Genomic DNA, 72,089 nt, shown 5'->3' with positions numbered 1-72,089 from the left:
TTCATTTTTGCATTTTATAATTCCTTAAACAGTACTGTACATAATAATTTGGATACGTATATGAAACGTACCGACACTATTGTCAATATGCAAATTAGTCGTACCATAGAAAATGTGTCTACGAAATTGATGGCATTTAAATATGACTAAAACGGCATTTCCAGCGTGTGCTTACTTTGATTTGATGGTCTACGTTGTGGTTTTTATTCGTTTTTACATTTTGTAGTACATGTTCCATCAGCTGTTTTCTTTACGCGTAGTTTTATTTTAAAAGGCAGTTTATTCTTGTGTCCCGAGTAGTTTTCATTTTATTCAGTACTTTATACTTATGTAGGTCAAGCAGAGACACGCTAGTATAAAAAGCAAAAATATCTATTAAAGTATTCGTTAAGCAGTCGCAAATAACTTATAAACTATAGAGGTATACAAAATTCGGAGGCCTGTAGGGTTTAAGACAAAATAGTGACCTTTTCTGTACTCAAAGCATAGGCACGTGCTCACTTTAACTGTGCTGTTAGTTTCAAGACACAGAATAAACATCAAATAGACAGATTTTTGTGACTGAATAATGGTAACACTACTTAATGACTCTTTCAGTAGAATATATTTATGTTAAAACATCAAAGTAACTAGAACGCCGTCGAGGAGGAAAACCTAGCGGAATTTACGCATTCACTCCTCTGATCAAGTTTATGTGCATTTTTCTTCCGTTAGTAACACAGTTCACAGATAAAAAAATTGTTGAGGCGCTAACACCGTATTCTTGCAAATTAAGGCTTGTTCGTAGTATAATTAGTTGCGAAACAAGCTTCACCGATCTGTCTGTAAGAATATAGTATTCTTTAAATTAGAGAGAGGAACCTCCCGTGGTCCTAGATATAGAGAAAAGTGTTGGGTTTGCTATGATGAAGTCGTTTAACCTCAGCCATACTCTTTGAGCAGCTCGTCTGCATCACAATGGCTAAGTCAAATGAATAATAATATTCACTGGCAATTTTAGTTAGACAATCTTATGTAACCAAGAATATTAATCTATCTGGAAGTCTGTTCAAGTCAATTCTAGTGCAAAATTAATGATTGCACCATATTTACCCATAACGGACCTTGCATTAGTCCAATCCTTGTTAATTTTGGCCACTTTTGCATCAAACGTTTGGCCATACTTTCATTTCAGCTTCGCTTCATTTTTGCATTTTATAATTCCTTAAACAGTACTGTACATAATAATTTGGATACGTATATGAAACGTACCGACACTATTGTCAATATGCAAATTAGTCGTACCATAGAAAATGTGTCTACGAAATTGATGGCATTTAAATATGACTAAAACGGCATTTCCAGCGTGTGCTTACTTTGATTTGATGGTCTACGTTGTGGTTTTTATTCGTTTTTACATTTTGTAGTACATGTTCCATCAGCTGTTTTCTTTACGCGTAGTTTTATTTTAAAAGGCAGTTTATTCTTGTGTCCCGAGTAGTTTTCATTTTATTCAGTACTTTATACTTATGTAGGTCAAGCAGAGACACGCTAGTATAAAAAGCAAAAATATCTATTAAAGTATTCGTTAAGCAGTCGCAAATAACTTATAAACTATAGAGGTATACAAAATTCGGAGGCCTGTAGGGTTTAAGACAAAATAGTGACCTTTTCTGTACTCAAAGCATAGGCACGTGCTCACTTTAACTGTGCTGTTAGTTTCAAGACACAGAATAAACATCAAATAGACAGATTTTTGTGACTGAATAATGGTAACACTACTTAATGACTCTTTCAGTAGAATATATTTATGTTAAAACATCAAAGTAACTAGAACGCCGTCGAGGAGGAAAACCTAGCGGAATTTACGCATTCACTCCTCTGATCAAGTTTATGTGCATTTTTCTTCCGTTAGTAACACAGTTCACAGATAAAAAAATTGTTGAGGCGCTAACACCGTATTCTTGCAAATTAAGGCTTGTTCGTAGTATAATTAGTTGCGAAACAAGCTTCACCGATCTGTCTGTAAGAATATAGTATTCTTTAAATTAGAGAGAGGAACCTCCCGTGGTCCTAGATATAGAGAAAAGTGTTGGGTTTGCTATGATGAAGTCGTTTAACCTCAGCCATACTCTTTGAGCAGCTCGTCTGCATCACAATGGCTAAGTCAAATGAATAATAATATTCACTGGCAATTTTAGTTAGACAATCTTATGTAACCAAGAATATTAATCTATCTGGAAGTCTGTTCAAGTCAATTCTAGTGCAAAATTAATGATTGCACCATATTTACCCATAACGGACCTTGCATTAGTCCAATCCTTGTTAATTTTGGCCACTTTTGCATCAAACGTTTGGCCATACTTTCATTTCAGCTTCGCTTCATTTTTGCATTTTATAATTCCTTAAACAGTACTGTACATAATAATTTGGATACGTATATGAAACGTACCGACACTATTGTCAATATGCAAATTAGTCGTACCATAGAAAATGTGTCTACGAAATTGATGGCATTTAAATATGACTAAAACGGCATTTCCAGCGTGTGCTTACTTTGATTTGATGGTCTACGTTGTGGTTTTTATTCGTTTTTACATTTTGTAGTACATGTTCCATCAGCTGTTTTCTTTACGCGTAGTTTTATTTTAAAAGGCAGTTTATTCTTGTGTCCCGAGTAGTTTTCATTTTATTCAGTACTTTATACTTATGTAGGTCAAGCAGAGACACGCTAGTATAAAAAGCAAAAATATCTATTAAAGTATTCGTTAAGCAGTCGCAAATAACTTATAAACTATAGAGGTATACAAAATTCGGAGGCCTGTAGGGTTTAAGACAAAATAGTGACCTTTTCTGTACTCAAAGCATAGGCACGTGCTCACTTTAACTGTGCTGTTAGTTTCAAGACACAGAATAAACATCAAATAGACAGATTTTTGTGACTGAATAATGGTAACACTACTTAATGACTCTTTCAGTAGAATATATTTATGTTAAAACATCAAAGTAACTAGAACGCCGTCGAGGAGGAAAACCTAGCGGAATTTACGCATTCACTCCTCTGATCAAGTTTATGTGCATTTTTCTTCCGTTAGTAACACAGTTCACAGATAAAAAAATTGTTGAGGCGCTAACACCGTATTCTTGCAAATTAAGGCTTGTTCGTAGTATAATTAGTTGCGAAACAAGCTTCACCGATCTGTCTGTAAGAATATAGTATTCTTTAAATTAGAGAGAGGAACCTCCCGTGGTCCTAGATATAGAGAAAAGTGTTGGGTTTGCTATGATGAAGTCGTTTAACCTCAGCCATACTCTTTGAGCAGCTCGTCTGCATCACAATGGCTAAGTCAAATGAATAATAATATTCACTGGCAATTTTAGTTAGACAATCTTATGTAACCAAGAATATTAATCTATCTGGAAGTCTGTTCAAGTCAATTCTAGTGCAAAATTAATGATTGCACCATATTTACCCATAACGGACCTTGCATTAGTCCAATCCTTGTTAATTTTGGCCACTTTTGCATCAAACGTTTGGCCATACTTTCATTTCAGCTTCGCTTCATTTTTGCATTTTATAATTCCTTAAACAGTACTGTACATAATAATTTGGATACGTATATGAAACGTACCGACACTATTGTCAATATGCAAATTAGTCGTACCATAGAAAATGTGTCTACGAAATTGATGGCATTTAAATATGACTAAAACGGCATTTCCAGCCTGTGCTTACTTTGATTTGATGGTCTACTTTGTGGTTTTTATTCGTTTTTACATTTTGTAGTACATGTTCCATCAGCTGTTTTCTTTACGCGTAGTTTTATTTTAAAAGGCAGTTTATTCTTGTGTCCCGAGTAGTTTTCATTTTATTCAGTACTTTATACTTATGTAGGTCAAGCAGAGACACGCTAGTATAAAAAGCAAACATATCTATTAAAGTATTCGTTAAGCAGTCGCAAATAACTTATAAACTATAGAGGTATACAAAATTCGGAGGCCTGTAGGGTTTAAGACAAAATAGTGACCTTTTCTGTACTCAAAGCATAGGCACGTGCTCACTTTAACTGTGCTGTTAGTTTCAAGACACAGAATAAACATCAAATAGACAGATTTTTGTGACTGAATAATGGTAACACTACTTAATGACTCTTTCAGTAGAATATATTTATGTTAAAACATCAAAGTAACTAGAACGCCGTCGAGGAGGAAAACCTAGCGGAATTTACGCATTCACTCCTCTGATCAAGTTTATGTGCATTTTTCTTCCGTTAGTAACACAGTTCACAGATAAAAAAATTGTTGAGGCGCTAACACCGTATTCTTGCAAATTAAGGCTTGTTCGTAGTATAATTAGTTGCGAAACAAGCTTCACCGATCTGTCTGTAAGAATATAGTATTCTTTAAATTAGAGAGAGGAACCCCCCGTGGTCCTAGATATAGAGAAAAGTGTTGGGTTTGCTATGATGAAGTCGTTTAACCTCAGCCATACTCTTTGAGCAGCTCGTCTGCATCACAATGGCTAAGTCAAATGAATAATAATATTCACTGGCAATTTTAGTTAGACAATCTTATGTAACCAAGAATATTAATCTATCTGGAAGTCTGTTCAAGTCAATTCTAGTGCAAAATTAATGATTGCACCATATTTACCCATAACGGACCTTGCATTAGTCCAATCCTTGTTAATTTTGGCCACTTTTGCATCAAACGTTTGGCCATACTTTCATTTCAGCTTCGCTTCATTTTTGCATTTTATAATTCCTTAAACAGTACTGTACATAATAATTTGGATACGTATATGAAACGTACCGACACTATTGTCAATATGCAAATTAGTCGTACCATAGAAAATGTGTCTACGAAATTGATGGCATTTAAATATGACTAAAACGGCATTTCCAGCCTGTGCTTACTTTGATTTGATGGTCTACGTTGTGGTTTTTATTCGTTTTTACATTTTGTAGTACATGTTCCATCAGCTGTTTTCTTTACGCGTAGTTTTATTTTAAAAGGCAGTTTATTCTTGTGTCCCGAGTAGTTTTCATTTTATTCAGTACTTTATACTTATGTAGGTCAAGCAGAGACACGCTAGTATAAAAAGCAAAAATATCTATTAAAGTATTCGTTAAGCAGTCGCAAATAACTTATAAACTATAGAGGTATACAAAATTCGGAGGCCTGTAGGGTTTAAGACAAAATAGTGACCTTTTCTGTACTCAAAGCATAGGCACGTGCTCACTTTAACTGTGCTGTTAGTTTCAAGACACAGAATAAACATCAAATAGACAGATTTTTGTGACTGAATAATGGTAACACTACTTAATGACTCTTTCAGTAGAATATATTTATGTTAAAACATCAAAGTAACTAGAACGCCGTCGAGGAGGAAAACCTAGCGGAATTTACGCATTCACTCCTCTGATCAAGTTTATGTGCATTTTTCTTCCGTTAGTAACACAGTTCACAGATAAAAAAATTGTTGAGGCGCTAACACCGTATTCTTGCAAATTAAGGCTTGTTCGTAGTATAATTAGTTGCGAAACAAGCTTCACCGATCTGTCTGTAAGAATATAGTATTCTTTAAATTAGAGAGAGGAACCCCCCGTGGTCCTAGATATAGAGAAAAGTGTTGGGTTTGCTATGATGAAGTCGTTTAACCTCAGCCATACTCTTTGAGCAGCTCGTCTGCATCACAATGGCTAAGTCAAATGAGTAATAATATTCACTGGCAATTTTAGTTAGACAATCTTATGTAACCAAGAATATTAATCTATCTGGAAGTCTGTTCAAGTCAATTCTAGTGCAAAATTAATGATTGCACCATATTTACCCGTAACGGACCTTGCATTAGTCCAATCCTTGTTAATTTTGGCCACTTTTGCATCAAACGTTTGGCCATACTTTCATTTCAGCTTCGCTTCATTTTTGCATTTTATAATTCCTTAAACAGTACTGTACATAATAATTTGGATACGTATATGAAACGTACCGACACTATTGTCAATATGCAAATTAGTCGTACCATAGAAAATGTGTCTACGAAATTGATGGCATTTAAATATGACTAAAACGGCATTTCCAGCGTGTGCTTACTTTGATTTGATGATCTACGTTGTGGTTTTTATTCGTTTTTACATTTTGTAGTACATGTTCCATCAGCTGTTTTCTTTACGCGTAGTTTTATTTTAAAAGGCAGTTTATTCTTGTGTCCCGAGTAGTTTTCATTTTATTCAGTACTTTATACTTATGTAGGTCAAGCAGAGACACGCTAGTATAAAAAGCAAAAATATCTATTAAAATATTCTTTAAGCAGTCGCAAATAACTTATAAACTATAGAGGTATACAAAATTCGGAGGCCTGTAGGGTTTAAGACAAAATAGTGACCTTTTCTGTACTCAAAGCATAGGCACGTGCTCACTTTAACTGTGCTGTTAGTTTCAAGACACAGAATAAACATCAAATAGACAGATTTTTGTGACTGAATAATGGTAACACTACTTAATGACTCTTTCAGTAGAATATATTTATGTTAAAACATCAAAGTAACTAGAACGCCGTCGAGGAGGAAAACCTAGCGGAATTTACGCATTCACTCCTCTGATCAAGTTTATGTGCATTTTTCTTCCGTTAGTAACACAGTTCACAGATAAAAAAATTGTTGAGGCGCTAACACCGTATTCTTGCAAATTAAGGCTTGTTCGTAGTATAATTAGTTGCGAAACAAGCTTCATCGATCTGTCTGTAAGAATATAGTATTCTTTAAATTAGAGAGAGGAACCCCCCGTGGTCCTAGATATAGAGAAAAGTGTTGGGTTTGCTATGATGAAGTCGTTTAACCTCAGCCATACTCTTTGAGCAGCTCGTCTGCATCACAATGGCTAAGTCAAATGAGTAATAATATTCACTGGCAATTTTAGTTAGACAATCTTATGTAACCAAGAATATTAATCTATCTGGAAGTCTGTTCAAGTCAATTCTAGTGCAAAATTAATGATTGCACCATATTTACCCGTAACGGACCTTGCATTAGTCCAATCCTTGTTAATTTTGGCCACTTTTGCATCAAACGTTTGGCCATACTTTCATTTCAGCTTCGCTTCATTTTTGCATTTTATAATTCCTTAAACAGTACTGTACATAATAATTTGGATACGTATATGAAACGTACCGACACTATTGTCAATATGCAAATTAGTCGTACCATAGAAAATGTGTCTACGAAATTGATGGCATTTAAATATGACTAAAACGGCATTTCCAGCGTGTGCTTACTTTGATTTGATGATCTACGTTGTGGTTTTTATTCGTTTTTACATTTTGTAGTACATGTTCCATCAGCTGTTTTCTTTACGCGTAGTTTTATTTTAAAAGGCAGTTTATTCTTGTGTCCCGAGTAGTTTTCATTTTATTCAGTACTTTATACTTATGTAGGTCAAGCAGAGACACGCTAGTATAAAAAGCAAAAATATCTATTAAAATATTCTTTAAGCAGTCGCAAATAACTTATAAACTATAGAGGTATACAAAATTCGGAGGCCTGTAGGGTTTAAGACAAAATAGTGACCTTTTCTGTACTCAAAGCATAGGCACGTGCTCACTTTAACTGTGCTGTTAGTTTCAAGACACAGAATAAACATCAAATAGACAGATTTTTGTGACTGAATAATGGTAACACTACTTAATGACTCTTTCAGTAGAATATATTTATGTTAAAACATCAAAGTAACTAGAACGCCGTCGAGGAGGAAAACCTAGCGGAATTTACGCATTCACTCCTCTGATCAAGTTTATGTGCATTTTTCTTCCGTTAGTAACACAGTTCACAGATAAAAAAATTGTTGAGGCGCTAACACCGTATTCTTGCAAATTAAGGCTTGTTCGTAGTATAATTAGTTGCGAAACAAGCTTCACCGATCTGTCTGTAAGAATATAGTATTCTTTAAATTAGAGAGAGGAACCCCCCGTGGTCCTAGATATAGAGAAAAGTGTTGGGTTTGCTATGATGAAGTCGTTTAACCTCAGCCATACTCTTTTTTTTTTTATATTTCAAACATTTTATTCCACAAATCATAATATCGATTGTACAACAAGTTCATAAAATCAATATATCACAGATAGGACATTGTACAATTAATAGAATCAACAAAAAATAATTTTCAATTCTTCATCATTGACATTACAGAAAAGATCAGTCTGTCTCCAATATTCATTAAATCGTAGTCTATCAAATCTATAAAAATCAGCAGTAATACGAACTTTAAGTTCATTTAAAAATTTCATATAAATAGTTTTACTTGTCCCACATTTCTTTTCAAACTTTTTTACTTTACGGCTCAACCAAACCGTTTTACAAAATAACGAAATTAAGAACAATATAACAGTACGTCTGAACTTGTTAACTAATTGAATATCAAATCAAATGAAACGTACCGAAACTGTTGTCAATATGCAAATTAGTCGTACCGTAGAAAAGACGGCTATAACAATTTTCCTTACATCTGCTTACAAAACTGATTTGATTGTCTCCTCCTTGGTTTTTATTCTGTTTACATTTTGCAATACATGTTACATTTGGTGATATCATGTGTTTTCCTGACACTTATTTTTATTTTAAAGGATAATTCATTCCTACATCCTGAGTGTTAGTACTCTGTGCTCATTTGGATCAAGCAAACACACAGAAGAGCTCTTCTATGTCGAATTTTCAAATGCAACTATATCGAGGGCAAATTTTTGGCACCTTTATTTTAGCACTCACTGCTGATGTAAAGTGCATGCATACTAATAAAACGTTTGTGACACAATGGTTCTAAAAAGAATTAGATCATGCGCAAGCACCTACCACTTGTAAGTTCAACCTTCTTCGTAGTACTGGCATTACCGGAGTCACATAACTCTGGGTCTGTCACAATGCAGGGTCCACCGTGATATTAAAAGTGTTTACATTTATATATTTATTTAAACAAATTATTTTCATACGCAAAAAATACATGATATAAATAAGAGTTCATATACAGATTTATAAATATTTGTTCTTATTGTTTTATGGAAAAAAATTACGTCTCTGTGACATTTACGTTTTAATACCACCACCACTAGAATATGTTTTTCATATATTCAATATTTACTTTCTTTTCTGTATAGTAATCATCATATCGAGTTGTTACTTTTATAGTATGTTTCATAACTTACCAGTTTGTTTTCAGAAATACAACAGACAGAAATAGTAATTCAGGGAACCAAGGTTATAGCGGTAATAAAATATGTAATCCAGGGACAAAGACCAGACATGGAAAACAGACATACACAGCAAAGAACATAAAGTAACTAAAATCATACATACAAAGTAACAAAAGCAAATGAGGAACTTGGACTCCACTAGAAACTGGGAGCATTGATCAGGTGCACCGTTAGGGTAAACGTCCTCTGCTTTTCCAGAAACACCCACCGAGTTGCTCATAAAAAGTCAAGTCCAGGGTGGACAAACGAGGAAAGGAAAACTATGACACGTTGAATAAATTAGTTTTCATGGTGCAGATGGATACACCATAACGATCCACGAGTTCATGGTGATGACCAAAAAACTTTTGTAGTGGTGACTTCAATCTTGTAGCAACATAACCCTGTTCCAGAAGCCTATTTGTTAGAGTTCTAGCGCGATACAAAAAGTCTGTGTAGTTTCGGCAAGCTCTGGCATAACGTATGAGTTGTGATATGAACACTCCATACGCAGGTGCTGAAGAGATGTTGCCACAGATGAAAGGAAAGTTGACAATTCTGAATGAAAAGTCATCACGTTTGTCGTAAAGTTTGGTCAATAGTTTTCCTTTACCATCGATTTCTAAGTGTAGGTCAAGATATGAGGCTGACTTCACAGTGTCTGTAGTATCCTTTATCTCAAGTTATTTGTGATAGATGCGATGTATCAAATCCCCGAAATTAGGATTGTTAAAGATAATACATCATCTACATTGCAGAAACTGAGATTAAAGGATCTAGCCAAACGATATTCTTTCTTTCGGATCAGATCAGGTATAAAGTCAGCCTTATAAGAGTGAAGGAATATTCAGCAAGTAAAGGAGCACAATTTGTTCTTGGAATTATTTCTTGCAAAGTATTCGGAATCTCTACCAAGAACTATATATCTGTATCTAGGTGTACCATCTTTTTTGGAAAAACAACGATGTATAATGTTTTAAGTCGAGGTTTGAGTATGGGGATAGAAAAACCATACGTTTTAATGCTATTATATTCAGATAATAGTCTTGAACTGATTGTCTCCAAAAGATCTTTCGAATTTTTCAGGATCCACATTGAATTAATACCACTACGGTAGTAACGAATGCGGTGTTAGGACTGCAGACCCACTTTGACAGTTGTGAGTATAGAAGTTAAAAGTTTTGAAAGAGGTTTGGTGGTACATTGTGCAGATCCAGCTGTGAAACGTTGTTTGTATGGATTTTGGTGGAGTTTATGAATCCAGTACATAGACGGTAAATCACAATCATCGTCCTTGGTAGAGAGACCAAAAGAGGATAGCAAAGATTTATGGTTTTCCACAATCTTTTCTTTGGAGAGTGTGGTAGCAGTATAGGTCATATCACTGCTATTATTTTCTACGTCTACCTATGATAATAAACATTGGATGTAAAACGTTTTGCATACAAAAACAATGTTGTTTTGGGCTTTGTCTGTTGGTAAGACAACATATTTGTCATGTATAGTAGACAATATTTTTTGCTACATCGGGGTCTTTGAAAACTGATGTAGCCTTGGCACTCAATTGACCTACTTAAAACTTTCATTCGTTTCAAAATTAATGACCTCACGGCCTTTAACCACTCTGACAGAGAAATCAGCTAATAAGTAGAAATAACTTGAATTTACTCTTGTCGCCAAATACTTGACCTTATTTTACGATGCTGTTAAACAGTTTTACTTTGTTTTTCCTGATGTACTGTTTTTATTACCTAATGTTTCTCAGCTCGTAAAATTCTGTTCTCGCATTTGTCAATCTGTTTTTATATATCTTTCTGTGTGGAATCATTTAGTAATTAAGGGTTTTCCTATGTAAATTAATTTGTCCCCTCGCTTAATTTCATTCCCGTCTACATTTAGTTTCCAACACGATGAAGCCTCATTACTTCTGTTTCCTTTGCATTGAATTGAAATCTAGCTTTTAAAAGTTTAGTTTGATATAGTCAATTGTAGTCTTTTAGAGGTTAATGGTTAACATTTAACCAAATATATAATTAACTAGCCTCTTGGTACAGCCGGACTGTCTTTATGGTTGATTTCCCTAATTATTTTTACATCATGATCATGACCCTTTTGATCACATAATGAACATTAGAGTCTACGGATCCACCCGGTAATTGTACTACAAAAGCGCGGTCCGCGACTTCGGGTTTTAGAGGCGTTAATATAAATAAATTTGTGAAAAATCAAGGATTTATAAATAGCATAACTCCTTGTAAAAATCAAGAGATCGTGTCCCCAAAAATCCAAATCTTGTTGGGGGACCTGTAAGCCCGACACGCCCGTCTTTATACAAATTATAAGGTATGGTCTAAAATGTGTAACCCGAAATTCCCGTACCCAAAATCAAAGTCCGTTATTTTTGTTATCTGTACAATTTGAATGCATATTTGACATGCATGGAACATCATGATATTATCAAAATTTTCATTGACGATAAATCAAAATCAAAATCGCATCTGACTCTGTATATGAGACTTAGTTTTTCATTCTGGATAAGATCGTATCCATTCTTTGCTGGTACGGGGATTGTCGTTAGGTACGCTACGGAATTCAAATTCAATCACTTAATTTTTAAAACAATATTAAATCTTTCAAAACTTTATCAAAAGTCTTAGAGTAAAGTTTTAACTCCTTAATGATTTTAGAAAACCGTAAAATTTGGATAGGAAAGTGAGAAATAGTCAATAATTAGTTTGGTATGGCAACTTCCGGTTACAAATTTTAGACCTTTTGGCTTCAGAAAACCGATCAAACAAGAAACATTAGAAAAATATACATCATTTTCGTGATTAGACGTGAATTGAAACGGACTTTCCACACCTCATGCAGTTCTTAATATCCATATCCGTAAGAAAGAATATTTTGGCTAACCATTATTTGGGTACGGGGAAAAGTTGGTACGGGTACGGGTACGGGTTACACATTTTAGACCCTATAAAATTATAATTTTTAAAAAATTTTGATCAATTTCTGTTGTTGAAAAATGTTTTTGGAAGCTCATATCAGGTTGAAATCTGATGTTTTTCCCCAACAATATCGCGTTGTTATTTTCCATACCAATTTTCCGTTCCCATTCGTACTCGTCCTTTCGTTTGGATGATCCCACACTAACTCTTTAGTGTGGAGATTCGATATGGCGGCAGTTGAAAATGGCTGCCAAATTGAAAACCGTTAAAATCACATACGAAGAATTGGAACACATTGTGGATTATAGGACAAAACTTAAGTCCGTTCACCACCAGAAGGAAAGCTCGAAGAGCAATGGTATAAACTGTATACATTGAACTACCGTGTATGGAGAAATAAGGCTTATTATGTTGAATTTACGAGATGGCTTTGTAAAGATAGCATGAAAATGAAAGTACAAACAATAACATTTATGTCTATTCATTAAAATTTGAGCCAAAATTGTCTCTTTCATGACAAAAAAAGCATGTGAAAGTCTTCCACTCTTTACTGATTATATCTTGTATATTTCATCTGAAATAATCAGTAGATTGTAATGATTTTTTTTACTACCCTGGGCCTGACCAGTGCTTGTTATGACTATACTCGAAGTCACATAGCACATTTTCGATTTGAAACTCTATTTTTTAAACTGTCGGGACTTACGGCTAGAGTTGTCTCTCTTTTATTTAATCTGAAGAAAGTTCGCACATATGCATGACGTGATAGTTCCAAAGGCAAAGAGTCGTTCATTGGCTGAAATCGTGCGTAACAAATCCTTACAGGAAAATCCTATACTAATATCCGCCATGTTGGTTTCTACGGGAAGATTTGTTTACAAAGGAAGTTCGTAAGTTCCCGTCGAACTCCGGTGACAATCGTCTGCTTGATCAACTTCTCGGTGTTGTATGATGTTTGCGTAGAATAAATCTGAGATATCCAAATTAGCGCCGAAATGCATTCTGGGTTCTTCGGTTTTTGGACAAACCATTTAAACGTAAACAACATCTCTTAGCAAGCCGATCACTGTAAACATGGCCAACTTTTGATAATGTAAATATTGGGACTGAGAATTAAAATCTCACCGGAATTTAACGATTCAATGTTTAGGGAGAAGCCGTTTGGCTAAATGTATGAGCAAGCCATTTAAGACAATTTAAACGACGGTAGGTGTCAATAAAGTCGTAGACAATATGTTTATTCAAATTTTAACAGTATCTTATTTATGTGACCCCGAGTATAGTGCTCCATAATAAATACTTTGTTTTGTATTGTTCTTAAATAAAAGTGTAATTGTCTTTGTATGTTAATGTTTTCTTTTTGTCATGTTCCAATGTATATCATAAAACTATGTAAACTTTCCTAATGTTACTACAAATACAATATACCTTCAAGGTTTATTTTATTATCAAGCACAAGTGATGCTCCAGTTTTGAAATTTGTAGTGGTTTTAAACAAGTTTGCCTGCTGATGTTGTAACACCCTAGGGTTCTCTGGGGACCCAAGCTTCCAGGTCCCTGACTCTCAAAATTCATTGGGGACCCTTGAAAATTGCAACAGGGGAGTCCAGGGGACTTGTGAAAATTCTCAATCCAATTGCCTAAATCAACAGTAGCAATATGATTACTCAACATGAAGTCGGTTTGATTTTTAATTTGTCCAACTTTAATGCAAGTCGATGGCCCCCCCCCCAAAAAGCGGCTCAGACAATTAGCGTGTGGTATTAACGATTGGCAAATAGAACTTGAGAAAAAGGAATCGTAAAATAATTATTTAGCGTTGATTAATACTTCCTAACTGTCCAGTATTGCGTTAAAATGAATTGAAATCCATTTTATGACCAGACACATATTGGAGATAACTATATATGTGCTAGGTTTGTCAAAGGGTTTGTTTTTATGTATACTGAAGTAAATATTGGTTGGCATCCATTAAAGATCAAAATTGTTTAACACGACTAATCATTAAAATGAGGGTATATATAACTTTAATTTTAAACATACTTAAAATCAGAAATGTTTCGAGTATACTCGAAGCTTTTTTCGGTGGTCGAAAATGACCGGCTGAAGATGATTTAACAAGATCGCCGCCTGGTCCTCGTTTGGACAACGCAGAGGAAGAATTTAGTTCTTGTACAGCCTGCACACAAAAGAAAATTAGAATATTCTGTGTATAATGTCTGAAAACGTTTCTGTGGTTGGGGAAAGTGGAAGAAGGTGAACAAACACATGTTATCTGTACATGTTGCAAAGATGCTAAAAAAATCTGTCCACTACCATTAGCAGTACAAACTTACAACATAAGACCATTCACTTTTCTTGTGATCCTCTGAATTCCTTACAGGACTTGTCATTTTTGTGACAAGGGAGTCCTTGGACTTGCGATTTTTTGGGAGGAGTGAGTACCCTGACCTTTTTTCATTAAGATTGATTGAACTATTGTCTATTTTAACTTAACTAACAGTTACATGTGGGCTGAGTTTGCAATGAAATTTAAAACATCATTATAGTTTTGCCAAAACATTATGAAAATTATTAAGCAATGATCAGGTGAGTCATAATTTTGTACAATGCCTGTGTATGTGGTTGTTCATAACAAAAAAGGAACACATACATGTACATGTATGTGTCCATTGATGCTTCATATCCCAGATCTATACAAATACAATGTAATCATTTGGAAATGCACTCTGTGTTATTCAGTATTTGTTTTCCATGTAATGAAATAAATAAGATGTTTGAGTGTAGATTTGAGCACTTAATGTTGCTGCCAAAGAGTTAAAACAACAAGATTGACAGGGCTCAAAGTCTAGCTTATCCCTTTCAACAATTATTTTATACTGGGGAAGGGGTTAAAGTACACAGATAATGAACATGTAAAACAATTTTCCTGTACAGTCTGATGTTACACATACAGAGATGTTTACTTTTTACAAGAGTAATCAAGAAAACCAAGGTTATAGCGGTAATCAAAAGAATGTAATCCAGGGACAAAGACCTGACATGGAAAACAGACATACACAACGAAGAACATAAAGTAACTAAAATCATACATACAAAGTCTCAAAAGCAAATGAGCAACTAGGACTCCACTAAAAACTGGGAGCATGGACCAGGTGCACTGGTAGGGTAAGCGTCCTCTGCTTTTCTGTTAAGTTGTGAAGTGGCTTAGTTCAGCATAAATAAGAATATTATAATAATGAAGCAAACAGTTGGCACAATTACATGTAAAAGGTAAATGGGAACTAATCTCAAATGAAATACACGTGAAACTTACAATGTACATGTAATAAAACACGAGGCCCAAAATTTTCACCTTATGGTCATTGTCAGGGGGGAAAAGTACATATTGTGGAGACAGACCACTGTCCACCTGGACTACACGGACAAGTTGACCTTTATTGATCATAATAGAACAACTAAATAATGCAAGTTGTAACATTTGTACCAGAGGAATGGGCAGTTACTAAAAAAAGTTGTTTAATGAACTGTTGCTTTTATTCACCTGAACAAGTTTCCAGCAGGACTGTTACTTTCATGTCCATGTAAACGATTTTGCTGCCTAAGCAAACCACAACATAAATGATGTTTTCTTATGGACATGTACTTGTGAAACTATCTTGAATTGTTAGCAGGTTTGATGACCTTGTATGCCTCAGAAATAAAAGGACTTGTCAAACGAGGTGGTCATTTTCATTGTCACATCAAACATATGTACCTTCTTACAAAATCAAACTCTGCTTCACGGCAAAAAATTATCTTGTTTTATAATACAGATAAACAAAGAAAGTTCAAAAGACCAGAGATAGGGATATATAGGCCTCCTAATTTACAGAAACAAAGACATTCATCAACAGATGAGACAGCTGATGATGTTAGAGGGCAGCAAGGGGAGAACTGGGAGGAAGAAATAGAGGAAAATAGCACAGAAAACAGCAAGGAAAATAGTGTTGAAAGAGAGGTACATGTTATTTTATAATGCATTTGACAAGACATGTCATCATTATGTTACTACAACAAGAAATGGAATGGTACAGTACCTGAATTAATCCATGCAACTAAAATAGCAATCCAACACCTATAATTTATCAATTGTCTGATCAGTCATCGATCCGTCAAACTGATTTGTAAAAGTGTCTTACGGAAATTGACTGCTGATCAGTACATATTTTTTATGAAATATTTTTATTTTGCATTTCTGTTTTTCACATGTATTGCTTTTTGTAATGAGATACAAAGCCACAATTTTATATTTAAAACTCAAAAGTAAATTTACAAAAGCATTATATTTGTATTTTCAAGTTCTGAAATTCACATGAACCTATCATCCATTATTTTACATAACAAAACCACAATCACAGAATCAGATGTCTGGGTCACTGGTCATTGGTTTTTCATTTCATTAATAATCGGTCATAAGTTCGTCAAAAAGATGACTTTTTAGAGTGCTCTCACATTCTAGAAAAATAGTGCTCTTCATATACATTGTACATGACAGTGATTGTAAGATTAATTTTAGATGATGCTTTGATTGAAAATACAAATGTACAACATACAGCTTATTGTTAATATGGACTTGTAACAAATGGAGTTTGGTTCAGTTTCATTTTGATATATGAAATCTCCCTTATTAATTTTTTTCCACAGGATTAAGTACTTTGCACATGTCTAAGTTTCTAAAAAAAATTACATGACTTGAAAACTGAAAAGTAAAGTTAATTTTTTTTTTTTTTTCACTTCAAAAATTTGGTTACAAGCATCCTTAGATAACTTCTTCAGAAACTGTTTTGATTTTGTTGATAACATACTACTAGCAATAACACAACAGTCTTCATTAAAGAATTATTGCCTTAGAAATACAGCATAAAGATATCTGCTGTTTCAAGTTCTTTATTGTGGAAATATATGATTATGAAGCATTGTTATAAATGTAGCTTCATTATAGGTTGATGATGCTTCATTCAGTCTGAAGGAATTACACGTTAATGAAAAACATGATGCTTCAAAATCAAGAAGGAAAAGACCAGAAATGCAAAGATATGTTCCGAAGGGCAAGATACTGGAAATGCAACAAAAAGAGAATGAAGAAACAGAGTCGTCTGGTGAAGTAGAAAAAAACTCTCTTTACATTGACGAGGAATCACTCATGTCTGTAAAAAGAGTTGATATAAAACCAGATGACATTATGAACATTAAAGTAACTGTTTCTAAAGATGGTGACTCAAAACAAGTATCAAGATCAAAATCAGGAGAAGTGGCTGGACATGATCATAACCAACAAGCCTCAAGGTCAAAATCTGATACGAATGTAAAAAACAAGATAAAACATCAGGGATCACATGAGAGTAAAGGTGATTATAGAGATGTTCGTAGTAATAAAAACAATCAAATGACAAGTAGTTTGAATGAGCGGTTCTCGTTAAGTCCAAAACCTCAGCGAACAAACAGAAGACTTGGAAATCTAAGAGGCTCCAAACCAGATATACATAATATAACAGATGAAGAGGCATCTGATAATGATAATGTTATACAGACCATGGTCTTTGAGAGACGCAATAATCAAGGCTCAAAGTTGACAGCAGAAAATTTGACCCAGAAACCTCCAAAGGGTGGTGGAGGTAAAGCAGGATCTAAAAGGTATTCTTCTAACATGAGACGTCAGAGAACTGGCAGCTTTAGTAGTGATGTCAGTACCAGCAGTGACCTCAGTATTGATGATGAAACTACTGAAAGAATACTGGTTTGGGACAAAGAGGTAGAAATGGAAATGGCTAAACAGGTTCATAATGAAACACAGAAACTAAAAGAATATTTAGAAAAGCAGGAGGAGGGAATAGATTGGGAAAAAGAGCCCAAAAGTTCTGACTGGGGAGATTGGGCTTCCCAAGTGGTATCTCCAGATGATCCACAGGACATGCCCCCAAGCTGGGATAATATTAAACCGGCTGGTTCTCATGATATGTTGGATAAGATTTCAAATAGAAAAGAAAATAATGAACAGAAAAATTATCAAAGTGCAGGTACTTTTCCAAGAAGAAACAAAAGAAATTCAGGAGACAGATATCAAGGAAGAGCTCTTGATGGACAGAATACAAATTACAATGCTGGATCATGGGACAGAAGATGGAACAAAGACAATCGACAGGACATGGATGATTATTACCGTGGTTGTGGAAGGAGGGAAAGAAGGATGAGTGATGGATCTAAAGGTCATCATAGGAGAAGGCAGTCAAGGGAGTCAGGGGGAAGAAGGAGTAGGGATTCTAGTGTTTCAAGTGTACATAGTGTTAGAAGTAATCTTGGTGATGATGATATGTATGGGTCTTACAGGAGACCCAGGAGGCAGAATAGTAATTCAAGTATGAAAGGAGGAACTAGCAGAGAAAGGCTTAATGATCCAGATAGTTTGAACATCAAAGTTACAGTTGGTGGTGACAAACGACAGGTTGAAATGCCCCACAATGATAACTTGCCTCATGGTAAAAGCATTGGACGTGGAAGAGGAAGGGGAAGACGTCAACATGCTGGGAATGACACCAGAGATGGACAGACAGTTGGTAGTCGTGGTAACAGTGAGGAACCTGAAGGCATAACCAAAAAAGATGACAAAAATAAAGGGTCTTCTGAAAGAGACTCAGGAAGAAATATTGGCAGAGGTAGGGGTGGGAGAAATAGAAGTAGAGAGGATTGGGGAAGAGATGATTATCGCAAAGGTCAAGATTCAGTAGGTCATTACCATGGTTCCAGGCAGTCTGATGGGGGCAGAGGTCAAAGAATAAGAAGAGAATCTGATGAACATAGAAAAGACTGGAAGCAGGACAGACGTCAAGAAATTCATCACCATGGTTATAAACATGGAGATCAAGGCAGAGATCCCAAGCGAGGTAAAGATTCAGATGAATGGAAAAGAGATAGACCTTATGATAAGGAAGTTCATGGATCTAGTGATAAGTATGGGAATCGTAGCAGAAATAATAGTGAGAAGGAAAGAGATGAAAAAAATGTGAAGAATGATAAGACACATGGAGGAGGTTTAATAAAGCTGCCTCCAAATGTCCATACCTCTGAGGATCACATAGAGGAAAAAATTCAAAAAGAAAAGGCACATTCACCAAAACCTAAAGAAGCTGTGGGAAACACACGACCATTAACTGGACAGAAGCAGTTATTTGATCCAAAGAATCCTAACAAACCTATTGTAGTCCAAGGTTCTTCTAACTTAAAATTCTTTGATCAAGGAATTGATTCACCGTCACCGCCTGCTCATCCACATACTCCACCTTTCCAGGGGTATGGACAGTTTTACGGCCCCCCACAGTTTCCAGACCAGGGGATGTACCAGGGACCTCCACCACCTCAACCTCAGATGATACCCCCTCATGGGTTTTTTTATGGAGGGTATCCACCACCACCTGGCTATCTTGAGATGGTTAGAGGGTATGTAATATAGATAATAATCTGTTATTATCTAAGTATTACCATATACATTTATATTTTGTTTCTGGTAAAAAAATACATGGATGGAAAAAAATAAGCTGTGAAAAATCTTAAGTGGTGGTACATTTTAATTTAAGGAGAAATATTTGTAACTCTATTTTCTTTTATTATACGTCCACAAAATTTTTTTTTTAGATATGACTTCGGCTCAGTTACTTGTGTAAAAGTGAATGTACTTCCATGAAATTGTTCATGTACATTGTACAACAAGGTTCCATACCTCAATAGTGCAACTAGGATTAGTTATGAGGGTTATGACCCTATTTGAATGGATTTAAGGGGTCAAAAGTTGACTAGAACTTCTTTTCTTTTGACTTGAGTAAAAGTCTGCAAGTCTCCATGTTGTACATGTGTACTTTAATGTTGAATATCACAAAAGGAAATAAGATTTGATACATATAATGAGAATGGATATGGTGAATATGTCAAAAAGACAACAACCTCAAGGCCACCAATGTGTCTTCAATGAACAATAATATAACCCTCACATCCCAAGGCAGGCTGCAGCTGGTCCCAAAACAACATTATACATAGGTACAGCAAAATAGTTGGCCCTACCGATATATACTCCAACAGCATAAAAGTAAACTGTAAGTGAAAACAAAGCAATACATATAGAGGCCAGAAATTCCTTCTTTGGGACAGGCGCAAAAAATGTTAAAGTACTTTGGCATGATTATAACCATCCCTCTTTTAAATGTGACCACTGTGGAAAAAATATTACACAATTAAATGCATCTAAAAATTAGTTCAAAAAGGTCTGAGTCCCTTAAAAAAATAAAGAGGTATCGATGAATAAATTTAAATTTAGACACTATTGAAATTTAAAAACGATGAAAAAAATCAAATAGTGCTTACAAGGGACAAAGATGAGATTGGAATGACAAGGTGATTCCTATATACTCCATGGATTAAAATTTTAGACATTGGGTCACAAAATCACAAAATTAGATTTTCAAATATATTTTCCTACATGTAATTGATGTAAATGTAAGATAACAGTTCAGGAGACTAAGAAGTTATAATTGTGCATATGGGAAGAAACATATTTCAACATGATATAGAGGTTATATTTATTTGATTAAATTCTAACAGTCATATACATTTGTATCACATTTTGAAAGAAGACAATGTTTAGCTTGTATGAACTTAAGATTCCCAGGATACATGTATGCTTGATATATACAATGAAGTATGTTTATTGTTGTATCTTCAGAAAACAAAGAGAAGACATGTTTGGTAAGATGTTGAATGAATGTCTTGCTTTAGATAATGAACTTGGAAAGCTGGTAGCCAGACGACTTAATGGAGAAAGTATGTCTTTATTAGACTCAAAAAGGTATTACATGTATTTTAAAGGACTTATATGACTTTTGTTTTTGAATAAAAAAAACTAGCACTTTATGAAGAAAGCACATTTTCCCCACATTTCATTTTTATATTGTTACTCTTTTGCATGCTACTAAACCTGGTTTAACCCACCAGTTCCATTAGAAATGCCTGTATCTAGTCAGAACATTTGTGGTGATTTCAAACTTCCTTTACCTTGACATTGCGATTAGTTATACAGACTTTCCTTTTTGGCGATTCCTTTTGGCTATTGCCTAGAATTGTTGATCAATAATTTGTGTTATTACTTCAGGGAATAGAGTTGGTCTCCCCTTGATTTAATATCCTTTACCTGATGAAATGTTGTTGGTAGTAAACTGAACTATGAACAAGGAGATTTAAACTTTCTATCACTTCTTAGGTATTTCAATTTAAGTTTGATGGAAAGTTTAAATCTGTTAATTGCGCAGTTATCTCCTTAAGGAAGTTTATCAGGTGATTGTCATTTAATCAAGGGAAGACTAATTTCATTCTTTGAAGTAAATTATATTACTCACTGTATTTTTTTTCATTACAGGTATTGTATTATTATAATTAAATTTTTTGTACTATTTAGTTATGTTTGTTATTGCATTATTTGTCTTAGACAAGAATTGCTGAAGAAATATGAATACCTCATCCTATGGGATATTGATCTGTCCACAAGGCATAATGTTGATCAACTTCTGTGGAAGGCTGTGTTCTATCAAGTAATAGAAGTCTTCAGGAAACACATGAATGAAGAAGAAGATGCCAAACCCAGGCTGACTCAAATATTAGATGAGGTATTTTAATATTTAAAAATATTTTTTATGATTTCTATTTTTGTGCTTTCCACTGGTTTGATTGGTTTGACTGAAACTTTTATTCTTTTTACACACTATTTGATATTTAGATTGCAGTTTCAACTTGAGGTCTCTTGCTGCACATTGTATGGAACAATATTCTATGATAAAGCAGAAGTGGTAAGACACAAACCAATGCTTTACATTGCAGTTATTTACATTTCTAAACATTCTTTGTAGGGTACAGCCTTTTATGAGAAATTGATCCAGAAACTTCAACAAAAATATTGCTACAAATTAGATGACTTTCTTGACACCAGTAGTCTACCTCCAGAAAATATCCATCGCTTTGTGAAGCTTGCAATACTAAGTACTCAGAGAAATATGATCTGTCTGGGAGATATAGCTAGATACAGGGAACAGATGAATGACTCGGGAAAAATTAACTATGGCAGAGCAAGAAAGTATGTATTGTTACCAACTTCTACTTTAATGTTATTTTCTAGTCAAGATAAATATAGAGTCTACACTTACCTGAACTGTTTCAGGTAGGACATATGTACCTACATGTAGTTTTGCTCATCGAAGCCTTTTATTGCATGATGACAAAGTTGTAAAGTTTAAATTGTCTTACATGACTTGCTCATTCGTTTAGCCAAACAGCTTCTCCCTAAACAAGTCGCTTATTAGCTTAAATCATGCGTAACAAATCCTTACGGGAAAATCCCATACTAATATCCGCCATGTTGGTTTTTACGGGACGACTTGTTTACAAACGAAGTTCGTAAGTTCCCGTCGAACTCCGGTGACAATCGTCTGCTTGATCAACTTCTCGGTATTGTACGTTGTTCGCATAAAATAAATCCAAGATATCCGAAATAACGCCGAAATGCATTTTGGGTTCTTCGGTTTTTGGACAAACCATTTAAACGTAAACCAACATCTCCTAGCAACCCGATCACTGTAAATATGGCCGACTTTTTACAATGTAAATATTGGCACCGAGAATTAAAATCTGACCGGAATTTAACGATTCAATCTTTAGGGAGAAGCCGTTTGGCTAAACGAATGAGCAAGTCATTTAAGACAATTTAAACGACGGTAGGTGTCAATAAAGTCGCAGAAAATATTTTTATTCAAATTTTAACAGTATGTTATTTATGTGACGCCGAGTATAGTATGAATGATATTTTTAATTTTGTTGTTTCTAAGAGACTGTCCATTTAGAAACAAGACAATTCCTGTAATATACTATATATATGGCACATGGTAAATTTTATTTCACAGAATTTTTTGTTCCAATGTAATGTTTATATCATATGTATGTCCAATAGTACATTTTTTTTAATCAACAATGGAAGGCTCAGAAAATTATTTTAAAGTTCCCTAAGGAAGCAACCAAACTTTGCACAAAATGATATAGCTACATGTATCTCCCTTTTTCAATAAATTTAAATGCTTTCAATGTAATTTACATGTATTTTCTTTAAACGTTGCAGTTAATCAAAAACTAACATTCGACTTTGAGAAAGGATGTATTTTTGATATGATATAGATGAGTTATTGCCTGATATTTGCATGGACACCTTCTTAATAAGTTTGCTGTATTTTAGTTGGTACACTAAAGCCCAGACATTGGCACCAAAGAATGGTAGACCATATAACCAGTTAGCTATATTGGCGTTATATACCGTAAGTGAAAAAGAATTATCTGTTTTGTTTGATAGGTAATATTGTCTACTTCAAAATCACTACTGTTTTGTTTTGTTCTGTGATTTCTTTCTCTTCTGTTATATACTGATAGTATGTAAATTATGTATCTGCTTTGTGGTTGATGTTTTATATTTCTTTTTGTAAGTTTGTAAACAGCAATCAGTGATATTGTTTTGCCTTTAATTTTTGCTGAAATAAGGATGTTTCCTAGTTTGTAAAACAAAATTCCTGAAAGATGTAAAATTTTCCTGCTTAGTAAAGAATTAGTTCCTAAAGCCAAAAGTTATCCAATAAGCAAGTCAAGGTATTATCAATACACATCTCAAAGTTTTCCAATTTTAAGTAAAAGACACATATTTCACAAAACACAAAAGTAAGGGTCAGTTTAAGGAAAAAAAAATAACAAAATCACTTGCAATATCCAACCATAAAATAAAGACTTGGAGCTTAATCACAGATTTTAAAATATTGGGGACAATTGTGAATTAATTTTTTTTTGTAATTCCTCTGAAACATAAAAAAAAAACAAGACATGTGTGCGTTAAACCAAGTCTTGTATTTGTTATTGATTGTAAAACAGATCGATAGGAAGGAATCTCCAGTAGAACCAAAACAATACCAAAAACAACACTTCAGTGTATTAAACAATTTCGCCATGGAACTCTGAATTTGTTTTGTTGTTTTTCAAAAGTTTGAATATCTATATGTATTGACATTAGATGAGGTCGATTTGCTTAATATTGACCTATTAGAATGATATTGACCCATGATGGCCAATACATATTTCACTGTCTCTATAATTTAGGCTAGCTGTGACAATGAATTAAATTGATGATTTACATGTATAAATGGAAAGTAAATATTTGACAAAAATAATTTTGTCATTTATAGCATATTACAGAAAACGGAACAGATATGGTGAAACACATCAAATACACCACTGTATAACCTTTATGAAAATAGTAATTACTTACAGAGATAACGGTAAACACAGGGCCAAAAAATTCATTAAAAGATTTCAAAAGAAGTAAAATGCATATCAATACTCATTTCTTCAGAAGGGTGTACATGTATGTCCCCAAGGTGTCACTGATGTTCCCACTCAAAATGGATCTATACAGATGTCAAACTTAAGTTAAACAATTCATGTAGACTGATAATAGCAAGAAAACTTCACCAGTACAAAAAGAAATCGAACTTCAATACAAGTGATACTTCATTACAGTTGAACTACAGAAGTGTAATACATGTACATTTATTTAAGTAATTGAAAGTTATCAATCAATATAAAAAGTGTAAACAGGAAGACTGTGTGGTATGATGTAAACAAATAGACTGTACAAACTATTGCATCCTTTCAGATTAGATAGCAAGATGAAGTAAATGAATTTGTGAATTTAAATTGTTGAATGTGTTTTACTAGTGTATGAAGGTCTAGATTTTAAAATTGTCATTTTTCATTGTCTTTGTAACAAAACAGTTTTTGATTGGAACATTCCTTTTCATTGTAGAGAAGAAAATTAGATGCTGTTTATTATTACATGAGAAGTTTGGCAGCTAGTAACCCTTTTCTGACTGCCAGGGAAAGTCTTATGTCTCTGTTTGACGAAGCCAGGAAAAAAGTAAGAAATGATGCAGTTACACATTTCTGATTTCAAATATGCTTTTATCAGAACTTAAAAAAATTGCAGTCAGGTAACAGTATAGCAATGTCACTGTTGTCCTCAGGTGTTTGGACAATAACTTGAGCATAAGTGTATTCATCTCTGAAATTGTTGAAGTAGGTTCCACACAGTAACAACCTTAATGACGTAAGGTCCAAAAAGGGACAAAAAATGATCATATCACAAACAGAAGGTTGGGAATAATTTTGGGAGTTATAACCCTATTGGTTTAGGAACTACAATAATTTGAGTGTAAGTGTATGGATCTCTATGCAATTTTACTATAAAGTTTTGTGTAGAATAACAAAGGTTGGGATGGCTTTCGTTGGTTTTAGCCCAAACTGTTCATGACTTCGGTAGGTTATTTATTGACTAATTTAAACTGGGTTCGATTTAAAGTCTTGACATCTGGAGATTATTTGTTATTTGGGTAATCATACCATGCATTTGGGAGGTCTAAAGAGTTCGGAACTAAACCATATTTTTATTTCAACAAAATCTGAAATCCCAAATTTCTTTGATATGCTTAATATAATTCTGTATTGAGATATTACAGCACACCCAGGGACATTTGTTTCTCTAACACTCAAGTCATAGTTTTAAATACATATCTGTCAGTGAAATACTGTGTCAGTTGGATTTTTTCTTGGTGAAATATAAGTGTTACACCCACGTAGCTGTGACATTTTATATTCGAGTTGTTAATTGTATACGGAGAATCACTGACCTTGGTGTTAAATTCACCCAGTATGATGAAGTTAATCTCATAGATCTCTGCTGATAATATGGACAATATGTTCTCAAAAGCTTGAGTTCATGGGTCCCTGACCTCCAAAATTCATTAGTCCATTGTTGAATTATGGCCATTGTCACAATAAAACAGTGGTTGGGATGATTAATATGTAGGTAATGATTGACAAAGGTAATATGAAAATCATTAAATAGATATTTATCATAGCAATCCTGTATTGAGTTACAATTGATTGCAGTCCATTTGATGACCAGATACACATCGGAGACATTGTATATAATGTGTATATTTAAATTTCTTGAAACAGACAACTATGTGTGAGGTTCATCAAGGGATTATTTTTATACTGGAGTAAACATCGGTCGTCATCAACTAAAGTTCAGAATCGTTTAACAAAACTAATAATTAAAATAAAGATACATGTTGGTTGTATTTGAAACATACTTTGAATAATATATGTTGCAGAGTAAATTGGAAGTATTTTTAGCAGTCGAAAATGACTGAACAAGGTCGTCATTTGAACATATTTTAACTTATTACCAACATTGATTGCAGTTCTGATTAAGGGTTTCTTTGAAATTCTTATGTACACATTATCTAGAAGGCTGTGGACCTTTAAGTAGTTTCTTTTATATCTAGAAAAGCTGTTTAATTATTAAAACAATCAGAAACAAACAAGCATCACCGTGTACCAGACTGTTTTTACTACTCTGTCACCGTGTACCAGACTGTTTTTACTACTCTGTCAACGTGTACCAGACTGTTTTTAACACTGTCAACGTGTACCAGGCTGTTTTTACTACTCTGTCACCATGTACCAGACTGTTTTTAACACTCTGTCACTTGAATCAAAATCAATCAATACATTCAAAGTATTTACAATTATTACAGTAATTATTAATTTAAAAGTGCAAAATTTAAAAATCAGAATATTACTTTATTACTTGATAAATAATGAGAAATAATATTTCTACATGATATCTTGCACTCATTGGACATAGCTGTAAATAAAAAAATAACACATCAACGAATGATAAACATGTTCAAAATAAAAAAAAAATATATAATGTACCGAATTTTTAATGATATGACTGAATTTTTATACTTACTGGAGTGCTCCAAATTAACAAAGGATATACACCTGAGAGACAGAATACACATCGTATCTTCCCTGTTATACCTCACTGAATTTTATGAGTTTTGCAAAATACAAACAGTCTGTGTTGGCTAGGTGGAATCTGGGTGTTTACTACTCACAATGTCGGTGTAAAACAGAGTTTCACTCAGGATGGACTTCAGTGTTATAGATTCATTCCACTCTGAGTGTAGTGTACATAATTTACTTTAATTATTAATTTTCAATTGCAATTTTTTAAGTTCTTTGACCATTTTCATTCAGTATTAAAAACCTATGCTCTGTTATTTATTTAATAACAATTCAAATTTAGAGGTGTGTTAAGCTTACATCTCCAAAGTCCAAACTTGTGGGAATGTTTTTCCTTCTGCAGTCTTATTAAGCTGCACCTTGCATAGCATTCATTAATTTTGCTGGTTTATAAAATTTTAAAATAGTAAATTTCTATTAAAAGAGTATATCACTTTTCTATTGAGAATTCAACTTTTCTATGGTTTATTCTTGATGGTGTGACCAACCAAAAACAAATGGTACTCTAAGATTAATAATTACAAAGTAAATTATATATTCTGTATACATGTGCATCCCAAGTTCTTTAAAAAATATCGAAATTTTATGCCAGGCTGAAGCTGCAGAAAAGAAGAGATCTGAAGAAAAAGAGAAACAGAAAAGTACAAAACAGCAGCAACACAAGCATGGAGAGAGGATAGAGATTTGGATTGGCTCTGATGGAACAAGTTCTGAAGATCATGGTAGCAGAGAAGATGATGATGACTTAGAAAAACTTGATGCTGTAGAAGTAGGTTTTTAGAGAGGTCATTGGTCTACTAGTATTTTAGAGAGGTCAGTGGTCTACTAGTATTTTAGAGAGGTCATTGGTCTACTAGTATTTTAGAGAGGTCATTGGTCTACTAGTATTTTAGAGAGGTCATTAGTGTACTAGTATTGTAGAGAGGTCAGTGGTCTACAAGTATTTTAGAGAGGTCATTGGTCTACTAGTATTTAAAAAAATTAAATGGTTGTTTAATTTTAAGTTCTAATTCATGGTCAAGTTGTCTATACTGAAATAAACATTCTTTAGTTTATGTTTTAATTAAGGATACACAGGTGAAGGAAAAATATTGGATGTATTGTTTCTCATTGAAGGTGTCGAGTGAAAATATTCCCCTGAAATAAAAGAAACAGTTGACATAGTTTTACCCTTTTTAGCTATTGCCATCACTTGGCGTCTGTCGTTGTCGTCAGACTGTAGTTTTACGCATACATATTCCCAATACTGTTAAGTTTTGCAAATTCTGACGTTGGTGAAAGTGTTCAGCATGATGACATCTATCCGTGGTTAAATTTTCATTTTAATCTGTGAAGCCATGTTGGAGTTTTATGCTATTTTCAATTTTATTTCTTTCAAAAATCTTCTCCTCTGACACTACTTGACCAATTGAAACCTAACTTGGTACGAATGTTCTTAGGGGTATTTGCATAGAACTGATGTGGGGATTTTTGATCAGTCAAAAATATAGCTGACATGACTAAAAATAGAACAGACAGTAGTTTTTGCATACATCTCCAAAACCGTTAGGTTTAGCCAAATTCTTTCAATTGCTAAAATGATCCTTATTATTAGGACTACAAAAGTCTTCAGGGATAAAAGTTGTCAGATGACTCCTTGTAAGAGTTATTACCTTTGAAAGAGGAAAAATGAAATTTTTTTTTTTACAGTTTTCAGCCAATATCTTGAAAACTATGATAGATAGAAAGAAGCTTTCAATTTCAGATATGATACTTATGATAAGTCCTATCAAAGTCTTCATGAGTCAAAATTGTTGTAGAACTTCTTGTTAAATTTATTGCCTCTGAAAGGCAAAATTCAACTAGGTGATGTAGGTTCCTGGGAGCCTCTCTTTTACTCTATTATTATTCTATATATTATATAAGTACTCTAAGGTCATACTGTAAATACAGAAATAATTGGTTATTAAAGTACTGTAAACAATGCAACCGTTGAAATATAGCAATTACATTTCAGATGAAAATGGTCACAGTATTGATTTTACATAACACACTTTCAGAATATTTAGTTAAGTTTCAGTTAAAAATGGTTTCTAAGATTAAGTAAAATTTAAACAAAATGTTTTTAGTTTAAGTGGGTTATAATCTGTGCAAATAAATTTACAAGGAAGTAATTTCTAATCCAATCAAATCATTTGATATTATCTAAAATTATTTAATTTTTTAATTTTTTAACCAAAAAATTTAGATTTCATATCTAAGTCCTTAGATATTCTCTGAATATAATTATTTCAAAATAGTGTGACATAACTGACCAGTAAGTTATTTGTAGAGGAAACTTCTTGTAAGTATGTTATCAAAATATATTGATTTTATTTTGTTTTTATCGGAGAAATACTGTATATTTTTGGGTGGTCTGTTTTTTTTTATTTATACTAACCATCTGTGATTTAGAAATTTTATATTTCAGTTATTAAATTGTATTTAAGACACAATGCTATTTCATGTATATTTATATCAAGTTAACAATAGTACATGTATCCTAAACATTTAAGATTTTCTAAAGAAAAAATGAACACATCACAATAAATGAAAATGACATTTGTCTTCCCTACATGTCAAAGATATGTATAAGTTACTACTTCAGAGAGTAAAAATCTCCACTCTTCAACCAATCATTGCCTTTATAAGTGCCTAAATTTGAATTACCAATGAGATCCAATTATTTATGACCAATAGATAAATTTGTTTAGAACAGCTAAATGCTGCTATTAAGTTCAATAATGTCAAAGATTGGATGCTTTTCCCATAAAAAGAAATCAGTAAAACTCATATCTGTGCATTTACATTAACCATTTACATTAACCATTTAAATTATATTAAATTTATACATGTATTACCATAATTGTTTTCATGTAATTATTCTTAACTGATTGAATGGTTTTCTTTCAGCTGAATAAAAGATTTGTTCTCAGCTTTCTAAACATCCATGGTAAACTGTTTACAAAGATAGGGTATGTAGTAGTTTACTGCTTTAGTTTATAGACCTAATAAAGTGGTAATTAATATGCTTATGGCGTGTTACATAAAGATTGATAAACTCATTCTATGATGCTTCGTTTTTATTTTGGTGTGTAATTCTTCTTCCTAGCAACATTATCTTTACCAGGAAAACAATGAACTGACGACATGCAGTAGACATGCAGTAAATTCCATTTGTTTTACTATTGCAATTAGAGCCTTATATATGAATCATTGGTAAATAAAATGTTTATAGGCAATAAACTGTTAGGAGTTTGCATGAAAATAAGGATGATAATATTGTTTCTTTTGTAAAAAAACAATTGTGCAGTATGTCCTTTTATGATATGGTTAAAATTTTAATTATATTAAATTCAATAGAAATTAAATGTGCAATATGCACCAATAGTTTACTCTTTTTCTCACTTTTTTTTATATTCCGGGGAAAAAGGAAAAGTTATGAATGTTGATCTTCAAATTGCACACTTGTTGTCTGGTAAATTAAAATTGCTGAACAGGATATTGCTTATCTTTACCCAGAGGAGAGATAGTCAAACCAATAGATAAATAACAATCCAAAGTCAATTAAGTAGTTGACAAAATTTCATAAAACCATAGAAAAATAAACAACTATAAACTGTACAGAAAAGGAATTTTAAATGTGGTGAATAAGTGTCTGGTGTTTGTCTAACTTAAATAACTTATTCAGGATCCTTGTTGAATATTTAACTTAAATTTTAATGTTTTATCAATGTCCCAGCTGTGTAGTGATTATATCAGACTGAGTGAAATTCAATTCTCATCATGTTTTAGTTAAAAGAATGAAATAGAATGATTAAACAGTTTTTATACAGATTAATTAAAAATAAATACTGCCAAAGGAAAACTACAGTCATATTGCACTAGTGATAATATCACTTTATTGAACCATGTGAATATAAGAACAGTGTGTTAAAATCACACCTCAGCTAAAAATAAGACTTTTGGAACACTAAAATAACTATTAGTATATAATAAAAAGGTTATTGTCCGAGCATATATTATATTGCTCAAGCATGGGATTGATACCCTGCTTGGGCCAATATTCCAAATTGAACTAAATTGTTTTGAAATTGACTCAGATATTTTTGAATTGTTGTTAACTGTAAATACAAAATGGTAGGTGCTTTGTAGAAACTTTGAGATGGATATTATGTAGTTGAGATTAATGTTGTATAATAGTAGTTTTATTCATCATCCCTCTTTGTTGACAAATATTTCAGGAGAGAGAGTTTTCCAGAATGTTGTGCTCAGATGTTGAAGGAGTTTCGGGCCTTACTAAAGTATAATGCTATAGGTCCTACACGATTGTTACAGTTAATGGCTATAAACATGTTTGCTATCGATAATACTGCACTTAAAGGTAAGCTTGTTTGTATTTGTTTTTCTTTGCATATTCAACAGGTGGGTGGTATATTGGAATCACCTTGTCCATCCCATCCTTCCATCCATCCATCCAAAATTTGTTACAATTACCTCCCTTCTCAACGGATGGATTAATCTCAAAATTGATGTGTGGCTTTATATAAATAAAGTTGGGCCATACATTGTAAGCGATTTTGATTCCGGTATGATATTAACTTCCTGTTTTGTTGGACTTAGCAATTTTTCACTGTATGAAATGATCACAAATATCTTGGCTTCCAATGGATGGACTGATTTCAAATTTGGTGTATGGCTTTACATATGTACAAATGAGGATATCTCTAGCACAACAATGCATGCAACTTCTTATTACTGTCTACTGCAGTTGATGATTAAAACTATTTAAAAGAGTGGGATGTACTTTTTTAACTTTGATAGTCTTGTGCGAACACTGTATATTGAAAAATATGGAGATTGTGTAACTAAATTTGTGCATCATATTATTTCAGCACCTTATTTTTGGCCCCCTATTTCAGATACCTCACTTCAGTCTGGCTTCAGGTCTGAACTACAAGAACAAGCTGTAGAATTAGGGTTATACATGTTTGGTATCCTGGTGGAGAGATGTTCTGAGCAGCTGAAGGACCACCTTCAAACTCCAGACTATCCTACTAAGTTACTGAATGCTGAGATAGAGGAACTGATCCCTGGGGTGAAAATCTGGACTGACTGGATGATTTGTAATTCACAATACTGGAACCCACCTCCTTGTACTCTTGACCCCAGTCTAGGGTAAGTTACTATACTTCACAATATCTAAACACATGATTGTACTGTACTCTTGATCCCAGTCTAGGATTACATACTGCACTTCACAATATCTAAACACATGATTGTACTGTACTCTTTACCCCAGTCTAGGGTAAGTTACTGTACTTCACAATATCTAAACACATGATTGTACTGTACTCTTGACCCCAGTCTAGGATTACATACTGCACTTCACAATATCTAAACACATGATTGTACTGTACTCTTGATCCCAGTCTAGGGTAAGTTACTGTACTTCACAATATCTAAACACATGATTGTTCTGTACTCTTGATCCCAGTCTAGGATTACATACTGCACTTCACAATATCTAAACACACGATTGTACTGTACTCTTGATCCCAGTCTAGGATTACATACTTCACTTCACAATATCTAAACACATGATTGTATTGTACTCTTGATCCCAGTCTAGGATTATATACTGTACTTCACAATATCTAAACACATGATTGTACTGTACACTTGATCTCAGTCTAGGGTTAGATATTGTACTTCACAACATCTTAACACATGACTTAACACATACACTTGACCCTGGTGTAATGGTTAGATACTGTACTTCACAATATCTAAACCTATGACTGTACTATAGTCTTATTCCATGGTTAATTAAACTGGTTTACTACTCATTATTTTATTTTCTCTGTTGTGTCAACATTTAATGATTACAAAAATGGTGGAAAACCTACAAGTTTACTACCATATACTGTACATTGCAGGGTTTTAGCTAGGATTTTGAGGGCTTTAGTCACGTATGTGTAGAGCACAAACGACATATTATGGGCAGCAGAATTTTGTAAATAGTCAATAGTATCATAAACTAAAGACATAAACACTCTTAATATATTCATTTTAAGTTTACAGATACAGGCATAACAATAAATACAATAAATGTTACAACAAAATAACTATTATTTTCTATAAGAAAACGTGTGTTACTTAATAAAATAAAAAAATTACTATTAGAAAAATAGTAAAATAGAAATTTTTTTACATCATGACAAAGTTTTGATGCATTCAGTCTAAAAATAGCTACTATATGACAAAAGCTACTATTATGGTATGACCTGACACTCAACTAATAAGAGAAAATCCTCCTGTCCTTTGCCAAATACCACACTTCAAAAGCCCTCTTCAACCTAAAACTCCTCAAATCAGAAGGATGGAGACAGATCTTTAGAAGAGAATTGATTAATGAAACCTTGAGCCTGTTCCTAATCAGAGGTCTTGATCAGATAGTACCTACTAAATCTCCTCTCAGTCATAAGAAGATAACGCAGAAACTAGACAGTTAGAAAGGAGGTTGGCCACATTGGTATAGCCAATTTTAGAATGCTGCACTCTGTAAGCGGTTGCTGCGTGATATCTTACTGCTGGGTAGTAATTTTTTAGTGACCTTTGACCCCAGATCATGAGTAGAATTGAAGACGTTCATAATCATTTGATTTCGTTTCAAGAAGAAAAGAGAATTGTAAAATAAATATTCATCGTTGATTAATACTTCCTAACTGTCCGCTATTGCGTTAAAATTAATTGAAATCCATGAGATGACCAGTCACACATCGGAAACATTGTTTTTGTGTGCATGTAAATTTCTAAAAATAGATAGCTATATATATATTGCGAGGTTCGTAAAGGGTTTGTTTTTAAAATAAGGGTATATATAAGTTATATTTTAAACGTACTTAAAAGCAGAAATGTCTCGAGTCAACTCTAACCTTTTTTGGCAGTCGAAAACAACCGGCTGAAGTTGAGTGAGAACCCTGGGATATCTTTTGTGGACCTAATGATCAAATGATTGATTAATTGTTGTTATTTTAAAGGATTATTAACGATGCACATATCAGGGATGCCAGGTTAACAACAATAAAATGTATTTCACACCTGGTTGACCAAGTAATTACCAAGCTTGGGGTCATAAACTGGTCAGAGTGTAAGGCCAGGTGAAATTATGTAACTTTCGATTGACAGTTTTTAACATTTTTATTAAAGGTGACGAAAATACTTTTTTAATGGATTTTTTTTTTTACACTTTTCAAATTTTAAGTGACATAAATGATCTAAAACATTTTCGTCCTTTATGAAATCCTTTCGTAAATGGTTAAAATGACAAACGCTAGCTAAATCACTGCATTGTATGTTGCACATATCTTACTATATATTACAAAGTACAAATATATTGTAAAATTCAATATTATTTATGTCGTCACCAGTAAATTTACAAGTAATTTAAACAAAGCATTCTTGTCATTGATTACATTCTGTGGGTTATAATAACCAATGACAGGAATGCATTGTTAAAATATATTTATTTGATATTTCAGTGTTAGAGTAGATGTATGGAGCAATACAGCTGGACTATGTAACATATTGAAGGATATTGATATCAGTCATGTTAAATTGTACAGTGAGAAAAAGGAAGGTTGGTAGAATTTCTTTATATCAGACATGTTAACCCTTGTCTGCTGCTTTGTTCTGAAAAAATGTCTAGATTTCTATACTTTGCAAACTTATGCAAATTAATTATTTGCTAATTAGTTGCACAATGGTACTGATTATGATTGTTATATATAATTTAAAGATAGGTGATCACAGTGTAAAAGGGGGGGGGGGGGCTTGGGTGAGGAGATGATGGTTTGGCTGCCTCAGAAAATCAGAAAATGGGTCTGTCACATTAATCCCACAACCGGTACCCTGTGTAGGCCACTGAAGCCAAATAAGGTTCATTACAGTCAGGAGTTCCCTGAGGGTTCGCTTGTATGATTTTTTCCAATTTTTGGGTTGAGTTTGGCGTAAAACCTGAATTACTTAATGCAAATGAACGACATAGTAATGGTGATGAGAAATATCATTCTTATTTAGATTCTTGGCATAATGAAGCACTATAGGTCAATTCTGCTCAAGAAATGAGCCCAACTCTTAAAAAAATCTCACTTTTTTTTGCAACAAAAACTCATGACCTCTTTTTTCAACTCTCAAGTCATTATGTTTTTTACAAACACTATATGAGATAGTCTCATTTTAAAGCACAGTCACACTGCTTGCAGATGGAAACAAATTGTGCTTTCCTAAACTAAGATTAACATTGCCAGAACCTATAAAGCGGAAACAGGGCCAAGCTGGTATATATCTTGGCTCAGCCGACAAGGGTTAAAATTTACAGTGAGAAAAAGGAAGGTTGGTAGTTTTATATCAGTTCTTTTAAACTGTACAGTCAGAAAAAAGAAGATTAGTATACATATAGACAGTGACAGACCACTGACTTGACATAAAACTGATATACTGATGAGGCTTAGAACTGTGGGAAAATGCAAGGATGTGCTGTGCATTTTCACTGTTATGAACTAAATGAGCTACATTGTGGCAATTTCAAAACAATGTAATGTTCGTGACAGCAACAGAAAAGTAAAATTCAGTCAGTGAGCCTATATCATTTGTTAATATAAAGTCAATGCATTTTGACTACTTAAATAGAACAATTGCAGTATAAAGTTCTTTTACAACTTGAACTACTGCCTAACTAGAAATTGCACAAAAGCCAATGATGGAAGAACAATTTTTGACAATTTACTTTTTATAATGTTAGTTTACTAGAAAATGCAAGTTATATAAACTTGTGACGGATTCACCAGTCTTTATTATATAGATAACAATGTTTTATCGAATGTTCCCAGTGAAATAAATTTCAATAATGCACACTGTGAAATAAATTCAGTAATTTCACTCTCGAACTTTCTCCCGCCAAAACGTCACAACTTTGAAATCAATCCACTGTTCACAAAATTTGAAATTTATGTTGAAAGTAGCAATGAATAACCAAAATATGATCACTCATGCCAAGAACACAGTAAGATTTAACTCGTGCACGCAAAAGGTTCCACGCACGTGTTAAATCTGTGTGTTCTTCGGCACTCATGATCATATTTTGGTTATTCAGTCCTTCCAATTAATTATCCTATTATTATTTTTGTACAACTTTAAATGTATAGGGCTGTTGTAGTTTGTGTTGTTGTCTGTAGACCCTTGGTTTTTGTTCAATAACTTGAGTATTAGTTTGTTGGTCTTTCTTAAATTTTTTAACAAGGTTCCAAACTAGAAAAGGAAGGTTTGTATTGATTTTGATGGGTTATGGCCCCAACTGCTCTAGAATCATGGGCCTAAAAGGGGCTTAAAACAGGCATTTTATTGAATTGAATTATATACCTCCAATAAAGGCATAAGAATGTCTATGATATTGTTCCACAATATTCTGTACCACAATTGTCTCACTTGGATTGATTTTTTAGATAAAGACTTCAACTTTTCAGGAATTGGTGGCCAAAGAAGGGGGTCAGAAACATGCGTATTCCAGATGTCCAGAAAATAACTTGACTTTTGAACTTTCTGAAATAAAGGGCCAAAAAGGGGGCCAGAATAGTGCATTTTCCTGATATCCAGACAATAACTTGACTATTAGTGAATGAATCATTTTGCAGTTGTATTACCAGATGCCATATCACAAAAGGAAGACTGGGATTGATTTTTGAGGTTGTGACCTGATCCAAGTAAAAATAAAGGGCTGATTTCTTGACGATAGCTTGTTTATTTTTGGACGGATTTTGAACATTTATTTTATTTGATTCCTCATGGAAATCCCTGCCTGCATTTTGTAATCAGATTTCAGATATATCACTTACAGCTCTGAAGTTATAATGCCCAAATGGTACCACACCCACAAAAATGGACTTTTTAAATTTTTGGTGCAATTTTGAAAAAAACTTTACTTATTGGATTTCATATGAAATCCCAGTCTAAATACAAGAGTTTTAAGAATAATGCTTACCAAATTAACCATAAGCCATTTACTATTTTTGAGAGAATGAGATACAAAGTGATCCGTGAGTGCACTCTGAAGCAGACCTTTATACTTAAATTGAATTTCAAAAATACTGTGCAATATTGTGTCCAAATGAGTTGTTGTGTCCACAATGAACTGTAAGCCTCTATGTTAAGTAAGTCGAAAGCTAATATTGTGTCCACATTTGCCTCAAGTGAACAGTTTCAACTGGCTGCAGTTGTATTATGCTGTGCTTGATGAAGCTTTTTATTAAGTTGTGTGACAACCTACATGTTTTGATCTTATACATGTTGTGTTAAAAGAATTATCTTGTTACAAAACTTCAGTACCGATATATCTTGTAATGCTAAAGGATTTATTATGCTATAGAGAAGGCTACATGGATATACATGATGTAAAACAGTTCCTTTTGTATTTAGGTTGTGAGCCAGTGTTACTGATGGAGGATTCTATGTTATCAGGATTTGTCCCCCTCCTGAGTGCCCCAATAGAGATATCATATGTACATAATCTTGTAGATAAGGTATGTCTTATAAAATATCTATTGTTGTTTCTTGTACAAGTAGTCAAACTACTTTTGTTTTTCTTATTCTCATTATCATCATGAATTTAGTTTTACCAATTTTAAGACCAGTAATTACTCACAAAATTAAGTACCCGTTACTATGCATAAAAAGTATTTAGAATATGGTTACTTTCAACAATCGTGAAAATAGGTACAATTACAGTATTCAATGTCAGTAATAATGCTGTCTCTATGACACGAATATAAACATGTACTTGTAAAGCTTACTATGAATATTGAAATAGAAGATGGCTTGAAGGACCTTGTATAAATTCAACAGATTTGTGTTTACCCTTTATAAATGTTCTAAATAAAGTTCTCTTGTATATCATTATTTCTCCCATTCACAGCTAGTTGTTAAAAATACATGTGACTCTTTATATTGGTTGATCTTTATAAAATTTTATAACAAGGTTGTAAACGACAAATGGAAGATTGTTATTAATTTTGGGGGTTATCACCCAAACTGTTTTTGAATTACGGGCCAAAAAGGGGCCTGAAAAAGCATTTCATTGAATTTTACTATTTAACGTCAATAAAAGTATTGGAATCTTTATGATATTGTTCCACAATATTCTTTACCAAAATTGTCAAGTTCTGTTATTTTCTAATTTCTTGACAATGGCTTGTTAATTTCTGGTCTGGTTTTGAATTTTGCTTATGGGAATCGTTTCCTGTGTTTTTTCAATCAGATTTCAGATAGCTTTTCCCATTTTTTTAACTATTGGGGGTGAAAGGGGACCTTGCCCCAAAATGGATTTTTTTGATCTTTGGTGCAATTTTGAAGTATTTTTTTCATATGAAAATATGAAAATGTCAGCCTAGATACAAAAGTTTTAAGAGGTATGCTTACCAAATTAACCCTACCATTTACTGTTTATGAGAGAATGAGGTACAAAGTGATCCATGAATGCATCCGAAAGCAGACCTTTGTACTTAAATTGAATTTCAAAATATTGTGTAAAATTGTGTCCAAATGGGTCGGTGTGTCCATAATGAACTCTAAGTCCCTATTTTTAGGTTGTCGAAACAAATATTGTGTCCACACTTGGCGACAGCCCTTTAATTATTGATGCCATAGGGTTCCATACATTTTTGCACTGACATTTATTGGCTGCAGCTTGGACCATATCATACATTTGGATATAAGGGACCACTAAAATGGACCGGTACACACCTAGGACACTCCACTTAAAATATTGAGGGATGAAGTGTAATTCATTTCTCTGCTAATCTTCAAACCCTGGGGTAATACCTAAATGTCCTCTAGAACACCAAAATAATCCTTGAAACTGGCACTTGGTTTGCATCAAAAATAATTCTTTTGAGTATATATTTTTTATCCATATTTTTGTCAAGCATTCCAAAGATTTTAAAGTCTCTTATACACTTCACACTTCGAGTAATTAATGTAACTGATATTTTTGCACAACATCCAAGTATCGGTTAGAATTTAGTATCTACCTTTTAGTCTGACTCTGGTCAAAGTTCATGAGAGGTATTGGACCACTTGCCTCAAGTGAATGGAGTTCAACTGACTGTGGTGGTATTATGCTGTGCTGGCCAAAGCTTTTTATTAATTAAGGTGCAGTGACTAATTACTGTGAGAGATGGGATTTCCTGGCAGTTTTACATTTTTCCAAGTTTTCCATAGATTTCATGGGAAAACTCAGTTATCCTTCAGCCTCTTCTTGTTTTAAACTACTTCTTCACTCTCTGTGGTAATAAATCTCAAATGGACAAATAATTTACAGAGATTTTCTAATGGCAAACTGTCCGAATGCATGAATTTCATTTTGTACAAGTATCACTTATATGGAATTTATGGTCAATGCCACATATTCATATTAATTGTCACCAGGGCTGTAAACATTGATCTCAAGCCATATTGTCGTTTATATCTACATGTTATATGGAAAATGTACCATGACTTGTACATATTACAACTTTGCTTTGAATACAACATTAATTTGCCCAATTTACCCTAAGTTTCATAGCTTCACCTGTCTTCAAGTCACATGAGAACTTGTATATTCATTTAGAGAATCAAACATTTTTTAAGTAATTTGTTTATAAGTAAGGGAAATTCCTTTTGGTTTTCTATTTTTTTCTGAATTTAAAAAGGTTTCATATGTGCTTGTACTGTTGTCTACTTCTTAAAAATAAGACTATATATTACCTTTTTTTAAACCTAATTCTCTAACTAAAGCTTGTTTGGTGAATCACACAACAAAGTATTCTCTCATTAATAGTATCTCCATTCATTTTGTCATATTGTGGTATTACAGGAAATAGCTCTGGACTGTCTGAGAATCCAGAAGCTACAATTATTTGGTGAATACCTGTGTGGTATAGAGCCTCCAATGTTATCATTTAGTGTAGAAAATAAAGAGTATTTCTCCATTGCATTATCAATAGAAGAGACAGAAGAGCAACAGAAGCCATCACTGTCTGCTGAAGAGTGGTCTGATGTAAGTAAATAGTTAGTGAACTGTAGATTATCAATCATTGTTATGATACTTTACTGTCATTGGTAAATTATTTATTTCTTTAGGTAACCAGGTTTCTAATTGTCAATTGTCTCATAGACCAAATTTTATAACATGAGTGTGATGTCATCAACGTTTCGATAATTAAAATTTTGCTACTAAAATTAAATTATAAGAAATAGAAAATATATTTTTTCTGTCTGTTTGAAATAATCCCAATGCCTGTGATGCACAGTCGAAAATAGTCTACTTGACATGTTATTTAGTGTGCACCATGTGATTGAGATTATCATAGAATGTAAAAAGATATAACAGTCATTCCTTTTTAAGGCCTGATGTCTCATCTAAAAAGATATGTGATAACCTGTTTTCAATAAAAAAGAAAATGCAGCTTTATACAATGATGGCCTTTTCTTAAAGTATGCAATTAGAATTTCAATGGATCATTCTTAGGCCAAACATATGAATATTTTGCTGCTCTTACCCAATGGATTGAAGCTTGGGTCAGTAGGTAGGTGAATAATTTTGTTTTATTGAAATTTTTGGAGAGGACAAAATGCAGAATAAAATGTATAATGGAAGCTACACATGTGAGCTAATTAGTTACTCATCATTTGATGACTTGTCATTAAAATATCCTAATGTCTTTGTAGTTTATGATTTGTTAATTTGTAATGGTAATGTTCCATATCTTGAATCAAAATATATGTACTATACTTTGGTGTGTATAATGCACATATTTTTTTACAAAGAAATCATTTCCAGAGCATGGGGGTGCATATTATGCCTCAATATATAAGATAAAAGATTTTTGTAAGAGAAAAGAGATTCTGTAATGTTACCAAGTAAACCAGAAGTGAAATGTTACTGAAAGATAGTTTATTTAATTATCAAATCTTTATATACTGAATTTAAAATAATATTTTCTTCATATCATGTTTAAATGTCTTAATAACCTGTTTCAGACATAGGTTGTACAACATTTCATTTATGTAATTGGCATCCGTTGCCATCATCGTCAAACAATTTTTCAAAACTCTTCTCCTCTGACACTACTTGACCATTTGGAACCAAACTTGGTATGAATGTACCTTGGGGTATCCTGCATAGAACTGATGTGGGGATTTTTTATCCATTGAAAATATTGCCACCGTTACTAAAAATAAAAGAGGGGTCAGACAGTAGTTTTTTGCTTATTTCTCCAAAATTGTTATGTTTAGTCAAATTCTCTCAATTGCTGAAATGAAGTTTATTATAGGGCCAAAAAAGGTGTTTGAGAGATCAAAGTTGTCAGATGACTCCTTGAAAGAGTTATTGCCCTTAAAAGGTGGAAAATTACTCTTTTCTTTTTTTCTTTTTTTCTTTTTTTTTTTTTTCTTTAAGTTTTCAACCAATATCTTGAAAACTATGATAGATAGGAAGAAACCTTCAATTGCTGAAATAATCCTTATGATAAGTCCTACCAATGTCTTCCTGAGTCAAAATTGTTGGACAACTCCTTGTTTAATTTATTGCCCTTGTAACGTAAAATTGTACCAGGTGAGCAATTTAGGCTTCTGGGAGCCTCTTGTTGTCAAACTCTCCTTATTGAATGCTTTTGCTGCTGAAAATGATTATTTTGAAACTCATGTTGATTGTTTTTAACAATTTTGTTCCTTACATTTGTAAAAATGTAGGTTTTGAAAGAAAAAAATCACAAAATTGAAGTTACAACCAAAACCAGAATTGTCCAATTTTCCTGACTTTTTAGTGTGAATATAAGTTTCTTCCCTTCACATTTTTGTAGGAAATACTGGATCACGCAAAATATGGATCTTTTGTCTTACTGCAATCTATGTTTAAAAAACTTTTTTCACACGTTTTGACCTTCAAAATTGCACTGGGTGCCATACATAAATGCATATTATACACACCAAAAAATGGTACATCTTCCATATCTTTTGTCAATGTTTGACACATAGACACAATAATTTGAAATTGATATCAAATGACCTAATATAGATAGAATATTATTGAACAGACTGTTTATTTAATATTAAACAAAATTATCGATATCAGACTAGAAACATTTACTAGTAAATGTTGACATTATTATTACTCGGCCCATCAAAACATCAGAAGCACTAGGTCTAGATTATTTGTGTTTGCCGGAGCATCCTTCGAAACTTCACAAAATTCCATATTTAAGTTTTTGATCAAAACCATGAACCAGTGACATCGCCCCTTCAAAGTCTGGCTTAAATTTACTGAAAAATTTTACTCCTTTAGCTAACTTGTCTGACAGACACTGCTATGACACCTAATTTATCAATGGTCAAATCATCAGGGTCGATGATGTATTCAAACACATATTTCATCACATTGGTTATGTCGAGATGGAGCTTTAAACAAAGGACAATTCACAGATTTTCCAGGTGTATTTGCACCCCAAACTCAGCTGACAAAAAAACATAAAAAAATTTCATTGTACATTTGGCTATAGAATAATTTCGGTAGGGCCCTTCAAATTGAATCAGTCAGTGAACAAACTTATTTTTAAGTTAGGCCTTAAACATTTTTTGTAAAACATTTTCATTTTTATTATACAGAATGAATGTGATAAATAGTGGTGACTCCCTCTAATCACAATTACTGACTTTATGAAAAATTTAAATTGTTAAAAAGGATTTAACTTTGTTTTTGATATCTGGACAACCTTGTTGTGTGTCAGTGATTTCTGTTTGTAATTGACAAAATTCATGTTAAAATGAGACTTGTGTTTTAATCATTTGTTAGCATTTATAAAAAAAAAAATATGGCATTCTTTTTTCTATTAGGATGAGGATGTGATAATAGAAAGTGAAGAAGAAATAATCCATGAAGGAGATGATGAACATGTGAAAGAACTCAAATTAAAAAAACATAAACTAAAACAGATTAAACAACAACAGGAAAAAGAAAAAGAAAATGTACAGGTATGATGAAACAAAGAATGGATAACAATTTTATTGCAGTTTTGACAGCCGTTAAACTGTATAGATAATTTATATAATTTGTTTTCTAATTATTAATACAAAAAATGTAGATAGAAACTGGATATACCTTTAAAAGTAGATTTCTTCCATTATCTAAGTGATTACTCATTGCTTTAGAATTTGAGTAATTATTTTAAAAAAGTTTGTTGGTTGCATAATGTTTTTTTGATATGACTGTTGCTCCAACATGTATAACCTTGCACAATTTATCTGTAAATCCATGGTAACAGATTCCTTTTGACTTACAAGATCATGGAAAGTTGTGTAAAAGGGTTAAACAATCAGTGGTTATATTTTTCCCTGCAGAATGTATGATCTTACAAATATTATAATAGCAAGTTTATAATTTCAACAACAGTTGAGAGAAAGATCATTCTGATACACTTATTAGTGAAGATAAATATTTTTCACATTATTTTTTAGGGAACTTCTAATCCTATATACCAATGTAGTCTGTTATTTCCCTAATTATTTAGAAAATTTCTCCACTAAACATTTCAGAAAATAATAGACAAGAATCGTCACCATTGTATAGAGTTAGAGATTCATCCGATCTTCTTGGTACCTGATACTAACTGTTTTATAGACCATCTGTCAGGTCTCAAGAAACTCATCCTGTCACAGAAATTTACTGTCACTGTACCTTTGATTGGTAAGAATTCAGTTTGGGTAAAAATTTACAAGTTGTTATAATGAAGTACAAATTTTGTTCATTGGTTTTGTAGTTAGTTTATGTCCCTTTGGTTTACTGGTATATCTTCATTGTACCATTATCAATAGCAAACCTTTTGATTGTTTTTGATAAATGTTTTTCCCTGTAATCAGTTTTTATATGACTGCACAAATTTCGCAGTTGTATAATGGTATGATGTTGTTGTCATGTTCCTTGTCATCATCAGTAAACACTTGGTTTTCACGTGAAAAATTTAATATTACTTGGTTGATCTCTATGAGATTTTATAACAAGGTTCTAAACCATAAAAAGAAGATCGATATTAGAAGTGATGACCCTTACTATTCCAGAATTAGTTGCTGAAAAGGGGCCAAAAACAAGCATTTCATAGAAAGTTCCTTTATAACTCCGTTAAAACAATAGTAACATCTAAGATATTGTTCCAAAATAATCTATACCACAATAGATGGTATACGACTATGATTGTAGTGTTTAGTTATACCCTGGCTTGTACAGATAAATGTGTTCACAGATTTAATCTTAAAGAAAAGTGTTGTTCTGCCAAAACAATGTTGATGCTTTATTCTGTTTTCAGTGATTAATGAACTAGATGGACTGGCTAAGGGGAGTCGTGATGGACAGTACAGTACACCACAACATGCGAATAAAGTCAGGAAAACAGCTGAAGAAAGTGTTCAGTTCCTGGAAGCTGAGTTCGAGAAGAAAAATAGCCACTTAAAAACTCAAACTTCAAAAGGCAATGTTCTTGAAACAATTGCTTTCCGAAGTGAGGAAAGTGAAAATGGCACAGTAAGTAAGGTTTAGGAAAAATTCTATGTACTTTATGAACAATCATATAAATGATTATGGCTGTCAATGATACATACATACATGTGAGTCTCCTTGTGTACATAGTCTAGATTTTAAATGACATTAATGTTAGATTTTGTCAGGTCAGGTCAGTTGAGCTATTGCCATCACTTGGCGTCCTTTGTCGTGAACAATTGTTCAGAACTCTTCTCCTCTGAAACTAATGGACTGATAAGAATAAAAAATGGTATAAATGTTCCTCAGGTTATTCTCCATAAATAGAACTGATGTGGAGGTTTTTAATATGTTGAAAAACATGGCCACTGTTACTAAAAGTAGAACATAGGGGTCATGCAGACGTTGGTTGCATATATCTAAAAAAATATTAGGTTTAGCCAAATTTCTGACAATTAGAAGTGTTCAGCATGATGAGGTCTGTCTGTGGTTAAATTTTAGTGGTAATCTGTGAAGCCATTTTAGAGTTATTACAGGTACCCTTTTTCAACATTTTTTAACTATTTTTAATTTTATTTCTTCCAAAAATCTTCTCACTACCAGACCAATTAGAAGCAAACTCTAAGGTTGTTCTGCTTAGAACTGATTTAGGGATTTTTGATCTATTGAAAAACATGGCCATAATTACTAAAAATAGAACATAGGAGTCAGACAGAAAAATTTCCCATGTATATTAAAAGTAGTTAGGTTTAGCCAAATTCTTATGAGGTTAAAGTGCTAAGTTTGTGGAGATCTATCTGTGGTAAATCTGTTGTGCCTTAGGTATGAGCGTTAGGAATTTTTATCCAAGAAAACACATGGCCACTTTTACAAAAAAAAGAAAATGTTGCTTATCGAAACAGCTGAGCAAATCAGGCTCTTTAGAGCCTCTAGTTTCCATATTTCTATCTTAACTTCTTTCCTGCTGCACTTCCATTACACTGGGTAGTAGCCTTCTGTTATCTGGTACTGAATGGAATTTAATGAAACTTTTTTGGTAAACAGTTTGCATGTATAATGTTTCTGAATTTTAAATTCATTTTTATACAATGAATGTTGACATATGCCCCATAAGCGCTCTACCCTCCTCAGCAAGAGTTCCAGTGAAAGGTGTGTTTACACTAATTGATGACCTTTTGGTGATCTCTGTTAGTATTTAATATTTTGATAAAGGGTCTAAGATGGTGCATTTGTTGCATTTCACCAGATCTGTTCCTTTTTCTATTCTCTACAGTATGTATTTACTCTGTAAGCCCTCTACAGTATGTATTTACTCTGTAAGCCCTCTACAGTATGAATTCACACTGTAAGTCCTCTACAGTATGTATGTATTTACTCTGTAAGCCCTCTACAGTATGTATGTATTTACTCTGTAAGGTGTCTACAGTATGCATGTATTTACACTGTAAGCCCTCTACAGTATGTATTTACTCTGTAAGCCCTCTACAGTATGTATTTACTCTGTAAGCCCTCTACAGTATGTATTTACACTGTAAGCCCTCCACAGTATGTATGTATTTACACTGTAAGCCCTCTACAGTATGTATTTACTCTGTAAGCCCTCTACAGTATGTATTTACACTGTAAGCCCTCTACAGTATGTATTTACTCTGTAAGCCCTCTACAGTATGTATTTACACTGTAAGCCCTCCACAGTATGTATGTATTTACTCTGTAAGTCCTCTGCAGTATGTATTTACACTGTAAGCCCTCCACAGTATGTATGTATTTACTCTGTAAGCCCTCTACAGTATGTATTTACTCTGTAAGTCCTCTACAGTATGTATTTACTCTGTAAGCCCTCCACAGTATGTATGTATTTACTCTGTAAGCCCTCTGCAGTATGTATTTACACTGTAAGCCCTCCACAGTATGTATGTATTTACTCTGTAAGTCCTCTGCAGTATGTATTTACACTGTAAGCCCTCCACAGTATGTATGTATTTACTCTGTAAGTCCTCTGCAGTATGTATTTACTCTGTTAGTCCTCTGCAGTATGTATTTACTCTGCAAATCCTCTGCAGTATGTATTTACACTGTAAGCCCTCCACAGTATGTATGTATTTACTCTGTAAGTCCTCTGCAGTATGTATTTACTCACAATTTAAGAATGTATAATATTATTTAAGAAAAGATTATGTCATGGCTGTTTAACTTGAGTTATCTCTCTTTTGTCTAAGTGCATATGTCTCAGTGATGCATACTTCATCTAGTCAATCTTGTCAATCAAGGTGTTAATAAGTGACATTTTAATAACCCCTCCTTTTTTTACATTCAAATTGGGGAAATAACACCTATTTGCTAGTTGACAAATGCCTTGTAAAGGACATGAAAATACATAGTCAATTATTATGATTACAATATTTATATACTGCATTATATAACAATTACTGTAAGCGCTACACATAAAAATCTACAATACAGCAATAGTCAACAGGCACTAATATACAAACTAAAATGAAAATTAAATCTTTAGAAAGAGGACTTTCAATTCAAACTGAAAATTGTCTTCATGTTTTTAAATAAAAACTGATTAAGAAATTGATAAAAGTTAATAATAAAATCAAAATTCAAAGCTTTATCAAAATAAACATAAAACATAAACAAACATGTGTCTGTTTATATAGAAATAAAACACTGTGACAATGGTAGACTTCTATAGTGTTAGTGCAGCATTATCAATACATCTCTCACTGAAGTTTTAAAAGAACACTATTTTTCTGACTTCGGTTTATACAGGGTTATCAGTTCCTGGAGCTAGATAGAGGCCTTCCTATGTGTTCAAAGTTTACACTGGCAACGATAATGAACACATAGCCAGTGTAGCTACATAACCTGTAAATTATGAATATAAAGAAAAATAATAACTTTGTCAATTTAACATCTAATGGACTTCTAATTATTATTGTTTAGGGAAATAATGACGATATAATATTATCCAGCTGTTTACACTATTGTAAAGATAAGGCCAGAGAGTTCATGCCAAAAGAAAAAGGTTAGTGTTTTTGAAATTGTTTATGAAGTTTGTATGTTAGTAGTGTATCTGATCCATATGTATTCATTTAGTAGATTGTAGTAGAATGTAAATTTGGGGAGAATGATTCAAAGGCTTTATATTGAAATATAAATAATTTTGAAAGTTTAGATTGAACATTCAAAGTTAACCCTTGAGTTAAGGGTTATGACCCTAATTGTTTATGAAGTTGAGGAAAAAGCCACTTAAAGATATGTACTATAGTTCAGCTGTGCTGCATTCTATAAGTGTGAAATAATAATTGTATTTCAGATGGCCCAGTAAGACTTTACAGAGATGTTGTTCTACTGACAGATGACCGTAATCTTCGTCTGAAGGCACACACTCACAATGTACCAGTCAAAGATGTCCTGTCTTTTATTCACTGGAGTAAGGTCACTTGATTTGGCAGTTATCCAATGAAAATAGTGCTGTGTATTCTGCCCAGGATCACTACGAGTCACTGTGTATTACTACATGTGTCTTATGAATGTGGTGATACACATGGAATTTTCAAACCCAGAAAAATATAAATCCTCGCAAAATTAGTATGGCGTAAAATATAATTACCCTGCAAGATATTTGCTGAGTGAGAAAATTAGCTTTGTTGGAAAGTAAATGTATCCGTAAATTATATATACATGGCGATACTGGCTTCGCACTAAAGTCGGCCATAATTTTGGAGTGTTATTCATCTGTTTTGAAATGGAGTGATCACTTCTGTGTTTTCTTTTGTGATGTAGTTTTTGACTTGAAATATAATAACTGATATTGACAGTGATAAGTGACCTTGTTATTGACCTTTGAACTGTGAATATCACATACTGTTTATTTGTTAATTAGATAGTGTTTATGGTGATTGGAGAATTATAGATCCCACAGTTTTAGTACTGCACAATTACTGGGCAAGGTGTGATTTGTTATGTATAAAAATGAACTTCTTGTATATTGAACACAGGTGTGTTGCATAGTGATTATGAAAATAGAATTCAGGTCAACAAGAGTTGGTTTGTACCTTCTTACTGCATAATTATCTCAATTCAAGTTGAGACTAAAGCAAGTTATATTGTCACAAGCAAGCCAATATTACAAAGAATGAGTCATTTGCCATGCATATAATAAATCTGAATTATTTTCTTTACATTTAGAAATAATTGCTTTTGTCTAATTGTTGGAAATGTTGATAGAAATCAATAATTAGCATTTTCTTATTTGTTAAAATCAATGAAATTATAATATGCAAGCACTAGTTTCTGAATTACCGTAGATGGTACTTTAGAGTATTACTAAAATACATGTACATTTACAAAATGGTGTTTTTTTTATAGTTTGATTTAAGTGGTAATATATTTGATTTTGTCTCTATTCATAGAAAATAGCACTTTATAATGCACTAAAATGTGGTACAGGCAAATGAAAATGGTTAAAGCAATTGGCCATTGGCCTATGTAAATAATGTATATAGAATCCTACTAACACAACTAGAAGGCTAACAGTTTTTTTAGCTGTCTGAGGTTTTCCTTCTTCATTTGTCCTAAAGTACTTACAATAAATTATAACATTATGATTATTGTATAGTGTTTTTTTTCTAGGCGTAGTCATTTTAGTCAATGACTGCTGGTAACCATTTTCCCAAGGGTATAAAACCCTTTTCCTGGAATATGACCTAATTTTGTCTTAATGTGTATGTATAACACAAAATCTGATAAAGTAACTAAAGCTTTTGAATTTCTGACAGAAACAGAGATTGTAGATTACAAACTACACGTACCATATATGTTAAATTCTGTACAAGTTTAGATAGATTAGGGCAATATTCTAGCTGAATATTTTACAAGCAAATTGTGTACTCATACTTTTTATATCTTTGCTTTTTTATATTATGAATTTTATTTTGTTTATAATGGAGTATGTGTTGATTTATTTGAGGGAGCATTTTTATTGTTGTTTGGAGCTTTTAAAAGAAATTTAGAAAGTTTGATTTGATTAGAACAGGGAATTAATACAGGTGTCATATTTTTTTAAAACTTTTTATATCCTCAAATGTAACAATATTCAAACCTGTTAAGGTAGAAGCCTTTTACTATTCTGTAGGATTTGTTTGGTTTTTATTATAAATATTTAACATACTCTTACAAACTGTTTCTTCATAATTTAATGTCAGAAGAAAAATGCTTTCTGATTGTGTGCATCATCTCTTAGACCAAACTTTACATATGACTTTGATGACATCAACTTTTTCCCATGGTTAACATGTTCAGTTCTGATACTATTATTAAATTATAAGGAATGACAGTTATATTTTTTTCAGTCTATTTGAAAAAATCTCAACGTCCATAGTGCACATTTGAAAATAACCTGCTATGCAAGTTTTTTAGTGTGTACCACATGATTGAGGTTATGTATTCATAGACCAAAAAAATATAAGTCATTCCTTAAGTATTTTAAATCATATGTTTTTTTATACATTGTTTCTGTGCAAGTCTGATAACTGAAAGGTTCTGTATCAACATGTCGCAGGAAGGTCCCCTGTCGAAATAGAAAACAGAGGTTGGCTTTTAAATGTAAATTGCTTCATTCCACCAATAAAAGAGAGTAGGGCATGTAAGTTTACATTCTGTCATTCTGCATCAAGCAGTTTTGGGATTTTTTATAGGCTATACTCCCAAATCACTTAAAGGCCAAAAAGCCAAAGGGCAAAAGAAAAGAAAAAAAATTATCATAATTAGTGTAAAATGCTTACTGGTAATTCAAATTGTGTTAAATAAAAAATGAAGCCTTAGTTTATTTGATATGCAGAATTATGTAACATTGGTATTAGATTTTGACCTTGTGTCCACAAGAAAGGTTTGAAAATTTTTAGTTTGATTTCAATAAAAAATGAAATCTGAGAGTTCTTTGAATGCTGAATCTGACCATACAGAGTTTAATTCCTTGCAAGGAACTTATTTTTTTTGGGCGGAGGCATCAAACATTTTAATTATTACCTGTGTGGAGCTTGACAGATGCCGTAACTCCTGTATTCAGGGTTGAACCTTTGAGTCCTGTGAAATATTTTTGATTGATATTGGATTCAAACCTGGTTTAAACAAATATGTTTATGTTTTCTATGTGCTGCTATATATATTCATTGTAAGGAAACATTTTTATGTTTTATACCCATAATACTTGAAAGATAATTTTTGTAAATGGGAAGAAAGTATACTTTGGTTATTGTTTTCTAGAATACTTTGTGTGTAATTAATGTTTTCAATTAAACCAAAATAAAATACATTTGGGTTGGTAAGGGGTAAATTGGCTGCAGTTAGAACATTGTTGCAATTTTTTTTTCAGTCAGACCAGAGTTGTTGCCCTTGAAATTTAGTAAAATTTAAAATTATTTGCTTACAAGCTACAAATGTACATTTGTACACTATAAGTATTGATATGCTTTGAGATCAAGAAATAATTATTAGCTCTCATTAACCACTGCTGCAGTAGATGAGAGACATGGCGATCAACTGTTACAACCACCAAAATAGTACAAGTGTTCATAAACAGGTGCCTAAGAAGCATCCTTGGAATAAAGTGGCCAAATAAAATTAGCAATAACAACTTGTGGCAAAGGACCAAACAAGAAGGATCATGCAAACAATTACATCAAGGAAATGGAGGTGGATTGGACACACATTGAGAAAAGGAAGTACAAATGTAACATGCCACGCCCTAGAGTGGAACCCTCAAGGCCACACAAAAAGAGGTAGACTAAAAAAACATGGAGGCGAGATTTGAATAAGGAAGCCCAGAAGATTGGAAAGACCTGGGGAGAAATAAAATTACAGGCAAAAGATAGGAGGAGATGGAATGCCACAGTAGTCGCCCTATGTTCCTCATGGGATGAAGCGGATTAAGTCAAACCACTTGCAAATATTGCAACATGGTTTAAATATGAAACACGTCAAACTTCATACTTGCCCATTTGGGCAGGTCCTAGTGAGGGTGTAATGAGCATACACCCCCCCCTTTTTTCAAAGAAAAAAAAATATCCTAATCTGCTAAATATTGTATTAAATATGGCAGTTTATCATATTCATTCACTTAACATGTCATAATCTGGTATCCTTTTATACTGTTTCTTGTAATTATGCCTCCCCTTCATTAATTCCTGGATCTGCCCCTGTCCACATCCTGCAGGCTTGCATCATCAGTGATCATATTTATGAACCTACTGCCCACCATAAAGCAATTTGTCCTAGGACTACATATACAGTGTATTCAAAATACTATAAATTAAAAACTTTTGCTATTAAACTATTGCAAAAACCCAGCCCTACAGTATAGACATAAAACCAATGTACTTTGTTTTTTATATATCCATTGTTTATGATTATTAGATGTATGAATTAGAATAAAGTTGTGAAAATTAAAATTGTTATAGTTTTCTTGACATTTTACTTTGTTAAATGTTGACCTTGTGCTCAAAATGTTTGGTTGGTTGTATAGAAAAAAAGTTGAAAACCACTGAAGTGCCCTTCACCTTTGGCAAGACAGCGTCTTTTTATTTTCCTATTTCTAAATCTACCACTGATCAATTTGAATTTTTATTGGACCACTTGGCAGTGGAGTCAATGTTATCATTTCTGTCCTAGGTAGACATTTGAGGACGACGTCTATAGTCACATTTTTTAACTAAAATAAAATATTTGTGTCAGAGAGGTATATGTCCCATTATGGTCATTTCAATTTTTTTAAGGGAAGTATATAGTTTTTTTACCTGCGTCACCAACAGTGAAAGCAGGTCCACTAGCCCCTCTACTCTGATTGTCAAAACGCGCAGGAGTACTTACTTTGTGTAATCGGTAATTCAGAAAGTATTCAAATTTTGCACTGTGTTTAAATAAGTAATTGTTGAAGACTGCAGATATTTTATAATTTTTTCCTACATTTTCACCAAGTTGAACTTTGCCATTTTTTCAGCTGTGTATGCTTAATGTTTAGATATCAGTGTTCTGACAAAAACATGACGGTGACGCAGGTCTAGACATGTATTCTGCCTTGTTAGTCGGCAGAATACACTAGTTTTACTTCCGATCATCGCATATGAAAAACAAGCTAAGATGTTATGTGTTTTTTATATAAAAAAAAGTTTTCAATTTCATATACAATAGAAGTCAAAGCAGGAAGTACAAAACAAGTTCTTCGAAAGTCTGGAAGTTAAATGATCAACAATTACAATCATGTGTTTAACACAAAATGTCGAATGCTCAATAAAAATCCGGTACTTTTTACAACCACAGCATATTCACGTCCATATTCAATTTTACGTGTATCTAAAAAATGTGAAGTTTGGTTACTACAGATAAAACAGATGATAATATTTGATTGGTATAAATACTACACTTACGATCTTAACTGAGAACCTTCTTTTTCGGACTATATGTGTACAAATTCTGGGTCCTCCAAACATGAATGTTCGCATGCACATCCAGTTGATGTTTTTCTGTGAATTTTTTATGACAAAACTCACACGCAAACTCCTTGATTAACTGATTGCTTTTTTCGTCGTAACGCTTTACTTCAATGATGAATGATGAAATCGTCGAACTTTTTTTCTTTTTCATGGTTGGAATACGGCTGGAGGTGCCTGTTGCACAGAACCTACATCGTTTCAACATTGTGTAGGGTGCTAGTCTCGTGCAGTCTCTAAGTTCCATGCTAAATCCCCTTCTGCTGTTAAAATTCGTTAACAGAGCTGTCGGCATACCCTTGACTTTGGAAATATGATCTGGGCTTTCCTTCTTTTTGTTTGGCTTGACTTCTCCACAAGGGATCTCTTTCTTTTTCTCCAAATATGTTGTCACCTCTTTCCACTCCGTAGACGGTGATTTCATTGTATACTTTATCTGATTACGTCGATCAAGCTCTAAGCAGCACACTTTCATAACGTCAACCATGTTGAATAGTGTTCGTTTACCTAAAACAATAACTAACATTAGCGTAAATAAATGTAGGTATATTTGAGTTAATACAAATTAATTTAAAAGGCCGTGACAATCAATGGCGGATCCATAGAAGGTTGCAGGTTGACAATCACCAACACAGACCGGATATATGTCAATTTATAATAATTTTCGAGTATTTTATCGACAATTATTACATCATGCCATGTCAGAACGTGAAAACTACTGATTAGTTTTTTCATAAAATTAACATTTAATAACATTTAATATAAGTTATAAACTTACATTTAATTCAGCAGACTGTTTGTTTGAGGCAGTGAGATTCAATTACCCTTCATATAGATATCAACACCAGCACCTTACTCTTAATATATAGTTACTCCCGTCTGTCAACACGAGCTATGGGGTCAAATATAGTTGTGTATTCCGAGACAGGCGCACAGCGGGATATCACTGAGTTGAATTACAACAGCAGCTACTACATTTCTGACTTGTTTGTTTTTCGGTTTACTTACATTTTGTATGCAAAGTGGGTTCCGGAAATGTACCGACTTAGCATCCGCCTTCACAATATTTTATAAAATCAAATCCCTGGAGTTACCCCACCGAGTTTTAAAGAATCTTGTCACTGATTAACGACTTAATTTTAAAAACGGTTTTATTTGCATCATGATTATATCAGAGTATATTATTATACACAGCCATGTAAAATATGTTGCTAACGGGTTAGATGAAAAAAATGGTCTCCGCTCATCTTTTTAAATCAGTTCTTCTAATACATCATATATGCAAAGTCCATCTCTAAACGGGATAAATAAAAAATGCGTTTTCATGAGTCTTGTCGGGTTCGTTATCACTGAAGAAATGATTTGTTTCTTCATCTGTGTGATTTGTGTGACTTAGATTATTATTCTTACTTTAATCTCATTTAGCCCTTCACCAAGTTGAATTACTCATGTGAAGAATATTTTGTGCCAATTACATGTTTGTTAATTACACCAGAACGGGAAACTCATTTGCACCACCATGTCTGTTCACGTAATTCAATTAATACATACTATTAAGAGTATGTGTGAGTATAGTGGTCAAAAGACTAACAGGGAGGTTACACTCGAAACCAATTCAAGGAACTAAAAGCTCTAAAATACTAATAGCAGTATGTGAAAGAAAGAAAAGATAGATGAAATCTGAGAGGCAATCAACTATGGCACCAAGTAAGAAAAAAAAAACTACCAGATAACTTCTAGCAATGCTAGAGTAAAATTATAAATTGTTAAGAATGGACGCAGAGCTGTATTTTTGGTTGTTTAATAATTAAAAATATTTTATAAGTTTAAATATATCCTATTTCATTGCATTCTCTTTAATAAAACTGACTAATCGAATACCCATTTAAAAAAAGGGCAGTAATGGAACATTAAGTGATGCCCCGCCACGTAATGGTGAAAAAAAGGTGGATGAAAAAAATGTTCAAAATGCCCTGAATCGAAAATTACATCTTAGATTTTGCTTAAAATTGAACTAAACTTGTATGGTATGGTATATTAAATACATGTAACTGTAAAAAGTTTTAAAAAAATCATTTGTATTACGTCCTCAAGTTATCACCTGAAAACTGTCGAGGGACGAACACGCAGACGGACGGACGGATACACACGCATTTTTCGAAATGTTCACATAATACCGCTCCACTTCATGTGGAGGTATATAAAAAGTAAGTGTCACAAACGTAGCAATGGCAAAAATAAGGCCTGCCACCAAAGGGCGCATAATTGGCGTAATCGGATACCTCCCCTACTCGTGTACTTCAATTATTCTAAACTTATTTCATTATTCGGTTAAAAACTACGGTGCCAGATCCTGAATCAGTCACATGGTTCATAACTTATCAGTGATCCTGAATCAGTGATAATGTTCATATTAGCTCTTCGGTGATCCTGAATCAGTGACATGGTTCATATTAGCGCATTGGTGATCCTGAATCCGTGACATGGTTCATATATATTAGCCCATCGGTGATCCTGAATCAATGAAAGTTCATATTAGCGCATTGGTGATCCTGAATCCGTGACATGGTTCATATATATTAGCCCATCGGTGATCCTGAATCAGTGAAAGTTCATATTAGCGCATTGGTGATCCTGAATCAGTGACATAGTTCATATGAGCTCATCAGTGATCCTGAATCAGTGACATAGTTCATATGAGCTCATCAGTGATCCTGAATCAGTGACATGGTTCATATTAGCTAATGTCTATGCTTTCAATATAGAAAGGTCATGCACTAAATGTTTCTTAATCTCATAGATTTCAGTGTTTTGAAAATATCTAGAATTAGTAACTTGCGTTATGTACGTATGAATATCTTATCCTTTGTTTTTGTGTAACTTTTTTTAGACATCTAGATGTTGTACCCTATCTAGAAAATGCATGTGTGATTGTTGCACAATATCTAGAAACGCGTTTTAGTTTCGAAAAATAGAAAAAATTGGTCATAATCAAAGTATTAGGTTTTGAATATATGTAGAAGTAGGACTCTTTCCTAAATATGTGCGACAAGACACGCCTTTCAATGGATCTTAATGCAGTTACCTCTACATAAATGTCTTGAAGCTTTTCATTGACTTATCAAAACCGGCACCACTCGTTTTCAATTTCTATAATTGGGTTTGAATGGCTAGGACGACAGGAATAGTAAGGGCCAGTTGAACCCACACGTCACAATTACGGCCGAGACCTATGCCGCGGGCCCCGTCTTTTTCTTTCTTTTTTTTTTTTTTTTTTGAACACTTGCCAAATTAGTGATCTATTTAAATAAAAAAAAATTGTGTTGTGTCCCAATAAAACAAAATGAATAGACAAACAAATACAAAACAAAAATAAACAGAAAAAGCAAAACTATTAATGAATAGTAAAATATCTAGAGTTGTATCATCACTGAGAGAAACACTCGTTTGCAACATTCATACTTCCTAAAAAGTAATAAGAGTAAGAGAAAAACTTTTTTTTTTAAATATTTTAACTTCACATTTTGATTTTATTACATTTTTGTAATAATAACTGCAATAATTATTTTTACACAAATAAAACTATTTCTCTTGTTCCAGTTGTTGGCAACCACGACAAATTCAGAAACTTATTAGCTAAATAGATTTTTCAGTTACTATAAGGGAGGATGTATGAATAGGGCATGGCTTGGTGTTCCACTGTGAGTGGGGTTGTAGGAGAAGCGCTGGTCTAGGTGTTCCATTGTATGGGGTGTAGGAGGAGTGCAAGTCTTGGTGTTCCATTGTAAGGGGGGTGTAGGACGAGTGCAATTCTTGGTGCTCCGCTGTAAGGGAGATGTAGGAGGAGTGCAGGTCTCGGTGTTCCACTGTTCAGGAGCAGGCGCGTAACTGAGGCCAAATTGAAGTGTAGGCAAAATTACGGCAGGGGGTCTGGGGGCCGCGAAGCCCCCCCCCCCCGAAGCTCCGCGGAGATAGCGTTTTAGAGCAACATTTATGCCTCTCCTAGCTGTATTTTATCTTTAAAAAAATTGGCAAAATTAAGTGCAGGCAAAAGCTTTTTTGCCTAACGGCAGCTACGCGCCTGAGGAGGATGGCATACGGCTTAGTGTTCCACACGTGTCCACCTTCAATATTTGTATTTTATTTCCTTCTCATCAAAATGTAGATGTTACTGTTTGCAGAATAGTTAATGATTGTGAAGGCAATTTATCACAAAATACTGGCTGCCAAGAGTAAGTATATGGACCTGGAAAACTGATATTTCATGAGCCGTAGGCGAGGCGCAATATCAGTTTTCATGTCCATATTGCAACCCAAGAGCTGTCCTTTTTTGTTATATCATATATTTAGATTAAAATATAACTTTTTTATATGCATTATAAGTGTTTGTTTCAACTCTATATCGCCTACCCTATATCACACCTCTAGACTTACATCACATACCCTATATCACACCCCTACACCTTTATCGCACCCCTTGACAGAACATACTTGGAGTATGTTTAAAATATATGATATAATGAACATTACATCTTAAAATCTGTATCACATGCTGCATCAACTCTCGACCTATACCACCCCTAGTGTTGATACAGCATGTGATACAGATTTTGATATGTAATATTCAGTAAATATTGTCCTTGCCAATATTAACTTCTGTTTATTGCATTGAAGAGCCATACACTGAAACTAAAAATATCATGAAGATTGTGATCTTTGATTTTTGTCTATTTCTCATGATACCGGTACTGGTAGTAACTTACACATGTACATTGTGATTGCGACTTTTTCATACATAAACATGTAGCTTTAAAGAGCCTGAATTGCTCACCTGGTTTGATAAGCAACATTCTATTTTTGTAAAAGCGGCCTTATTTTTTCTTGTATTTTTTTCCTTACGTTGACAACCTAATTTATGAGGATTTTTGGCAAATTTCTAAGTTCAAAGGAGCATTACTCCTACAAAAATATGGAATCAAAATTTCCTGGTAATATGCACAAATACATATGATGTTCTTGCTACCTACCACATTTCGTAAATTTGGTTTACTAGTTTCATAGGACCTGCACTGACAAGGTAATTTATGAGGATATTTGGCAAATATCTAAGTTTAAAGGGGCAAAACTCCTACAAAAATTGGGGTATCAAAATTTCCTGGTAATATGCACAACTAAATAAGATGTCCTCACAACATACCACATTTCACTAGTTTCATAGGTGCTGCGCTGACAAGGTAATTTATGAGCATTTTTGGCAAATTTCTAAGTCCAAAGGGCATTACTCATACAAAAATTTGAGGATCAAAATTTCCTGGTAATATGCACAACTACATATGATGTTCTTGCTTCATACCAAGTTTGTAAAATTCATATCAGTTGTTTCAGAGGAGTTGTGCTGACAAGGTAATTTATGTGGATTTTTGGTAAATTTCTAAGTTCAAAGGGGCACAACTCCTACAAAATAGGGGATCATAATTTCCTGGTAACATGCAAAACTACATATAATGTTCCTGCTACATACCAAGTTTCGTAAAATTTGAATCAGTAGTTTCAGAGGAGTTGCGATGACAAGCTTTGTGACAGACACACAGACAAGTTAAAACCAAAGGGGGGTGGGGGGGGGGAGACGTAATTAATGTGAATAAAAAAATGTTGACGTGCAGAAACCATAATGATTCTGTCAAAAGACAGACCCAGATAAAATTTCGAATAAAGCATGTGTCAAATTAAGTAAACTTTTAACCATTCCTGACAGCTGGCAATGATCATGAAATATCAACATTAACAAAATTATAAATCAATGGCTCAGTAAACAATAAAGGTCAAAGATCAGCAGCTTCAAGGATGCAAAAGTAATAAGTAATTCGAAAACCTCACAAATTTTTATTGATTTTTCGTATTTCTGTAATTTAACAATATAACAATTTAAAGACCTGATTAGAACAAACTGTAAATCATTGTTAAACAATTATCACAGAACAACTATATTAATCCTTATGATGAGTGTCACATGTATGCTGAAAAAATGAAAAGGATTCAAATAAACCTAATATATCTCAATTTAATTCAATATAACAGAGTTGGGAGACAAGGAATGCATCAAAAACCCTTATAGATGTCATGGCCAGATAATCTTTAACAAATAAATCATTTCTTCTGGTAAAAATACATTTTTAAGTACCAGTAATTATAAATTTTACAACAATAACAATAAACAGTAACAAAAGATATTAAAAATCACTTATAAAATCATTGTTACATTTCTATTATTAATCTCCCATAACTAATTCTACCTCCGACATATTAAAAGCTAACTACATTAAACCTATGACATTTAACAGATACGGCAACCAATATAAATATTTTTGATTCAGTAGTAGCTAACACTGGATGATTTCACAATATTGAAACCATATGATATTAAAATGCTTATTTTTTGCCTAATTCACAATTTCTTATGTATATTTTATGAGATGAAAAAAAAAACAAAATATTTTTGAAAATATAAATATATGTTAAATACAGTATATAGTTATAACTAAACAACCATAAAAGGGAGGTAGGAAAACCTTTAAAAAAATTACAAGATATCATATTTCTTTTTATGTCATGCACAAATATAAATCACAACATTAGTTATTCTTGACAGATAACTAAAACTGCACAAAATACAAACATAATAAAATAAAATGCTTCACAGGGGGCAGTTTGATACGACCACATTGGTTACCCTGAACATTTTAGTCGAATATGAACACTACATACACGACTTTGGATTGTGATTAAATGTTTGACACAGAATAAGAAAGTGATATAGAATGCAAATGTTAAAAAAAAATGAAATTTTCACTTAAATATTTCCTTAATCTGACCTGATTTCCAAAACTAAAAAGTAAACAAGAGGTTGCATGCAATTTTCTTCTAAGCATACCCCCACTCAGCAGTCTGAAAGGGCAGACATGATACAAGTCATCATGCAAAAGCAATATATCAAATATCTAAGCTTTCCCTCCAAAAGAAACTGAGAAACTTTTTTATAAAAAGCGTAACAGACTGACAGACAGATGGACAAGGTGAATGCAATATAGCCCCAAACAAGTAAAAGAAAACCAGTAGTTTTATTTATGTAAGACCACATGAGATAAATCTTTGATATTATGATCATATCAGTGAAGATCTAACAATGCTAAAAATACAATTAAATTGACAAATTTATTGAACTGTACATTTCCTTCCTGAGAATTTTTCAAGTTTTGACATAAAATATATAACACTTTAAATTTTCCATTTCATAAAAGGCAGGCTAATGCCACCTCCCCTTCCCCTGGATCCACCTATTAAATATACTTAGTAATAAAAAGAGAATAATAAATGTCATTACACTGAATCTTTCTCATTAATATAATTTATATAAATTTGTTTGCTACTCTGCTGGTTGTAGAAAATTTTAAAAATCATTAAATTTCTCATCACATAGTATACAATAATAATAATAATAATAATAATAATAATAATAATAATAATAATAATAATAATAGTACAATACACTTCCATTCAATTTAATGAACCCTATTTACAACAGATAAACTGTTAAAATTCAATAAACAGTTGATATGCAACTATATTGAGTAAAGCCTAAAAATAGAACAATTTGTGTGTCATGCAATTGCATTTTAGTATTTTTAATTTAGGACAAAATTATTTTTAAGTTGTGTCTCTGAAACAACTGCCAATAGCGTAATTTCTCATCCAATATTAATGTAAAATAGCTTTATTTTGTTATTAAAATAAACAACATAATGTATTTTCTAAGTATTCAGAATGCAATTGCAAGTAATAGTTACCTGTAATTTTTCACAAATAAAAATGATAATGCCCTATATAAATACCAGTATCTTGTCCTAAGTAAGTACCAGTATTTTTTTTTCACAGTAAAAATAATTAATATCTCTTATACTTTTGAAAAAAAATCTTTAAAAAAAATAAGAGCATGACATGCTATACATACACAATAACACCAAATAACTTTCTCAAAAAGAATGGAAGACAAAAATGGCTTAAATCACTGTAACATTTATGTTGAAATGTCTAAGATGTTTACTTACAACAGCAGGGGTGCATCCAGATGTTTATAAAGAAGGGCTGTCTCTATCCAACCCTTGCTTATTTGTGTCCAAATATTGCACAAAATTTTCAAAAGGTGGTATTTTAACCCTGAAACACCTTTTCATCAGCCATCAGGGGTCAAAGGTATATCATTTCAAAAACAGCTTGATTCAAAATCAATCAGACTGCTTACTCTTTCTTATAGTTATACCACTATTACATTGTAACAAAATATTTAATGTTAACTCATAAATAAACTTAAAAAGATAAATAATTCTCATAACAGTAACAAAGCAAAATAAAGTATAAAGAAGTTAATACTGGTATAGATACTGGTAAACAGCTCTACTTCACTATAAGGAAGTTGTCGCTCCATAAATATAACTTTTTTGGCAGTAATAGACTCAAGATATACACATTATTTGAAATAATATCCATGACCAAATTAAAACAAAACAAAAATCTAGAATGAGTTATCAACTCAGAAATGCACCATTCAACATTTTGTGAAGAGAGTATGGCACTTAAGTACTTGTGATATATTTTCGTCAACATTTCTAATTAAGATTTCTGGACAAAGTCAACACCTTTCTGTATGTTACTAATGAGTTCAGGTAAAGCAGCTTGAATCAACTCTGTTTCATAGTCATTCACTCTAAACAAACCAAGATTTTTGGCTGCTCCTTCAGGCTGTTAAGAAGACAATGTCAATTAGCATATGCACACTACTAAATACAGCTATATACTATAAAACTGGGCAAAGCTCACTTTATGACACCCCCTCTATTCCCTCCCCAGAAACTATGTCATGGGATCAATTATATATATATTCATAATTTGCAAAGTCATTTTCATTCATTATTTCATCTTAACCTGGTCACTCATTCATTTATCAAATGATTTACATTCATCACATGATACAACAGTTCTCTTTACATGACAATAGCTTCGATGTAATTTCCACCAGCACTGCATGAATTTAACAGTATAGGGACTATTTAAGAAAATAGTAACTGTTATTTCATTAGTCCACAAACATGATAATTATGGTAATGGCTTTATGTCACCATTTCAGGTATGCTGAAGTTGTAAATTAATAAAAGAAAGATCAAAGTTAATGTCTTAATAACTTTCTATGCAGAGAGTTTAAGGCAGCCTAACTTTTGTTGAATTCTTAATTATCCAGGATATTTAAAGATGAGTAGTCTAAATGAAATTTTTTAGAATGCTTCATAATTTCTATGATTTAAATAAACTATGCCAGGTTTATACTTTCTGATGAAGACTAACATATGTCATATGTATTGTTATTTATGTTGCTTCCAGGGATATATTTGTTTCAAATAAATATATCAACATAGAAGTTTGACTATTTGTATTACTGCAGTACCATATTATGCCATATTTGTGGATGATTATACACTGGGCTTTATTTTATACTGTGACATGTTAGGAAATCCCATCAAATTCCATAAAGCATTTCAGAAGAGTTCAGTATTAGAGGATTGTTCCCATTGGTTGACCAATGACAAAGTCCTGAGGATAAGAAGATTTTCACCATTGGTAGCCAATGACAAAGTCCTAAGGATTAGAAGATTGTTCCCATTGGTTGACCAATGACGAAGTCCTGAGGATTAGAAGATTGTTCCCATTGGTTGACCAATGACGAAGTCCTGAGGATTAGAAGATTGTTCCTATTGGTTGACAATGTTATTTATTAAAGCAATGTTATTGACATTAATAATATTGGTACATTTTATATTAATGAAAATTATTCAATCAGTATTAAGAATGAAGTGAGGCTTTTCTAAATTTCACAAAAATTAAAAATGCAATATTTTATGCATGTAGTAATGTTCAAATTTATTATCATTCTTTAAAGAAAAAGGAAAAAGTTTAAATAACTCAAAAAAAAACAAAAAATTGGAATTCTCCAATGAAAAAAAAAAACTAAAGGGATCTACCTACTGTAAAATGCCCCTAACCGTTAGTTGTGGTGGCATAAGGAAATCAAATCAGTGGAGAGTTACTGAAAGAATTAGCAACAGATTCATCAAACAAATGGAAATTTGATGTACCAGAAAATCTTACATACTGCACAACAATTAAGCTTAAGCTCCATACAAAATCACTTTGGAGCGTCAACTTTTGTGCATACATGTTTGCATTGAAAATGTATACTGCCGTACACCAAGAAAGTAACAAACAAACAAGAAGTTCATGTCAGAGCTTAAGCTGTAGGCTAAATTTTAAATCACTCTTATAAAGGATTATGAGGGGATTGATGAGCAACTGTACTAAAATGCTACAAACCTTACGCACAGTATAACTCATCAAGCCAAAGCTGCTTACCAAAAGGTGTCTGAGATTTGTTTTCACACTGCATTTTGGAATTTAATGTTCCAAAACTTTGAAACAAAAGAACAATATTTCATCTTAAAAATATAAGATCCCTTAAATTGTCTGCAGATGATCTTTGTTTGTAGATGGTACTATGATAAATTTGTCTGACAACAAGCCAGATAGCAAAAGACTTACTCCAAGAAGTAAAGGTGTAGCTATATAAGCAGCGGCTGTCTCATCAGATCTGACATAGGCACATTCTACTATCCCTTCCTCTCCTTCTAAAGCATCTAACAAAGCAAATGTAAACTTAGCTGCTGCATATGCCATTGATAAAGTTGCAGACCCCTGTAAGTATACATAAGGCAAAATCATACGTTTGTTTCCTACAATCTACCTATCATATTTTTTGTGCCTACCCTAAACATTTTATGGTCATTTTGGCTCAAGCAATTTGAGTTTAGCTTGTTTCACCAGTAATTCAAAATACAATTATTTTGAAAACTAAAATAGTTTCCTTTCCTATCTACCCTATTTTATCTCTTGCTGGTACTTTGCCTAAAGTAGAACAACAGTTCTGGTATATATTTGCAGGATATTGACAAGTACAGTCTTAAGATTTCAATGGAATATCATTAAACATTATGAAAGCCAAATATATAGTGAAGGTTTTAAATAATAACATTGCAACAGATTATATGAGGAGTAAAAATTGACACACAATTAGGAACTGCTGTGAAAAGAGAAACTAATTCCACCCCATCAAAAAAATTAAATCAAATAGCTTTGAAAAATAAAATGCTTTGTAAGGGGGAGCATAATATGACCATAAAGTTTGAGTCCAGAACAGATGGGACAAATGTCGGGATATAGCTCTGAATTTGAATTGTGATCAAATGTTTAACAGATTACCACTATAACGTTTTGACCTAATGAAGTGACCAAAGAACTTCAAATTTGCAATTAGACAAAACAAATATGAAATTAATAAAGTGTTTATGATAATGTTTATTTCTTATTGCATTTTTAGGTCCCTCATCCTTAAAATGTTGGAGTCATGACCTTTTAAATCCAAAATAACCTTCCTTATGTGGTATGGAAACTTGTAGTGCAATTGCACAAAGATCGATACACTTTCACTTAAATTTTTTGGTTCCTTTTTCCTAAATGCTTCAAGAAACAACTCCTGTAGTTTTCTATCTTATTGAATACAATTTCATAGAGATGTATGCTTTTCTTCTCAAGTTATTGTCAGGACATCAGGAAAATGTTTGTTTATGGTTCCTTTAATTTTAGGCCCTAATTAATAAACATTTAAGTCACATTTCCAAAACTAATCCCTGCCTTTCTTTTGAAGTATGGAACCTTCTGGAACAATTTCAAAAAGATCAATACACATATACTGAAGTTATTGTCTGGACATCAAATGCCTGCAGATAACACTAAAATAACCACGAAAGAATTACAACTTTATATGACAGCAAAACATTTTGTGTTCATATAAAAATTGCATACCAGGTAATTTCCCCAGAAATGAAATTTATTCCAATTAATTGTTTTTTTAGACAAATAAAGGAATCTATTTTGTATTGTTAAAGATTCTCATATGGATTAAATAGTTTATTTTGTGGTAGAACCACCACTTACATGTTTGAAAGAATCATTACAAAAAGTTTTAATTTAACTTGGTTTATGATATACCTACAGCACCAGCTTTAGCTTCCACAACTTCTGTTCCTGCATTCTGTATCCTAATTGTCATCTTCTTCTGTTCTTCCTAAAGTCAATACAGTCATTCATGATTTCAATGATGTATTTCACAGTGATAGTGAAAGAACTTAAATTTAATATCAAATTGCTTCAGCTATGAACTCCATAACTACTGTAGACTGCATTTTTAGGCAATAATGGATGAGAATGGACAGATCAGATTCCTATTTTCTAATAATTATTCTGAAGCTCTTAAATAAACAATGACTGCTTTTTTCCTTGCCTACGTTTTTCGTTTTCTTTTCTTTCTTTGTTTTGTTTTTATTTTAAAGTTTTTTTTTCAAAATGCAATTACATTTAGTTACTACATGTCAGAAAATACATTTTAATAAAAAGATTTGCAGAGCACAGCATGATATGACCACAGTAGTCAAACCCCCAACAGTTGGGGCAAGTGACAACACTGTTAGTTTTTGACACACTTAGGCATAGGGACTTAAGATTCATTATGGACCCAACAACTGTGGGCACTATATTGCATACAATTTGAAGTTCAAATTAATTTTTTTCAAAATCAGACCAAAAATGAAAAGTTGATTTTTTGGGGTCTGGTTTCATATGACCCCAAATAACTTGAAAACCAAGAGATATCTGAAATCTCATTGAAAAATAGCAGGCAGGGATTTTCATAAGAAATTCAATAAAATATAGTTTTTTTTTAAATCAGACCAAAAATTAAAAAAAATGATTTTTTTGGGCATGGCCCCTTTGACCCCTTATAACTCAAAAACAGTTCAAAACATATCAAATCTGCTTGATACATTTGTTTACCAGAATTAAATAAGGAACACAATAAAAAAAGGAATAATCTAAATCAGAAGAAAAACAAACATTCTTCATGGGTTTTAAAAAAAACACATACTCTTACCCTTTTTGGCCTCAAACTCCAAATTAAATAGAAACCTTCCTTTAGTGGTCAGTGAAATTAGATTAAAATTTCATAACAATTTGTCCACCACAACTAAATTTTTTGCATGAAGACCAAGTGTCTAAGGATGACAACAACAATGCAGACGACAACAATGCCATACCAATATATGGCTGCAAATTTTTAGCAGTAGTATAAAAATAAGAAGAATTTGATAAATTTCTCCATTGAACCTTTTTTTCAAAATCTATTCCCATATGAGATGATTGATAAAAATATTTTCAGGATATCAGCTACCATGGTAAAATATGGTTTTATTTATGATGGTGTTTCATTCCAAATTAAAGTAACAAGTTTAGTTTTTCGATAATTTCACACATTACATTTTTACAGTGTATTAATTGAATTGAACTTACATAATTAAGATCAATTGGTGGTATGGCTTGACTGAGTAAAGGTACTATTGTGACCCCACTGTGACCTCCAACTACTGGTATTGTAATTTTAGACGCATCAAAACCCTGAAACATAGAACAAAGATACAACAGTGACCCAACCATGACCTCCATAAAGAATGTTGGGTTCCCAATGAAGAACAAATTTGCTGGTTTTGAAGTCTCTGTCCCTATGCTAAAATTGGCGAACAAATTTAAAGGTGCCTTGCAAATCTATGCATCATACTAACATTTGTAGCTATGTTATGTATTATCTGAATGAATTACAATGAATGATATAAAAGACTGGTTGATTTATAAATGGGGTAGAGAGGACATTTCCTTCCCTAAAACTGAAAAATAATAAACATTTCAAATCATAGACTTTCCACAAACAATAAGATTTTACAGGAAGCAAGAACAAATTTATTCCAAATACGAGTCAAAATAATTGCAGTTCAATACTTAGACACATCACTTAAAATTTTATAACAAAATACACCACACATTACAGTGTAAGAAATACCTACAATGTGACTGTAACATCTGACCTAACCCTGAAAAATCAAAAAACTTGTCTAAACAAGACACCTTTTAAAGTTTCTTTAAAATATCAGTTTAAACACATATTGAACCTAAGTAAATCAAACCATCTGTCTAAACCAAATCAAACTTAAAATCCAAAAAGGATTCTTTTTAGACTGTACTAGTAAAGTGAAAACAGAATTCTATACCTAGCTGCATTATAAAGTTTTTATTAATCTTATTGTGATAAAAAAAAACCACAGACCGTCTGATCTGCTACAAAGGTGTTAGTCCTGACTACATCTAGGGTTGTAACACCAAACAACTTTCTTGCATTAAATACATTCTTCTCTTTAAGGACTTCAGCTGCTATAGGAACTGTTGAATTAACCTAAAAATATGTTATAAATATACTAATAAATATACTCATTAAAAATATATATAGGCAATTGATTTTGTTATCACAGACACCTCTTACACCACAATCCGTACAATCACACCACAACCCTTACAATCCCACAACAGTCCTTACTCTGGCACAACATTCATTACTCTCACACCACATTTCTTAATCTCACACCACAGTTGAACTCTCATATGACAATCTTTACTCTAACTTCACATTCAATACAATCACACCACATTCCTTAACTCACACCATAGTTGAACTCTCACATGTGATTTGACAATTGAATTTGTGGAATACGAAGAAAGCAGGTGTTACAATGCATTGCTTTAAGTCAATTGTTTAAATTTTAAAGATATTCTGACTGGTAATATGTCATGTTCATGTAACATGACATGTACTTTATATGTTTTACAGCACACATCTTTAGAGTAATATATACATGATGAATGAATCATACTTACTGGGTTCGTTATGATACAGATCATAGAATCTGGACAGAAATCAGCGCAGGCGGACACTAAGTCTTTTACTATACTAGCATTGGTGTTAAACAAATCATCTCTGGTCATCCCTTAAAGTGGAAAAAATATTACTGGGAAATAGAAGGAAAGAACAGTAAGATTGAAAAGTAACAGGAACAGGGAAAGTTGTCACTGACTCTAGGCTGACAACAAGAATTAATGGTAATAAATATGTATGACATAAAATGTACCATTGAGTAGTAAGAGCAAAATTTCTTTACCACTGCTGGGAACAATGTAAAACATTAAGTAAACTAATTTAACACAACAGTAAGGGAACAATGATTAGAATGTAATTAAAAAAGAATAAAATCCAGAGACAACAACAATTCAAAGAAAATAGACACACAAAACAAAGAACATAAAATAACAAAAAATACACCCACATAGAAATGAAAGTAAATAAGCAACCATGACTCTACTAAAAACGAGGAACAAAATGGACCAGGTGTACTGGTAGGGTAAGTGTACTCTTGGAACTTCCACCATGCTGCTCAAATCAAACAATCTGAACTTACCAGGTTTTCTAGGTACTCCAGCAGGTATCAAGACGACATCAGAACCTTTTAAACACTTAGGTAACTCAGATAGACCTTGGTAACCAGTCACCTTAGCCCTGGTTTCTATATGGCTAAGATCTGCAGCCATACCTTGTGTATTGGCTACATCATATAGAGAAAGTTGTCCAACTTTAGCGGACTGCTTTAGCAACAATGATAATGGCTGACCAATTCCTCCACTTGCTCCAAGAACAGCTACTTTAAGGTGTGAATGGTGTAAAGGGTCAGGGTGATGTTGTGTAGGGTCATTCCTGAGCTGAAATAAATCAACACTAAGTACCATGCACTAAGAAGTTAATGGCATTTGGTTAAACAGGCAACTCATGGCCATATGTCCCCTGCTGCCACACAAATGTAGAAGTGCAAAAAATTCCTTCACTCCTATGTACCACTTTAGAGTGGTAGTAAATATATTTTTAGTTTTTGAAGATATTTTTTCTGTATTTGAGCTAACCATTCACAATACAAATGAAAATATCCAACTAGACAAAGGGATGCCCCGAATTCCATTTTAACACAGCTACCACATAATGTTGTCAAAATTCATTTAAATGAGAAGATTGTTGTGTCATATTTGATGTCCCTGGATGTATTTTCTGAAATATAATTGTTTAGAATGGCAACAACTTTATGATCAGACAAAATGATTAAGTCCAACTATCCATGAAAATGTCAAATATTGATAGAAATCAAAACCCTGATAACATGCACATCTTCAATCCATATATAATTGTTTTACAAAGTATCAACTTACTAACCTAAATACTGAAGGAGAGATGATCTGGAATAGAGATGTACCCTTTTCACTTAAAATGGTGACAAAATGACTAAATCCATTTCAGATATTGAAAGAAGTCATAGCCCTGATAATATGCACATCTTTAATTCATATTATATAATACTGTATATAATAATTCTGAAAAGTATCAACTTCCTAACCTAAATACTGTAGGAGGAGTTATCTGGAATAGACATGTATCCTATTCGCTCAAAATGTTGACAAAATGACTGAGTTCAACTATCCATAAAAATGTCGAATATTGATAGAAATGAAAACCCTGACAATATGCACATCTTCAATCCATATATAATAATTCTGCAAAGTATTACCTTTATACCCTAAATACTGTGGGAGGAGTTAAGTGGAATAACTGTATACCCATAATTGGATGAACGGACAGGGGTATAACAACCCCTAACTGAACATTGGGTAGGGCATAAAAATTACTTATAGAAAAAAAATACTTTAGAACCACTCTAAAGTGGTACCCCACTTTGTCAATGTTCAGTCATGGTACATTTGTATGTCTCTATCTGTACTGTACTTCCATATCTTTCTTCACTGTTCCACTTGCTGTTAAAGAACCTAACACATCTTAAAAATAACATACCTCTCACTGTATTATTCAAATCAAAGCATAGCTTTTCTAAGATAGGAAAGACAAACATTTTTTTGAATTTATTCAAAGGTGTTAGTTGTATCAATTTGATGTTCATTGTTAACATTACAGATTGTGTTCTTAAAATTGTAAACATTATCAACCAGATCTTCTAATAGGCTACTTTCAGCAGCTTATAAGGTTAAAATATGCCATCTAAAGGGACATTACAACCACAATAAATTGAAAAAAAAATTGGGGAGTATTATAAAAAAAAATACTTTTGAGTAAATAATCTAATCAAACTGAAATTCGAATTTGATCTTTTGTATTTTATAATACTATATAACAATACAAAGTTTGAAAACAACCCTTAATATCTTCTAAAGTTATCACATGGAAACAGACAGACAGACACCATACTTTTCGGTGGGTATCACATAATACACAGACACTTCGTGTGCCAGGATATAAAAATAAGCAGCAAGAATGTTGAACCTAACAATACGGTACTCGCTTCTATAGGCGATTCCTAAAACTAAGTAAAAGTACAACATATTATATTTATACAGCCTTACTGGCGCTGTGCTGCGTGCTCACAAGAGATTGCATAGAAAAACATCGGCTTGCTTTACAAAACATTCCAATACCTGTGATGAGCTATAGAATGATCGTTTTAATGTAGACCGTAATGGTCCTTTAAACGTCAAGCGTGAGAACATAATTGTAATTTTGTACACGTTGAGTCCTCGATATTGACCCTAGAATTCAAAAGTTCAGTGATTCACTAAACGGCTACAAATATCGGGCATATAGTGGTTTCCGGAGCTAGAACTATCGGAGGGCGAAATTTGATCATTGATGTGGGTCAAAATCTTTTTTAACGAAAGCACAAATTAGCAGCAACCGAAATTAATATTTTTGAAAAAGATTTAAAGTTAATTGTCGTGTCTGAAACCAAGGAGTTAAGTATAGAAGGTCTACTGTAAAAATCCTTGCTGAAACGAAGAACAAAGAATACTGTGGCAAGCCAAAGTGGACAAAAACATAAGTGTTTTCTAATATTAAAAGAATATTTTTTAATATTACAAATTCATTTTTAATATAACAAATTTGATTTCTAATATTAGAAAATGGATTTGTTGTATTCAATTACGATTTTTTAATATTAAAAATCATTTTGTATTATTAAAAATGTGACTGATTTGGCAATATTGCAAAGTGATTTTCTAATATTACAAAATTCAATTTGTAATATTACTAAATGTGTGATGTTTTGTAATATTACTAAATCAGGAATTTGTAATATTAGAAAATGAATTTTTAATATTACAAAATGTGTTTCTAATATTGAAAAATATTTTGCAATATCAAAACATATTTTCAAATATTAACAAAAAAATATTTTGTAATATTAAAAAATTATTTTCTAATATTACAAAATATCGATTTTTGTCTACTTTGGCTTGCCATAGAATCCCTTTGATTTTCCCGTTCTTAAAGTTATCACAATTAGTTAAATATGTTACAGGGATCCTCCTAGGTCAAATCGGAATTCTAATTAGTCCTAATAGAAATTTGAATTCTGATTTGCACTGGTTAAATTCACTACAAATCAGAATTCCAATTTCAACTCGGACAAATTGAGATATCCCGATTTGTACTAGGGGGATTCCGGATGCTACTGAATTTCTAATACGTGCCTGTCCCAAGCCAGGAACCAGTGTTTATTGTTGTCTTTTTTTAATGTTCATCGTTATCAGGTTTTACGTTTTTTTTTCTATATAAATTATAGGATGATTTTCGAATTTTTCGGCACTTTTGGACTTAATCGAACTTTTTGATCTGACAGATATAGTCAAAGAACTAACATGTCACATGAAAAACTGTGCACCGTCTTTGTTAGATGTTATATTGACAACAAACAATTATTTAAGAGATCACTTAATTTTTCTGCTGGAAT

The 72,089-nt window shown here is 32.8% G+C and overlaps 2 protein-coding genes and 1 long non-coding RNA gene across 4 annotated transcripts; 1 reads left to right on the top strand and 2 right to left on the bottom strand.

The window, feature by feature from the left end:
• The first annotated feature begins 12,372 nt into the window (after positions 1-12,372).
• LOC148606834 (telomerase-binding protein EST1A-like) lies at positions 12,373-52,173 on the top strand. Of its 2 annotated transcripts, XM_088543619.1 has the most exons (20): positions 12,373-12,508; positions 15,966-16,150; positions 17,135-19,626; positions 20,903-21,025; positions 21,662-21,839; positions 22,080-22,303; positions 23,453-23,531; positions 25,064-25,174; positions 27,725-27,901; positions 30,064-30,125; positions 31,395-31,534; positions 32,073-32,328; positions 34,695-34,792; positions 37,627-37,730; positions 40,061-40,243; positions 43,078-43,215; positions 43,777-43,927; positions 44,544-44,758; positions 47,666-47,747; positions 48,039-52,173. In XM_088543619.1, the coding sequence occupies exons 1-20, from the start codon at positions 12,394-12,396 to the stop codon at positions 48,167-48,169; spliced, it is 5,244 nt and encodes a 1,747-aa protein (XP_088399745.1). In that variant the 5' UTR covers positions 12,373-12,393; the 3' UTR covers positions 48,170-52,173. The 2 variants fall into 2 exon arrangements, with proteins under 2 accessions (XP_088399745.1, XP_088399746.1); XM_088543620.1 differs by lacking the exons at positions 40,061-40,243; positions 43,078-43,215; positions 43,777-43,927; ... (1 more) ...; positions 47,666-47,747; positions 48,039-52,173 and adding an exon at positions 35,418-35,547.
• A 684-nt stretch (positions 52,174-52,857) lies between these two features.
• LOC148606833 (uncharacterized) lies at positions 52,858-54,209 on the bottom strand. Its single transcript, XR_015915131.1, has 2 exons — positions 53,990-54,209; positions 52,858-53,718 (listed from the first exon to the last, which is right to left on the bottom strand). It is a non-coding gene; the product is annotated as an uncharacterized LOC148606833 (long non-coding RNA).
• Positions 54,210-59,078: 4,869 nt separating this feature from the next.
• On the bottom strand, positions 59,079-70,893 carry LOC148606832 (malate dehydrogenase, mitochondrial-like). Its single transcript, XM_088545401.1, has 8 exons — positions 70,777-70,893; positions 68,706-69,003; positions 68,128-68,237; positions 67,523-67,648; positions 66,715-66,819; positions 65,366-65,437; positions 63,856-64,008; positions 59,079-62,007 (listed from the first exon to the last, which is right to left on the bottom strand). The coding sequence occupies exons 1-8, from the start codon at positions 70,846-70,848 to the stop codon at positions 61,879-61,881; spliced, it is 1,065 nt and encodes a 354-aa protein (XP_088401527.1). The 5' UTR covers positions 70,849-70,893; the 3' UTR covers positions 59,079-61,878.
• Between the last annotated feature and the right edge of the window lie 1,196 nt (positions 70,894-72,089).

The sequence above is a fragment of the Perna viridis genome, chromosome 9, assembly GCF_037379345.1.
Source record: "Perna viridis isolate PV_CMFRI_1.1 ecotype Kerala chromosome 9, ASM3737934v1, whole genome shotgun sequence".
Classification (NCBI taxonomy): domain Eukaryota; kingdom Metazoa; phylum Mollusca; class Bivalvia; order Mytilida; family Mytilidae; genus Perna; species Perna viridis.
Note: the sequence above shows the minus strand (reverse complement) of the source record. Positions and strands in the feature narration are given on the sequence as shown.

What these genes read in the sequence shown, in the direction of transcription:
- LOC148606834 (XM_088543619.1), top strand. Translation starts at nt 12,394, where the DNA reads ATGGCTGCCAAATTGAAAACCGTTAAAATCACATACGAAGAATTGGAA. An exon ending in CTGCTGAAGAGTGGTCTGAT is followed by an intron (nt 40,244 to 43,077) that starts GTAAGTAAATAG and finishes TTTTTCTATTAG; the next exon opens with GATGAGGATGTGATAATAGA. An exon ending in TGTCACTGTACCTTTGATTG is followed by an intron (nt 43,928 to 44,543) that starts GTAAGAATTCAG and finishes TTCTGTTTTCAG; the next exon opens with TGATTAATGAACTAGATGGA.
- LOC148606832 (XM_088545401.1), bottom strand. Translation starts at nt 70,848, where the DNA reads ATGTTCTCACGCTTGACGTTTAAAGGACCATTACGGTCTACATTAAAA. An exon ending in TGGAGTACCTAGAAAACCTG is followed by an intron (nt 68,238 to 68,705) that starts GTAAGTTCAGAT and finishes TTCCACTTTAAG; the next exon opens with GGATGACCAGAGATGATTTG. An exon ending in TCTGTATCATAACGAACCCA is followed by an intron (nt 67,649 to 68,127) that starts GTAAGTATGATT and finishes ACATATTTTTAG; the next exon opens with GTTAATTCAACAGTTCCTAT.